Consider the following 72,089-nt stretch of genomic DNA (forward strand, 5'->3'; position numbering starts at 1 on the left):
AATTACAGTGTCAGTATTTAAACCTGGATTAATCACAGTCTGAGCATCTAAACCTGGATTAATCACAATCTGAGCATCTAATCCTGGATTAATTACAATGTCAGTATTTAAACCTGGATTAATCACAGTCTGAGCATCTAAACCTGGATTAATCACAGTCTGAGCATCTAAACCTGGATTAATTACAGTGTCAGTATTTAAACCTGGATTAATCACAGTCTGAGTATCTAAACCTGGATTAATTACAATGTCAGTATTTAATCCTGGATTAATCACAGTCTGAGTATCTAAACCTGGATTAATCACAGTCTGAGTATCTAAACCTGGATTAATTACAATGTCAGTATTTAAACCTGGATTAATCACAGTCTGAGTATTTAAACATAGATTAATCACAGTCTGAGCATCTAAACCTGGATTAATCACAGTCTGAGCATCTAAACCTGGATTAATCACAGTCTGAGTATCTAAACCTGGATTAATTACAATACCAGTATTTAATCCTGGATTAATCACAGTGTCAGTATTTAAACCTGGATTAATCACAGTCTGAGTATCTAAACCTGGATTAATTACAATACCAGTATTTAATCCTGGATTAATCACAGTCTGAGCATCTAAACCTGGATTAATCACAGTCTGAGTATCTAAACCTGGATTAATTACAATGTCAGTATTTAAACCTGGATTAATCACAGTCTGAGTATCTAAACCTGGATTAATTACAATGTCAGTATTTAAACCTGGATTAATCACAGTCTGAGCATCTAAACCTGGATTAATCACAGTCTCAGTATTTAAACATAGATTAATCACAGTCTGAGCATCTAAACCTGGATTAATCACAGTCTCAGTATTTAAACATAGATTAATCACAGTCTGAGTATCTAAACCTGGATTAATTACAATGTCAGTATTTAAACCTGGATTAATCACAGTCTGAGCATCTAAACCTGGATTAATCACAGTCTGAGCATCTAAACCTGGATTAATCACAGTCTGAGCATCTAAAACTGGATTAATCACAGTCTGAGTATCTAAACCTGGATTAATTACAGTGTCAGTATTTAAACCTGGATTAATCACAGTCTGAGCATCTAAACCTGGATTAATCACAGTCTGAGTATCTAAACCTGGATTAATTACAATGTCAGTATTTAAACCTGGATTAATCACAGTCTGAGTATCTAAACCTGGATTAATTACAATGTCAGTATTTAAACCTGGATTAATCACAGTCTGAGCATCGAAACCTGGATTAATCACAGTCTCAGTATTTAAACATAGATTAATCACAGTCTGAGCATCTAAACCTGGATTAATCACAGTCTGAGTATCTAAACCTGGATTAATCACAGTCTGAGCAACTAAACCTGGATTAATTATAGCCTGAGTATCTCAGCATGGATTAACAAAGCCCACAGCTATGTTTGTTAGGTTTCATGAAGCTGAAATTTAGCCAGATCGACTGCTTCTTGTTCTCCAGCTTCAAGAAAAAAATTGCTTGATCTTTAAGCCTTTTCTCCTTCATCTTCTCCTCATTAATCATTGGTCTCCAAATGTGTAGGCTCGTCTTTAAAACATGATTAACCAGTCGCCTTTTTCTCCTTACTCAAGCATCTTAAAAAAACAGGATACAGTAATACTTCAGAAGTTGTTGGGGGGCTCCTGGCTACTACAGAGCCCTAATCAGCCACTAATGTTGCTTAAGTTCATCCACATCACTCATCTGCTGTGATCCCTTCATTGCCGTCCTGGAGGTGCCCACATGTGATTTTAAACCCTGTTTGCCTACAGAGCCAAAAATGGACCTGTTCCTCACCACCTGATGGCAGTGACCCATCATCCCTCAAGATTCAGAAACAACAAGCATCCAAGACTCTTCTCTGCACTGGCTCCAAGGTGCTGAGGCAAACTTTCTCTACTGCCACTTTAACAATACATACATCCTACATCCAGCTGTTTTATTTAAATAGAAGCCAGGCCTCTGGATGAGAGCTTCTGCTGAATGCTGTAAATGAAAACGCAAATATTTGGATGGAGGTGCGGGAAGAGCAATAAGTGGGCATTTAAATCATCGCTGAAGGCAATGCGGCCCGAACTGCCCACATTACTGCCCAGTTTACAACTTCTAATCTCCTTTGCTGTTGTTGTTAAGCAGATCTTTCCTGTAAAAGCCTGCTTGTCTAGGCTTAATGACAATTTCCAGCAAAGACCATTAAACCGGTGCTTTCAGCGGAGCTTCGGCTTCCCTTGCCTTTCACATGAATAGCTCAACATACTTGACACGTTTAAACCATCTTGAATAAATCTGCCCACGCTTCAGCGCGAACATGGCCCTTCGGCCAAAGCTGAGTCTCTACTGAGAAAACGTCACATGTTATAAACCAGCTGCACGTGAGTCAGAACATTTTCATTTCCCACCCGTATTCCGCCCCCTTGCGCTTGGGTTGGCCGCCTTCTGGCTGGGAAAGGATAGTAGATCATACTCACACAACTGATAGGTGGACGATATGTGAGTATGAACTATTAGCCAATCCTAGCGCAGTTGGGCGTGGCTTGTTTGAATATGGGTGGAAATAAACACAAGCCTGGATTTGTCAGCGTGGAAGTGTGTGGCATCTCTTCGCTGTCCTCATACTGAGTAGCATCTGATGTTAAACAGGTCTGCCTGCTGGACGACCAAAGGAATAAACGCACTGCACGGCATTAATATGTGAAAATGTGGAAGGACGCGAAAGGGGAGTCTGTTGGAAAGCGCTGTGATTGGAACGCACGGGCTCAGCTGAGATCAGCACCCTGGACAGCGCATCTCCTCAACTTTCACTCCAAGCTGGAGCTGTTCTGCTCGACTCAGCATGGCTCTGGGTGAAGATGACGCGACGCTGAAAGCTTTGAAGACCACCCTGCGCTGCCAATAAGTCTGGATAGAGCCATGAACTTGTGGGAGACGCTGCTGGAGCTGATCATCGCCGCGATCGCCGTGGCGTCGCTGCTGTCCAACGTGCTGGTGCTGCTGTGCTTCGCTTCCAGCGCGGAGATCCGCGCGCAGGTGCCCGGTGTCTTCGTGCTCAATCTGTCCTTCTGCAACATCCTCGCGGCCACGGTAACCATGCCCTCCACCATGCTCGGGGTAGCACGTGGCGGGAAACCTTTCGGAGACTTGTACTGCTGGATCCTGAGCTTCGCGGACACCTTCTTGACCACCAACACCATGCTGAGCATGGCTGCCCTGAGCATCGACCGCTGGGTTGCTGTGGTCTTTCCCCTCACCTACTCCAGCAAAATGAGGTACACAAGAGCGTTTGCCATGCTGGGCTACACGTGGCTCCATTCCCTCGCCTTTGCCTTGACCCCAGTGCTCCTCTCCTGGGCTGATTACAGCCCCACTTACGCCTCTTGCACCATCGTGCGCCCGGACCACTCACACCCAGCACACATCCCCTTCACCGTGTTCACAGCGCTGCTTCACGGGGCGTCATTCGCGCTCTCTCTGACAGTGCTCTGCCTCGCCTACCTGAAAGTGCTTCAAGTGGCTCGTTTCCACTGCAAGAGGATTGATGTGGTAACGGTGCAGACCCTCTTACTGCTGGTCGACATTCATCCCAGGTAACTAAACGGGTTGTGCTTTTCAGAGGTGGACAATAACTACAGTAACTACTAAAGGTGCAAAGAAGGGTTAGTTTTTTTGGACCGATGCCACAGTAGAACCACTTTTGTTGCCCTTAAGAACATTTCTTTATATTACATATAATCTGTGTGTCACTTTTTCCAGCAATCTACTTTTCCTCACTTCCGTTTGATCCTTAAACTTTAGCTACTAATTTCCTTTTATGTGTGATTTCATTCTGTTCCATTTTGCTGCCATTTGGAGCTTTAGTGTTTTATTTCATATCAAAAGAATCCCAGAAAGAGAAGAACACAGTCGAGCAAACTTCAGCTCGTATTCTGGCAGCAGATGGAAAGAAGCTCCACTGGAGTTCTACGCTGCAAAAATGAAATTATAGCGAAATTATAATTGACATGGGTTGAGTTGTAAATAGCTTAAGTAGCCTGATTGAATTTGAGTTTGAATGGCCACGACTCCAGTTTTACTACACACTTCTATAAGACTTCTATAAGATGAACTCAGCCAATGCAGTTTGCATTGTAGTCAGTGTAGTTACTCGGTAATATGCCTCATTATGTAAAAAGCCTAGGATTAACTTATTAATGTATTACTCTTCAGTTATTTTTAATTCAATCAAACACGGTGACCGTCTTAGTATTACATAGACTTTGACATGTAAAAACAATGCAAGTCTTTTTTTATAGAACCATTATTAAAAGGTTCTTTACATAACTTCATACAAGATGCTCCAACTCATAGAGACGAACCATTTAACCATGCAAATAACCATTTATTCATTTCAGTTGTTCTTTCAATTGTTCTTGGTTTGGATGTATGGTTCCATTTTACATTATGTGGACTTTAACTCCTCAAAGTCCCAAGCTTACGTACTGAGGCTTATTATTAGTTAGCAACTACAAGGACTTGAGTGCAAACTTGCCTGCTTCCAGCGTGGGATGGAGGTTAGGGAACCAGCCCTGTGACCGGAAGGATACCAGTTCGATCCCCTTTGGCTGACAGTCCATGACTGAAGTGCCCTTGAGCAAGACACCTAACCCCCAATTGCTTCCCGGGCGCCATGGATAGGGCTGCCCACTGCTCCGGGCAAGTGTGCTCACTGTCCCCTAGTGTGTGCGTTCACTAGTGTGCATGTATGTGGGTGCTTCACTGCACAGATGGATTAAATGCAGAGGTCCAGACACAGTGACAATTCTATTATTTTCTAATTCTAAGCTATTCTTAGTTCATAGGAGTGGCCATTTAAGGATTAAATAGGTTCTTCATACTGGCACATTTCATTTGCAAAACTGGTAATTATCTCCAGTGATGCTACAGCCATCTGTGGCCAGGAGTCCATGAAATCAGTTGGCCTCACTCTCTGTGGGTGGGAAAGATGGCTCTTGTTTTCATCCATCACTCAGTGCACTGCTAGGTAGCAGGAAAGTCTGTTAACTGACATAACAGAAGAGTTGACAGTTAGCATTCTCCTCCAAGCTCCAAGTGTTTCGAAGTTCGATGACGTTTTGATAGCGGCAGTTCAAAAAGATGCAGTGATTGGCTTTACATGACTCAGAGGAAGCGGTTCACTCTTCCTAGAACTGGCAGTATCGTGTGTTTGGGGGGGGGGGGGGTGCTAGTGAGTGGGTGGAAGTGGAAATGACTAAATTGGGGAGAGAAATGGGGGAAAGGGCTTATTTAAAGAGCTTTAAATGGGAACCAAAAGGGGTTCTTTTATGGTACCACTCCAAAGAACCCATTTTATTTGTAAGAGTGTGGAGAGCTCAGCATTTGAAGAGTTTGTCTAATATTTTTTCTTACCTCTGGTTGTTTTTTTTGTTTTTTTTTGTATGGCTTTAGTCTACTCTACCCACCACGGCTTCCTTCATAACAAAGCATAACATGTTAGAGTAGCATTGTTAAGCTGGTGGGATACTGTGGATTACAGTATGAACTCTTTACTCTACAGTGTCAAAGAAAGGTGCTTACTGGAGCAGAAGAAAAGGAGGCAGAGAGCTACCAAGAAGATCTGTGTATTCATCGGCTCTTTCGTCCTGTGTTTCAGCCCTTACGTCATAACAAGGTACTAAATTGTCAAGCAGTAAGAGTACATTCCTAAAAGTTGCTATATAATATTATATATTTGGTATGAAAGTATTCTAAGTAGAATCATGGCTCTAAATAGAACCATTGCCTTTAATTAAAAAAAAAAAAAACCTTGAAAAAGTGTGTTGTGTTATACTGGATCCTGAATAAAACGGTTCAAAATGTCACATAACACGCTTAAACATCTGTAACCACAAGGTCACAGGATCCAATCCCCACATGGTGTACCAAAACAAGTAAGATTAAATAGCAGAGATCAGCAGGTTTATTATCCCTGCCCTTCCGCTGCGCTTTGTCATTGTACCCTTGAATAACACAGTAATCCCCAGATTGTAATGAAGTCTGATGAGGTTAATAAAGGCCTACAGTGCAAAGCAGAACCATCACTTTTATAATTTTTACGGGGTTCAGTAAAGCGTCAAGAAAAAGAGCATTAAATGAGCTACTTTCTAGAGCTTTTTAAAGTGTAGTTCATATGTTATAAAAACTGTAACCAGTTCAGCATCTTAGCATTTAATGCCTTTTGAATGCCATAAGACCCTATTACAAAAAACAATGCAGCCCCCAATAGCCAATTTCACTTCATGACAACATGAACGAGCATGCATGCTCTAATGTGCACACTACTGTTCAAAAGTTTGGAATTTCACAAGAATTACTTTTTACATGTAATAAAATCCAAAAGTAGATCTAAATATTATAAAGTACAGGAAAAGCTATTTTGTATGGTTTATTTAATATTGAACGTTTTTGGGAACACTAATGAATTAATGAAAGATATACTTTAGGGATCTGTTAAGTCTATTGTTTGCTAAGTTGCCTTTTGATTTAATTACCAATTTTAAAATACGAGGCCTTTTGGATGTTAATTTTACCATAAATGTATTCCTGATGTTATACAGTCTTTTACTATCTACAGCTAAATCATCATTCCAAATACATCATAACTTCATTTTTACTTAAAACGTGTGAAATTTTATTAGGGTCATATAAAGAGGCATTTAATATCTTCCTCAACAACAAAACTGGTTTTATATCATTGAAAACAGTGATTTTAAACCTAAAACTGCATTGTATATTTAAGCAGTTATCTCAAATCATCATGCAAAACTTTATTTTTTTACTTAGAAAAACAACAAAACAATTTATTTGAACAGGAGTGGCCAAACATTTGCATATGGCTGTATATAATGCACTATAAAATGCTAAGAAGCTGGCTGTAAATCCTTATAATGTACCTGCAGCTGATGCACACTTCTACTCTTTTGTTTTTCCATTATTGGCATAGCAATCTTTGGGTATACAGAAATGTAGTTACAGAAATCTTGTCTTAATCCAGAGTTCTGTAGCAGTGTTCCTACGCTTGCTGCCAAGACTGATGCATTTCTCTGATTGATAGATTCCGTTTGACAATAAGCTGAAGAATCAGATGCTTCAGGACCAGGAGTGTGTACAGTGTGGGACACAAGTGTTAACCCAAACGTTAAGAAGAGCCATTTTGTCTTTTCAACATAAAACAAACGATCTTGGGAGCCACAACATTTCATGCCTGTTTTTGTAAACATGTCTCAATTGAGTTCTAATGTAATACAGCTTAAAAATGTAATAGAACCAAAAACCTCTGCTTTAAGCCTTATCTCAGCTATAGCCTCTTTTCTCGCATCTCTGGCAGGACACTGTTCCTCAGAAGCAGAAGAGTTTCTTGTAAAACATTTCTCAACATTCGTTTGTTTACAAGGCTGAAGTCAGATTTTCATTTGCCGGCTTCTTGTTCGAATTTTCCCATTCCACCTTAAATGGTGCCTGAGGTGCCAGAAAGTAACTGTCGCACTATTTAAGATGGATCGGGAAAATTCGAATGAGAAGCTGGCAAGCGAGAAGCTGACGACGGCTCTGCGACTTTTACAGTTTCTTGTTGCAGAGTAAACGTATCTGGAAACCAGCTGCCTATAAATGCAAAGAAGTCCATTCATCTCTAAATGATCAATGTTCATCTTAAATCTTTATCTTTGCCTTTTTGTTAACTACTAGCTAGGTGAGATTGTGGTCACTGTTATGGTGACCAGCAGTCTGCACACCAACCTTCAGAGTTAAAGAGTGAAATAGCAGTTATACTTTAACTCCAACATTTAAGACAGTTTATTATTAAAGTAGTTTGAAGATCAGCATTATCAGCTTAATTTAACTGAAAATAAGGATTACGATAAAAAATCTAGCTCTACAGTATCGGTATACCAGCATGTCTCTAACATGAGCTTCAGCTGTGTAACAGCCAATCCTCAGCTGAGTAAACAGACAGAATCTTACAGCTATGCATCGCACATTGCACACTGTCGGTTCTTCCATTAACTTAAATGTAAAAAACTGTGGACACTAAAACGCAAGTAATTTCACCAACTATATATATATATATCAAAACTTCCCAGTCTCATGGCGTGGTGGGTAGCGCTGTCGCCTCACAGCAAGGAGGGCCTGGGTTTGATTCCCCGGCCGGGTGACCAGGGTCCTCTCTGTGTGGAGTTTGCATGTTCTCCCCGTGTCTGCGTGGGCTGAAACAATCAACCATAACAGTGATCCAGTAGTCTACTGGTTATGTTGGCAATTAATTGATTATTAATCTACTACAAACTAACATTCTGGCACGATTGGCCCCTCCCAGTCCTGTCCATGTGCTTTTGTTTTGGTTTTTGGTCTGGCCCCTTGTTTTGTGACTCCGCCCCTGATTGTTCCCACCTGTTTTCCACCTGTGTCCGGTTATCCCTCGTTATCCCTGTTTGTATTTTCCTGAATTTCTTTTTGTTCTTTGTTTGATGTTTGTTGGATGTACTGTTTGGTTGTTCTGTTTGAGTGTGCTGGTTGTTTCATGTTTATGTTTGGAGTTCTGTGATTATTTTTGTCATGTCTGTCCCTCCGGCTCTTCATGTCGGCTGTAAGAACCAGGACCGTTTTGACCATGACCCTGGATTTGCCCATAATAAAAGTCGCTTATCTCAGCACGTGCGTCCGCCTCATCACTCCCCACCGTTACACATTCAAACTATGCATAGGCCAAAGAGAAAAAATGTTTTTATCTTATAATGGAAGTTATATATATATAACATTGTTTCCATGTCTTTTTTTGTCCCTTTTATCATAACATTTTGACACAAGGCAAAAAACAGTAAATGTGTATCAGGCTCTCAGAGACCTGTAGATTTTATGCATTCTCATCATGCAAATTGCAATGTAATCCCTGCAGCAAGAAAGTACAGTCTAGCCAGTCTTTTTATATCAATTATGACAGCAATATTAATAAAGCATCCAAAGAGCTTCTGCAATAATAAGCAAACCTCCTTCTCTCTAGACTGACAGAACTGGTTCCATCGGTGAGGATCAATCGCCACTGGGGGACTGTCAGCAAGTGCCTGGTGTACAGCAAAGCTGCGATGGACCCTTTTGTATATTCCTTGCTACGGCAGCAGTACAGAAAGGCACTCATTGGCATGACCAACAGGATTCTGGGCCGCAATGCGTACTCCTCCTCTGGCCACAGCAGCTCCTCAGACACAGACAATGAATGCAACCTGCAGCATGTTGGCTAAATGCTGAAGGCTAGAGAGAAAAGAAAAGAGGACGCTGACACGTTCAACCCTTCAACCTTCAAGCAATTTCCTCAGGAGCCCACAAGAGTGGACAACAGACAATTAGTTGAGCGTTTACATTGCATATCTCAACAAAGAGGTATGCAAATAAGAAACAGACTGTATATGACATGTTTTCTTTTAATGCCTACCCTACTCATGGTTGACATCATGCCTCCAAAGGATGGTGGACAGTTTAACAGTCAGTCAACAATCCAGCATCCTGTCATTTGTATAAATTAAAATGAACAAGGCGTTCATTCACCAGTGGCTGCGATTAACAGAGTGCGCTTATCTTTCCTAAACTGCACAAATGCACAGACATATGGCTGTAAATCAAACCCTCATGAATCCACACAGACAGATTCTATGCTATTATTATTGTTTTCTTTTTTCAAACAAATGGATAAAAGAGAAAAGAAAAATCCAAACCTCAAAGCACCTGGTTATCAAGGTCTTCAAATCCCACGTTGCTTTCAAACACCTGAAAAAGCTCAGTCCCGTAGGTGGTCCAACTAGGGCTGGATTATAGGGTTAGTACAGAGCTCTGCTGACAGTGCGCCCTTTTTTTTGGGTTTTCTGGTGGATTATTTGCCCATCATGGCTCAGCTCAGTTCAGCAGCTAAAGGCATGACTGTTAGCTCAGGGTTGAGTGCTCCTCCACCTCAGATGCAAGCATGCTGCCGTGTGGAACTAGCTGAAGTTCCTAAGTGACGTAGAGAATGTGCTGCACAACAAAACACTGCCATGTATTTTTATGCCTGTATATATTGGTACAAATAAAGTAAAAGTCTCAGTAAAGTTAATTATCATACATTGCCAAAATAGTTCAGTCAAATGACCTCTGAAATGATAACGGTGGCTCGTTTGAGAAACCAAACCTGTCTTGAAGTTACTAGTATGGCTTGAAAACTACTGATGACAGATGAAGGCAGACCTACAACATGACAGATTTTCTATGTGTCAATACTGTAAATACCTTAAAGCATTCCTGTTTGCCCATCTACCTGCTAATGGAGGGTCGATTTTGTATTTTTGTAAGAGCCCACAGTTACATTAATGTGGTTTATGCATGACATTGAGGAACAGAATGTAATTAGTAAAAGATTTGAATTTTTCCCTAATGTTTGTTTCTTTGATTAAATAAAATACTTAAAAATACTTTAAAAAATACTTGTGGATCTTCAGGTTCAGTCAATTAAGTGGTTACTAGGGTTAAACCTGCTATTAATATTAGTAGTATAATAACTCTGTAGGTAGTTTGACCAGAGGAGGATGGGTCCCCCCTGGTGAGCCTGGTTCCTCCCAAGGTTTCTTCCTCAGTTCTGAGGGAGGTTCTCCTTGCCACTGTTGCCTCTGGCTTGCCCACCAGGGGGTTTCTGTACATTCTTACACTCCTGTTTTATACTTTGTCTTTTCCAAAATTCTGTAAAGCTGCTTTGTCACAACATCCGTTGTAAAAAGCGCTACAAATAAATTTGATTTGATTTGATTTAAACATGCAAATCTAATTTAAATGTATTTTCCTCCTTCTCAGATGAGCTCTTTAGAGTTTGTTTAGAGTTTTAGAGAGTATAGTGTGTTTGTAGTATGTTATAGTTATAGTATGATGTTGTAGTGATTGGACAGGTAAGAAAGTGAATATGAAGTCCTGAGGAATCTAAACGTGGGCCCTGCCTTTGATGAAGCAAACGCAATCGTCACAAAACTACACTGGTTCTAAATGAAATTAAACTCAAATAGCTCAGAATAAGATACATCACAGACATCTGGGCTGCCCAAGTCCAGTCGAAAGGTTTAGACTATGGGCCTTTGGTATATTTGGCCTCTTGCCTGGTGAGCAGCAGAATGAAAAACCTCCAAGTATTTTCTGGTTCCTTCCCCAGCTGGAAAGAGAGATGGGTCTATTAATAGTTTTTAATAACAGCAACCCTTTGTATGTTCAGATGAGGGTAGTATGTTTCATTCACTCAGTTTAATGAGGAGTTCTTTAGTGAAGAAAATGGTTCTATAAAAAAACAAACATTCAAAGAACCCTTTGCATACTCTTTACATTGTGAAGGTGTTCTTCAGATTGATGGAGAATGCACTATTTTTGGAAAGGGTTGTATATAGCACCAAAAATCAATATAGCTACTGTTACGATACGAGCTTGTAACAATAGAAGAACACTTTTTGGTGCTAGAACCTCTGAAGAACTCTTTCATGGTACAAAGAACCTTTTAAACATGCAGAGGGTTCTTTGGGAGTTTGATTTTTTTATAGCACCATTTTCTTTACGAAAGAACCCTTGAAGAACCATCTTCTTTAACAGAGCACTTTGATGAATATGTATTTTCTGATTAATTTCATGTTATATTCATTTACTCCTCACACTCTTGGCTTTGGAGCTTTTTATTTTACCCTAAAAGGATTCTAAGAAGAGAAGAATAGGGCCTAACAAGCTTCAGTTCCTATCAGATGAACTAGACTTATATGCTGGAGGCACTAGGGAAGGCTACTTGAGGCGTTTTTGGATCTATTCAGTGTTTTTGAAATCTAATTTTAATGAACTGAGTCATTATATCATGGAAAAACCAACACCTCAGCTGTCAGACCTGAGAGGAAACAACAGAAGCAAAGTATTTTGGAACACACTGAGGTTTAGTTGGACTGTACTGAGGTTTCCAGCTTCACTTTGACTTTAAACTTGAAAGAAGTAGCATTACTGAGTCAGGAGGAAAAATAATGGTGTGTGTGTGTGTGTGTGTGTGTGTGTGTGTGTGTGTGCTGCTGTCAGTCACCCCTGAAATTAAATTTAGGTCTCAAATGCAAAATCATCATTACACTGACGAAGCTATGATGACAATATTAGATTTACATCCTCAGAAGACACATCCTTTACCAAGTTCTGCCTGAGTTGTCTTTGAGTACTCTTTTAACACACAGTCGCCAGTTCCATCTGCTCAAGAACAGGATGGAAACAACTGGAAGATCCCTCAAGTTATTACACGGAATGGCTGTTACACTGCCTGATACATGATAGTTGTCAGAAGGTTTTGGCCTAACATGTTTTAATATATGTTTAAATCATTTAAATTCAGGGTGGACAGGTAAAAGCACGGCAATGAGCCAAAACGCTGCCAGCAAAGAAAGCTTTTTTTTAGAATCATCAGCATTACAAAGAAAATACACTAGGTAGGCTGGCTAGTAAATAAAGTGTCTATATGTGTGTTGTAGTCATGGCGACCCCTGGTTCCTATCGCCACCACTGGGAACCAGCCCTGTGGCCGGAAGGTCGCCGGTTCGATCCCCTTGTCTGACAGTCCATGACTGAAGTGCCCTTGAGCAAGGCACCTAACCTCTAGTTGCTCCCCGAGCGCCGTGGTTAGGGCTGCCCACTACTCTGGGCAAGTGTGCTTACTGCCCCCTAGTGTGCGTGTTCACTAGTGTGCATGTATGTGGGCGTTTCACTGCACGGATGGGTTAAATGCTGCGGTCTAAGCACAGTGACCAATGGTTGTAAATTCTATTTCACTTGAGTCAGTAAATTCCTCTACATTTTACATCACACCACTCTGAGTTACTGTTCACATTTCATCCACTGCATCACACAGAACTTCTGAAAAATTTGGTGGAATTCCCCTTCAGTGGATGTGCTTCTTCTCACAGCACTATTATTTTTCTCTGAGAACTTCTTTCATACTTTTTGGAAAATGTTGCCCCCCCCACCCAATAAATAAATAAATAAATAAATAAACACCAAACGTTTAAGAAAGCACGATTTATGTTTTTCTTGGATACCGTTTTCTGCATATCCACAGGGCTTCAGGGTTTAAGGGCTTTCCTTTCTGAGAGATGTTACTGTAGTAGGATGTGGTTTGAGGCTAGGCCTGCTCTACCCACCTCCACAGTCCAGAGCCATTAACTGAGCTCTCCTCACTCTCAGCGCTCCAGAGAAGGTGGAGTCTGAAAGCTGAAAGCCTCACGCAGGAGAAGCTCCAGGCTGTAATTTGTAATTTGACCGTCCGGGCAGCTTGAGCAGGGACTTTAGCACAACCAGCCAGTCACAGTCCGGCGACTTTAGCAGCAGACGATCAAATTACAGCCTGGACTCTCCTGCGCTGGGCTCCGAGCAGACCGCTCGTCCTCAAGCCGTCAGCGTGCCACATCACTCGGCTCCACAATGCTCGGCGCCGCGGTGCTGCTCAGCCTCCTGGTCGCGTGTTCCAGCGCCCCTCCGCCGTGCGAACCGGGACAGGGAAGTTTTGGTAATGTGGAAACACGGTTTCTTCTTTCACCGGTAGCGGGAAACAGCAAAACCAGTAACTCTGGACGAACTTTGTGTTCATTTGTGTCCAAAGTTCATTCAACTCTACAGATGTTCACTAATAACTGATTTTGCTGGGGGGCTGATGTAGACCATTTGAGGGCCGTCAGTTCTCTTAGGCATCGTACTGTTTTAATCACTGAAACGGTCAGTTTTCCCTTTATTTTGGCGTAATTGACTAAAAAGCGGAGTGAAATTGAGCTGTGTTCAGCACGAAGTTGAGGAAACAGCTGTAAACTGTTGTAAGCTGTTCAGTCGCCTTCTGCCTGAATCTTCTGCCTTTCCTTACTTCACTTTTGTGTTTCATCGTTTTGCAGGAAGATGCACGGAAACAGCCGGAGAGAGACGTAAGTAATTGACTTTGCTCAGTGTTAAAGTCTTAAATCCTATAGTAAGTGGTGGCACAGTTCTCTCCAGAGCTTTAAAAGACTAGGAACCCCCATCTGATGATGCGGTGCAAGGAACTTTAGAACAACTGCAAAAGTTTTAGGGAGATTTGTAGTCAGGCTTTTTTTTTGCTTGCTAATGTGGTAGGGCACCAGACAGCCAAGCCAAAGATCACATTTGAATTGATTCATTTATTAGCCTTCACATCTGTAGATACACCAGCAGTCAGGATTTCTTAATACAGTCAGGGTGTTCCCCGTGGCTGTATGCCATATTTGTTTCATGCTTGCTGGGAATTGTGGTGTGAGAACACCAACGGATGAGGGAGAACACAAAAAAACAGGCATGGGGTTGAGGGATGCAGTGCTGCACTACAATGTCCCAAATACCACTACAAATAACATTAAATGCCAGGTTTATTGGGATACCCCCTTTGAATTACTGCACCTACATTTGTGGTAGGCTTTCAGTCAGTAGGCTTTCAGGCTGCGTTCAGTCATTAAGCCTCAGTCAGAGTTTAGAATGAGTTAAAAGTGGAGGTCGGGGCTTTTTGCCTGGAAGCCATGGGGCATGAAAAAAATCACAGAATGTGATGTGACATGTCTAGAGAGAGAGAGAGAGAGAGAGAGAGAGAGAGAGAGAGAGAGGCAGACAGAGAGACATGGATCGTGGGCCTAAGGGTGACTTGTGAAAGGCAGATAATGATAAGAGCTTTAAAGGATACATTCCACTTTAAATTCATCGTCTCTGTCTTAAAAATTCACTATAAAAGACTTTTTCAAATCCTCACATTCCACCAATAAATACGCCGGCAGTGTTGCGTTTATGGTATTTCTTCACTTAAAAGAGGAAAACCACAAAAATAGACATTTCCAAAAGCATGATGCATGATGCAGTGCATTCCACAGTGAGTGAAATTCAGGCACCATTTCAACCCCAGACCTTGGCAGTGAAGCAGCGAAGAATGCGTAGGAAGCAGTTCCTTTAAATCAGTGGTAACCTGCCCCGGACCGCTGGTTGGGTATCCACCTACCAGTTCCAAACACAGTCTGCCACACCCAGTACAGCTTTTTAAATTCTTCAGAAGTCTTTGATTGGCTGGATCAGTTGCCTTATTATTAAGGGCGAATGCAGGGGGTGGGACGAGTATGGAAGATGCAGGCTGAAGTTAAACTGCAGGAAAGTGAATCTCCAGGAGGAGAGTTGGGAACCAGTGCTTTAAAATATTTTAAACAAGCCTGACAAAGCAGTTTGAGGTTGTCTTTAAGGCTATCAGACCAACAAAGGAAACGCACTAAATGTTTATAATATTTACAAACATTGTTCTCTAGTCTTGAAGACAACCTCACGCTGCTTTGTCATACTTTCCTACAGTTTTTAAAATGAGTTAAAGGAACTGCTTCCCACACATTCTTTACTCCACATACCATCCATAGTGGTTGGAGTTTTCTTCTCCACACATTTCCCAGTGTGTCCACAAGTGGACAGACGGGACAAACACTTCAAGAACAGCTGCTAAACATCTGTGTATGACATACATGCATGTAAGCAATTCTATTGAGTGCCAGTGTAGTAATACAGAAAAGCCACTATCTATGTAATTAAATATGGGACAGTTCTTAGACCAGCTTCGAAGAGTGTATATTGAGTGACACTCACCTATTTTCAATCACCATCCTAATAACAGTTTACATAAGTCATTCGGAATGAATTTTATGCCATGTCTCCTGTCCTCAGCGCAGTGTACAGAAATGGTGCTGGGCTACTGTCAGGACGTCCCGTACAACACGGTCATGTTTCCCAACATCGTGGGCCATCAGACACGGCTGGAGACGGAGATAAGTGCTGAGTATCTGCTGCTGAGCGTGCTACATGGCCTCTTGAACGGCGAGTGCTCTCCAGACCTGCGGCTCCTAGGTTGCTCCATCCTGGCACCCCGTTGCCAGGACAGCACACTGCTGAAGCCGTGCCGCAGCTCATGTGAGATAGTCAGGAAGAGCTGTGCTCATGCCTTTGAGGCCATCCAGATGGCCTGGCCATACTTCCTAGACTGTGATCGTTTCTTTGTCGGAGATGAGGAGGGCTGCTATGATCCGCTGTCTGCCCTGAGAGGTATGGCAGAAACAGAAACACTTTTTTGTTTATGCCATATGTGTGGATAATGTATGCTAAAGAGACTATACTGTGGTTTTAACCATTGCATCTGTTGTAATTAGGCCTGTCACAAATATTGCACATTACATGTTTTTGCATATATGCTGGAAGAGTGATTCTAGACTTGAAAAGTTGAGTGTTGGCTGCTATGAAAACATATCTAAGGAGTAAGTTGGCTAATCTGCCAGTTTGGGGTATAGGCTTATACTTTAATATGACCAAAAAAAGACCTATTAAATCATTAATCACAATTATACATCAGCTAAAGGTGACAGTAGTTTGTAAATTGAGCGTTTCTAGTTTAATGACTAGATAAACTCCCTTCTGGTCTTGTTGGGAGAAACTTTTGATAAACTACAAGTACTCTAGATTTTTTGAGGGCAAACTGTTTGTTAGTAGGGCACAGGAGTCAGACGGCTGCGGATAAGAAGACAAACGAGGTTTAGTAGAGGAGAACGAGTATCAGGGTCAAAAACAGGCGAGGGTCAAATACCAAAAAGCACAGGCAACCAAAATCCAAGGGGAAGACAAAACCGCGGTCGATAAACAATCCAATAAGGTCCGAGTTCAAATACACAAAACCAGCTGGTGAAGGTACAAAAAGGGGGAGATCAAAAGGCAAAGTCGAAATAACAAAGACGCGGTCATAACACAGAATTCAGAGTCACACAGTAACCGCTCGGTGTGCCCAGGGAGCAACAACACTTCACACTGAATCTAGCTGAAGCCCGGGCTTATATACTCACTAACTTGGTCATCATGCACAGGTGTGTTGGTTTAATAATCAGGAGCCTGTGAATGCTGGTAGTGACGCAGGTGATTGTCCAGAGTCATGTGATCTCCTGAAGCATTGTGGGAAATTGAGTCCGATTCAGTCCGAGGCATGACACTGTTAGGTTTGTTTTTTTCCCTGTAAGCTGGTGGACACAGAAGGAAAGCAGATACCTAACATTACTGCTAGGAAGCTGAATATCTTATTGCAGCCGTATAGCTGTAGTGAATCTTCGTAGTAAGTCTTCAAATCGTCATTACAGTGGAGAGAATTGATCACTCAAGTGATAGAAATGACTCAGATGAGGAGGACAAGCTCTATCCAGATACCTCATCTCAGCTGGCTTCTTTTTCGTAGACTGAAAGGGTAAAAAACTTGTCTTGTGCTTAATAAAAATAGGATTGCTGCCTTCTTTACTATTAGTTACAGCAGAGTTACATTGGCTGTTTTTAATAGACTGGAGGTCAGTCACTGGGACTGGATGGACCACGGGGAATCCCAATGGGTGTATGATGCGTTTTGCGTAATGCATGCTGGGTATTGTAGTGAGAGTACATTGAAGAATAAAAATGCAGTATAAAACGCAATAAAAAATGATGTCAAATTGATGAGACTGAGGCATTAAATGCTGTAACAGATTCCAACACAACAAATGACATATAAAACCTTAGGTTTAGGCTAGAATGCCACTTTAACTTTTGAAGGAAAGAATATTTACTGAGAAATGATTGGGCAAAAGTTCATGCATGTGCGCTGTGCAAAAAGGTGTAGATCTACGTTTACGGAAAACATGTGCCATGAAGATTTGACATGAATGTAACCCCAGTCAGAAGCTGCTGTCCCAGGCTTTGATCATAGTAGAGTCTGATCAATAAATGTTGCTATACTGTAATGGATGCAGTTTAATAGCATTGTAGTTGCTCTGTGAGAATCTTGGTGCTTCATACTGTTTACAGTAGCAGTCAATTTTGTCCTTTATGTCCTTACTTGCATGGATCATCAGATCAACCTAAAAAACTACTTCATATAGTAACAAGCAGTTAAACTAGTTTTATTTAACTAAAAAAATACATTAATCGAATAAATCATTTATTTAAAGTATTAATTTAGGTTATATAAAACTAGTTATGTGCTACCGCATGATCTGATGAGCAGTTTTTGTACAGTGTAAATTCTCTGTCATTAACTTGATCTGTTCTCCCAGCCAGACAAGATGTCACCTTCTCCAGCCTCTCAGATGGTGGTCATGCCACCATTCTCCAGTTCACCTACCACTCTAATGCGCAGATGTTCAACATCCTGAAAAAGACAGCAGCCAAGTGTCCCCACATCGCCCAAACGTACAGCATTGGCCGCAGTGTGGAGGGCAAGGACCTGCTGGTCATTGAGTTCTCTGATAACCCTGGACAACATGAGCTGTGTGAGCACAATCAACATGTATATTTATGTAAACTCTAGAGCAGCGAGTGTTGAATCTCTACTGTACAGATGTTTGGAGGTGTTTGAGGCACAATTTAATCATTCATCTTTTTTGTGATTTACTTCTTATTGCAGTTTTCATCATGGTTTACAACAAGGGTGGGCAGAGGCAAGGGGGATGGGAAGGCAGGACGGTGTCATATATTTTAGGAATACACACAAATCAAAAATAAAGCAAAGAAAATATAGAAACAAATATATGATACACAACTAAACAACATCACATAATATAATTGAAAACGTAAGCTCTAATATAAATTCTCCCAGTTTCTTATTGTTTTCTGTTTTGCCTTTTTAAGCTTAGCTGATATTCCAGAAGATATTCCATCCGAACTATATTCTGAAACTGGATATCCAGAATTTCATAGCTGAAAGCTGAGGGGCAATCCAAAGTTGAAAGACAGTGTACTTTGTTTAATTATTCATCCTAAGGCTTATTATCCAAAGACTACTATGAACTCTTCAGTAAGTACTCTGAAACTAAAATCTAAAATACGTAGTTACAAGAGTGAGGAATGAGTCTAAATGGGTCCATAGAGTTTAAGGAATTAAGCGGTGAAGTAAATTAGTTTTAATGAGCGTCAGTATAACAATTTATTAACAGAAAATCCTTTAACGCCACAGCCCTTTTGTCAGGTGAGACTAGGAGATGTTCCTGGCCCTTAGCTCTGCATCCGCTTGATCGTGACTGCCCTCTGGTGTACTCAAAGGCAGAGCGCCACAGTATTTTTTCTCTTTGTGTTGTTGATTTCGTGCCTGCCTGTAGGTCTTCCTCTTGTGTTTCATCTCACCACTGCTTTCTCGGACTCAGCCTGTACTCACCCTTTTTTTGCCCCTTTCCTCCATGTCTGCGCTGCCCTCTAGTGGAACCGGAGATCAAGTTGATTGGGAACATGCATGGAAATGAAGTGCTGGGCCGGCAGCTGCTGATCTACCTGGCTCAATACCTCTGCTCCGAGTACGTGTTGGGGAACGAGCGCATCCAGACTCTCATCAACAACACACGCATCCACCTGCTGCCCTCCATGAACCCAGATGGCTACGAGCTCGCCGCCTCTGAGGTAGCTGACAGCCAAGACCCTGAAAACACCAACCAGGAAGTAAATATCCCGTTTTCTGGGCCACTAGTCCGCCCGTGTCCGTCTGCCCGTCGTTCTGTCGGCCGACTGACCGCGCTCTCCAACTCCCTGCACCAGAACGAGTCCTCAGAGCAGATATAGTAGCCACTTAGTAACTGCAGTACATTTCAACATTTCAGTCCTTGCTGTTTCTGCTATAGCTTAATGATTGTAGCCAGCCACAATGGTTAGCAGGCAACCTTGCGAGCTATTCCAGGTGGACCACTGGGAAAGGGAGTCTTTAACAAACTAATGTAAATTTCTATAGCCATTTCTACTGTATCTTCATCATTGTATAACCCTTGGTAGTGTCCTCACTTCATCTTGATTCACCGTTACTGAAATGATCAGCACGGATGGTGAAGTTCAAAGAGTGCAAAAAACATGTATTCTACTGTATAATCTGACAGCTCTGTAGCAGCATGTTAAGTATTGTCACTAATTCCAAAAAACCTTACAGTGCTTACTGTAAAGTTGTGCATGGAGGGGCCAGCTTTGGGGAAGTAACTTAAGTTAAGTTAAGTCCACTCAAACAACCACTACCTGTTTTTGAGTAGCTTTCCCAGTGCTGGTGTGGACATATCCTTCCTTTAAGCCTGTATAGTCGCTTCAGAAACTTTGTACTGTTAATAAATCAGTAGTTAATGTGGGAACTTAGCGAATAGAATTAACAACAGCACTGTGGAAAAAAAAACCTTAGTGAATCAGCATCCCACAACCAACAGCAGAAAGTGCTGAAGAAAGTCCCACTAAACTCACTAATGAGCTAACACAGTTGAAGCATATGAACTGTGAAAAAAAGCTGTTGGAATGAATGCACAGTTTTGCAGGAATGGCACGCAGGTGAAGGTGTAAGTGACAGCACATGGCAGTGTTACTGGGCTGTCCTTAAGTCCACCTCGCTTCAGCTTTTTTAACAGTGAGCAGTGATTTTCACCACAATGTTGGCCGATGAACTGTAACATGCATGATATGCAGTATCATTTGCATATCATTCTGCAAGATATGTAAATATTCAGGGCATCCAAGCAAACATATGCAGAAAAATAGCATACATATATATAATTGCAATTTTAACCTAACTGGGTGTATAAAGGATATTGTTGCATGTGCAATTACAATAATTTGACATTGGCAGGTACACTTTGAAAGGAGAGGGCTAAACCGTGTTGATCTGTTCTGGCCAAGATTTTCTCTTTTTTTTACCATTACCATCTTCTGTCTTCACTTCTCAAAGCTTATCTGCTTGATCAGCATGCTTTCCCATACTCATTTCACTCACTCACACACTACGAATAACGCACAGTCTGCTGGGCTCTGTTATGTCTTGCATACTAAGCAATTGTTGTGTCACATGAGGGATTAGTTACACAGTTACAGAGCATGAAATATCACTTGGTCACACTAATAGAAGCATCACGTCTACTGACAATGCACGGGCCAGGTGTGTCGACAGAATTATTTGAAAGCTGAATATACATGTTCAGTTATACTATTTGGATATATAATGAACTACCTGCATTAGGCACCAGCTGACAAGTCGGTAAATATATGATAAATCAAGATGAAGGTAAGTATTTATGAACATTATCACAAAAAGCCTTTTGAGCGTTAAATATTCAGCGCATTTAGAGTGCAATTTGTGCAGTGGTTCACTATGAAATCATTATGAAGTGTTGTATTAACCTTGTTCTGGTGGGCTGGGTCTGGAACATTTAGGGCCATATCTATAATGGCTGGACCAGTGGCAGAGCCAATGCCCAGAACATTGACCTGAACCGTAACTTCCCTGACCTGACCTCCATCTACTACAACCGACGGCGCTTCAGACACTTCCGCAGTGACCACATCCCCATCCCTGACTCCTACTGGGTAAATAAGGTGAGTTTGTTTAGATGACGACTGTTCTAAGAATACATGAAGAACTTTGTCATCCCATCATTATTCCATCATTTCTCCAGGGCCTTGGTTCAACATACTAGACAGGGCCAGCGTTTAGTGGACTATGGGACAAGTGACCATGACTATACACACGGCAGTTAAACAAAATCTGTACAGTGTATGTGTAAATATGCAACAGTTTAAAACTAGGTGTAAGGCCCAGTAATAAATCCTCCATATGGACAAAAGTATGTGGACGCATAACCATCACATCTATATGAGTTTGTTGAACATGCCGTTCCAAACCAGGGGGATTAATATGGAGATTTTGGGGTGTGTCTGTGGGAATTTGTGCCCATTCAGTCAAAAGGGCATTTGTGAGGTCAGGCACTGATGTTAGATGAGAAGGCCTGGCTTAGAATTGATGTTCCAGTTAATCCAAAAACGTGTTTAGTGGGGTTGAGGTCAGGGATCTGTGCAGACCACTGGATTTCCTCAAGCTGTGTCTTTGTTGACCTTGCTTTGTGGGCAGAGACACAGTCATGGACACATGACACAGGCAGGAACAAGGAAGGAGCTTCCTCAAACTGTTGGAGACATATATTTGTCTAAAATGTCTTTGTATGCTGTAGCATTAACATTACCCTTCACTTAAACTAAGGGGCCTAGCCCATTTCATGAAGCTGCTGATGTTATATGTTATATGTTACCTGTTATATGTTGCAACATAACTCAGCTCTGTAAGTTTGCATGGTAGTTGCTGCTTCGTGGCTGCACTGTTGTTTCTCATAGATGCTGCCATTTCACAGTAGTAGCAGTTACAGTTGGGCAGATCTAGCAGGGCAAAAAGCGGCTTTGAAAATGGATGGATGGATGGATGGACTTGTGACACAGGTGTAATCCTATGACAGTGCCACGTTTAAAGCCACTGAGCTCTTTAGTATGACCTGTTCTCCTGCCAAAGTTTATGAAGATTACCTGGCTATGTTTAATTTTATAGATCTCTTTTCTATGGGCGTGGTTGAAAGTAGGATGGGTGTCCACATACTTTTTGCAATAGTGTATAAAACAGTGTATAAGAGTGTCAGAACGCATAGCTTTGTTTTTCTTTGCTCCAACACGCCTGCTTTTAGTAATGGTAATTTGTAGATCTTGATAATTTTCTCATTTATTAAGGGCACAACAACACTGACTTGCGCTGTGACCCTCAGGACTGACTAGAAGATGCTGGCTCACAAAGGGGTTTCTTTCTCTTCTAGGTGGCTCCAGAAACATATGCTGTTATGAAATGGATCAGGACCATTCCGTTTGTGATCTCGGCCAGTCTACACGGAGGAGAGCTGGTCATCTCATACCCCTTTGACTTCTCCAGGCACCCCGAGGAGGAGAAGATGTTTTCTCCTACGCCTGATGAACAGGTCTGAATTCTAGGAGATAAGAGTATAAACCCAATTCCGAAAAGATTGGGGCAGTAGGTAAAGTGCAAATGAAAACAAAAAGCAATGATTTATAAATCTACTATTTAATGCACTTATTCTGAAGTTGATGCCTGCAACATGTTCCAAAATGTTGGGACAGGGACAATTTAAGACTAAGAAAAAAAAAAACATGAAACAGGTTATGCTATTATGCTTGGATATACAAGAGAGCATCCAGGAAATACCTATCACTTTATGACCAGACATGGATCGGGGCTGGATCTTACCTTGCTCTGGCACATCCGATTGAACTTGTATGTAAATTAGCATTAATCAGGTGGGCTGGAGCAAGAAAACATCTAAACAAAGCAAGACTCTCCAGGGCTGGAAGTGAATAACACTGGATGAAGTGAATGATAATTTAGACATATTTTCATAGTATCGTTTTGTTTTTATTTCAAACAATTTTTTTTATTTATTTGTCTTTATTTCCTGAAAGAGGGCATCGAAAAAATATAATTTGATTTTATAATTGGAATAAATACAGTCTTATATTTTCGTTGGGAGTGACCAGGCTGGACAAGATTAGAAATGAGCAGATCAGAGGGACAGTGAAGGTGGAGCAGTTTGGAGATAAAGCCAGAGAGGCCAGGTTGAGATGGTTTGGACATGTGTTGAGGAGGAATAGTGGATATATTGGGCAAAGAATGTTGGAGATGGAGCTGCCGGGTAGAAGGAGAAGAGGTAGACCTCAGAGAAGGTTTATGGATGTAGTGAAGGTGGACATGGAGATGGTTGGTGTAAAAGTAGAGGAGGCAGTGGATAGGGCAAGATGGAGGCAGATGATCCGCTGTGGCGACCCCTAAAGGGAGCAGCCGAAAGAAGAAGAGAAGAGGAATAAATACAGTCTTATACACTTTAAAGTGTATATATAAATATAGTCTTACACTATAAAGAAATAAAGTCAGATATAAAGTGAACACATCCTCTAGAAATATGAAACTGAAATATGACACTGCGATTTTTAGCACACAGTTTCACAGTGTAACATAATATAAAAAACACATGTAACATGTGCCATAACTTTTGCACAGGCCACAATTTGTTTGATTTTTTTCCCCAAATTGTTTTGGTTTCACGTAAAGCAATCAGTTCTGTAGAGTGTGTTCTCTGTAGAAGATGTTTTAGTGTTTTTTCCATTTAGAAAATCAGCAAAACATGTCATTTGACCAGGAGGAGCCAAACTTTGCATAACACTGTATAAACAATGACTCCCAGAGAAAAAAAGGATCACAGGCACTCTGTCTTTGAAGAAGTATAAAAATCCTTTAATAACACGTGGCGATGCTTTAAAAAAAACTTGCAGCCAGATTGCAACCTGCTGAGACCTTCATCAGGACACAAAAAGCTTGATGTGTTGGTGTCCTGTTGAAGGCCTGAAGAGGTTGGCGAGTTTTTAAAAACATTGCCATGTGTTATTAAAGGCTTTGTATACATCTTCAAAGATGGAGTGCCCTGTGATCCTCTTTCCTGTGGGAGCCATTGTTTATATTTTTAGGGATGTACCTGGATTACTATATTCATACATCTGCCAGTGTAAAAGCATTACTGTGATACATTGTATCTTTTATTTTTCACTGCAGCTCTTCTTCCTTTTTGTTGATATATCTAGTTATCCCACATTTCACAGGCTACATCTCACAGCAGGCCTAATTATGCTTTAAATAGTACAGTTTGGGAGTCAAACTCACAACCTCCCAACAGCTGTGCCGTTCGGAAGCCTTTTTAAACACACGGCTTAAAAAGTGTTTCGGACACACTGATGATCCACACAGTGCTCAGAAAAGCTTAATGTGATACAAATTTTCATGATAATGTGATATCACAGCAGCCTCTCCTCGTCTTTGTGTAGATTTTTAAGCAGTTGGCCAGGACCTATGCAGACGCTCACACCACCATGTCTAACAATGACACAGACAGATGTGGAGCTACATTTGCCAGCAAAGGAGGCATCATCAATGGAGCTCTATGGTACAGCTTTGCTGGAGGTAACGCCCAGACTTTGCCAGTCTAAAACGGTCAAATTTATATTGCTTGTGTGTTTTCATTTTTCATGTATGCATATTTGTTTTCCAGAAACATAGAACTGGCCTAAATGAAGACTGCGCTGACCAAAATCTTTTGTTTAGCCTATTATTAGACTTGAGGGGGAAATGTGAATTGTAAGATTGGTTTACTTTACATACATACATAGTATAATGAATATTCCATGTAGAGCACTTTTACATGAAAAGGGTTTTAGTCATGGATATTCTATTTATGCCTGGTTGCCCACTTGGAATTTTAAAAATGGCCAATTGGGATGAACATACATTCCTGAATAGATATGATCTCATAATGAGAACATCTGGGGACAATTGGTTGGGAATTTCTATAATTAAAGGTTGGTTTACCAGTGGCTGCATGTGGCCCCTGGCGCTCACAGTTAGTAATAATAATAATTATTATTCATTTTGAAGAAGGACAATACCTAACAATAGTATTTTTTATTAATCGCTCTCAAAGACAACTGTGTGCTGTTTAATGGCGGTGAAGAGTGTTTTGTGTTTCAAATAAAAGTTAGTGGGAATGAGCCTCAATGGTACCTGACAAACTGGAAATATTTTAATACATATTTTGATCAAAGTGTACTTGTTCCCAGAATCTGGGCCTTTTTCTTTAATGTGTGTGTGTGTGTGTGTGTGTTAGGTATGTCAGACTTTAACTACCTGCACAGTAATTGTCTGGAGCTGACTGTGGAGCTTGGCTGTGATAAATTCCCGGGAGAGGAAGAGCTCTATCCAGAGTGGCGTAGGAACAAGGAAGCTCTGCTCAGCTTCATGGAGTCTGTGAGTGTGCTCTGTTTTCACTGCTAAAGGAATAATTTAAATAATTTGGGGCAGTCGTGGGCTGGAGGTTAGGGATCCAGCCTTGTGACCGGAAGGTTGCCGGTTCGATCCCCAGAGCCGACAGCACATGACTGAGGTGTCCTTGAGCAAGACACCTAACCCCCAACTGCTCCCCGGGCGCTGTGGATAGGGCTGCCCACCGCTCCGGGCAAGTGTGCTCACTGCCCCCTAGTGTGTGTGTGTGCTCACTAGAGTGTATGTGGTGTTTCACTTCACGGATGGGTTAAATGCGGAGGTGGAATTGCCCCGTTGTGGGACTAATAAGGGTCACTTAATCTTAATCTTAATAATGTTGCTTAATTAAGTGACATTCAAAGAGAAAAAAATTTGAATGCATTTGTGATAAAAACAGCTCCCATGAAGGCCTAATCAGTATTAACCCTGACCATACTATACTTTTCTGTTTCCCATGGGTTTTTTTTTTACTGCCAAAGTGGTTTACAGTAGAGGTGGGTAATATGAAGTCAAATATATTTCACAGTATTTTCCACTATTTTGACAACAATAGGGATGCACCAATATGGGAATTGAAGGATGATGTAGATATCTGATATTTAGATACTGGCCATGCAGATATGTAAATATTTCTAACATTACAGGGACCTGAAAACTGCTATTTGTAGATGATTACAAATGCAGTAAAATAAATAACATGCGGTGTAGTTGCACAGCATTGCATAAGTAATATATACGCCCAGAGAGCAATAAATATGTCAACAAATCTCAGTTGAAATGATCAGTGTTATTTAAACATCTGTCCAATATGGATAATTTTGTGAAGCAAATATCTGCAGATACTGATACAATTCTGATATCATTGTGCATCCCTTATAATTATATCACCATATAATAAAACGTTTGTTGTTGTTTTTTTCTTATTCTTATTATTGCCATTGATTTTACAAATTGTATAAACCCTTCGGAGTTAATATAGTTGAAATCAAATGATATGCTTTTTTAATGATTTTTTTTATGATTATTTAACTTGTTGATGTTTAATTTGTCTTGAGACATCTTGAGGCTGTGGTGTAGTAGTTTTGATCTTATCACAGTATCCGCAGTATATAAAGATTTACATCATAGACAGAGACATACTGATATCCTAGGATATCAGTTCGGATGCCTCCTGGACGCCTCCCTCGGGAGGTGTCACAGGCAAGTCCACCTGGGAGGAGACCCCGGGGAAGACCCAGGACACGCTGGCGTGACTATATCGCCCAGCTGGCCTGGGAGCGCCTCGGAATCCCCCTTGGAGAGCTAGTGGGAGTGGCTGGGGAAAGGGAGGTCTGGGCCTCATTGCTTAGGATGCTACCCCCGCGACCCGAACCCCGGAGAAGCGGAAGATAATGGATGGATGGATGGATGGATGATACATACCCAAGTACCCTGTGGCTGAACTGACTAGGTGGGCAGAACAGAGAAGACAAAGTTTAAAATGTTAAAATCCCAGGCCAGTAATACCAAACAGAGCACAAAAATTGGAGGCACAAGGATAATATTGGATCATCCCTGGAATACTATGGATAAGCGAGTAAAGAACTGATGTGGCCCAGACTCTTGAGTGAGGGTGAAGGACCTTTATCCAACTTGACTGAGTCAAAGGTACTAGCAAAGAAATTAAACTCACTCTCACGCCTCAGCATCTGCCCTACGTGGAACACCTGCCAGAACATCTCCAGCAGAAAGTCTCTGCATCACTCAGTAAAACAAGATGACTGTGATTTCCTTAATGAGGATAAAAGAAGAAACACCGTGCTCAATGCATTAAATTGTGACTTTTAATTGTGACGTCCACACACATGAAGCACTAAGGGGAGACCACCAATAACAGGAGAAAAAGGTCTCAAATTTGGTTTTAGCCAAGAAGAGAAGTAAAGGACATGAAACAAGCTGTGTGGCAGGAATGTCTTTCGAATAACCGCTTCAAAGCTGGGATCACTCTTCAGGTCAAAACGCAGCAAACTACAGGTTAAATGGCAAAGAATGCGTCTTCAATGACGAAATAAACATCGCAGGCTTCAGGGAGGCTATCTGTATCTACGTCAGTCAAAGTGTTCTCACATGGCCGCTCGTAATGCCACTTATCAGCTACTTGCAGTGCTGTAGTGATATCGTTATCCTGGCCCTTTCACATCAGTTCACACCTCCAGACTTCAAAGACTGTCATGTGACCTTAATGAGTTTAATGACATGACATTTACACCACAGTTCCAGCTGCCAAAGAATGTTCCCACCACGTATTTGAGCTGAGAAAGCCAGAGTAGCTAAACGTCTCAAAGATTACTCCACCACTCCAGGCCTTGACTTATTACTGTTAGACAAGCTTAATTACTCGGCTGACTGCAAATCTTCATAGACAGTGTAAGGTTTAGTTAACACCACTAGATGGCAGTAGGGTAATGTGAACAAACCGAAAACAAACTTTTTAGGGTTCTTTATTTCTTGTTTACATTTTGTCACCTTCCTTTTTTTTCCTGATTTGTGCAGCCAAACTATGACCATAAGCCTTGACTCAATTGTTATTGTTTATTATAATTGTATGTTTTTCCTACAACCTGAAACAATGTTGATAGAGTGTATTCACTGAGCTAAAGGATGTTGCAGGTCCACAGAGGCATTAAGGGCGTTGTGAAAGACCGGAATGGGAACGGAATCAAAGGAGCGATCATATCTGTTAAAGGGATACGACATGATATCACTACAGGTAATTCCAGCAGAAGGAGAGTAGAAGATGACTTTAGGATATCCAGGCCCTGTGCAAGGCCACATTGTTAGCAGGGGGCTGTTTGTTTTAGGGGTTTTTACTGTCATTGTTCAGAGTACCTGTTTATGCTTAAGCTTAGTTTTGGTTAAATATTCATATTCTTAAATTAGACACGTCAAATCAAATTAGTAATGATTTATATTCATTTGTTATAAAAAAAGACATATTTTAACTAATTTCAAAACACCGCCTTATAACTTCAGAAGTCTAATGGGAAAACATTGGGCTGTGACACAGTAACAGCTTAATCTCTCACATAGTGATGACTAAGGAACTTTTTGAGGGAAAATATATTGTTTTAATACAGTAATACTGTACATTTCATGCTTTACAAGTTTAAAGATGTTGAGACCCTCAATCAGACAATAGTAAAGCTATTTTTAATATAAGACACATGGTATAAACCCACTGTTTGTTTTTTAAAGGGACACGCTAGGAGGAAGAACATTACATTTGTATTACCCACTGCATCAGTAACTGTGCTAGGTGTCAGCACTCCTTTATTCCTTCCCAAAGTTTGTACACTGTAGGAAAGAGTTTATCAGTTAGACCTACAAATGACTTCATGTAGCAACAACTGAATGAACTCATTCTAATAACAGTGTTTATTTAAGTTGAGTGAAACTATTTAAATTGCTTGTTAATGCATGAAGTAGTTTTTTAGTCTTTCATCCTCTTTTTTCCCCTGAAATCTCTGGATGTGGCGGATGTCTCCCCCACATCGGTAACAGCGTAAGAAACTCTCTTTACCTCAAGAAAGATCAGAAATAACCGTCTGCTTCTTCCTAGCTGAGGATGGTGACTACTGGCGGCTGCTCAACCCAGGCATCCACATCGTAAGTGCCACGGCTAAGGGCTACTCGAAAGTAATGAAGCGCATCAGACTGCCTCGCAACATGCAGAAGGTGGGCCAAGTGGACTTTGTGCTGGAAAAGGTGCCCCTGGAACCCGACCTTGATTATTTCAACATCCCTGAGCTAGATAACTACGAGCGCTTCGATCCCTACAACCAGTTCGAGCAGTACAGCCAGAGGGAGCTGGGCGAGAACGGAGAGGAAAGGACCGACAAACCTTGGTGGTGGACCTACTTCAGCCAGTTGGGCATTTCTTCCCCCACTTGGCTTCTGAGGAACTATTAGAACCTGCTTGAATTTGCGGGAGAGAAGCTCAAATCCCAAACCACCCTAAGCCCAAATCACTGCACTTTAGGTTGAAATGGCTGTATACAGTATGGCAAGATATGATTTGGTAAACGTTCTAGTTATGTGGTTGCTTATAAGTGTGTACTTGTTTGTATGTAAGAAGGCTAGGGCTTGATTTGGGACTGCACCTCACAAACACACTCTTTTTATATAGTATAGATCACTAAACCCCACATGCAAATGATGACTTATCTCAATAAAAGATGGCAGCTAGACTATTGTTTGGCTGGGGTAATAATATATGTTTGTATTGTGCAGACAATTTTATCAGGGAACATTGTCATGAAATGCTTAATTGAACTTTGGAAATATATTTTGGTTTTCGTTTGAAGCAAACCACTGTAGCAAATCCATTTTCCATTAAATCTCTTGTCCTTCCGTTGTAAGTGGATTGAAGTGGTTACGTCAGTGGAAAGGATGAAAAGGTCTTCTAACTGTAGAATTTCAGTAAAATTGCATTTAATTAGGAAAGTTCTGCATCATTAAATATTTGTTTTAGAGCATTCAGACTTTAAAAGACAGCACTAAGCACTAATCTCTTTAACTGGTGTGTGTGTGTGTGTGTGTATATATATATATATATATATATATATATATATATATATATATATATATATATATATTCACACACACACACACACACACACACACACACACACACACACACACACACACACACACAACACACACACATATACTCACCAGCCACTTTATTAGGTACAGTTGCTTGTTAATACAAATAGCTAATCAGCCAATCACATGGCTGCAACTCTTTCTCACAACCTTTCACAAACACAGCCTTTCTCGCGTGATGTTGACAGATCACCAAAAACCATTTTATTTAAGTTCATTTCATTATTAATCTCTATTCTGCGTTTGCTTTGAGGTGCTGGACTAGGACTCTTAGCCTGTCCTGGGCACTAACCTTGCTCCTTAATGCAGTGTGGCTAGCCCAGTTTTTTTTTTTTTTGTGCCTGATTGTGATAATTATAACACACTCACCGGCCACTTTATTAGGTACACCTGTTCAGCTGCTTGTTAACACAAATAGCTAATCAGCCAATCACACGGCTGCAACTCACTGCATTTAGGCATGTAGAGGTGGTCAAGACAACTTGCTGAAGTGCAGGCCGAGCATCAGAACGGGGAAGAAAGGGGATTTAAGGGACTTTGAACGTGGCGTGGTTGTTGGTGCCAGACGGGCTGGTCTGAGTATTTCAGAAACTGCTGATCTGCTGGGATTTTCACACACAACCATCTCTAGGGTTTACAGAGAACGGTCCGAAAAAGAGGAAATATACAGTGAGCGGTCAGTTGTGGTTACCTAATAAAGTGGCTGGTGAGTGTGTATATATATATATATATATATATATATATATATATATATATATATGTATGTGCTTATTCTTGGGTCCAATATCTGATCTAATGTCTACTTGCGGTCTACATTGGGTCTAAAGAATGTGCTCAAGGTCTACATTAGCTCTAATGTCCCTACTTGAGGTCTGCGTTCACCCATCCAGCCGTCCGCGTCTGTTATTATATGCCAAAGTATTTTAATTCTTATTTCCATTTTTTTATATTTGTTCTTAGTTTTTAGTTTGTTTGTTTTTGCATCGTGTTCATTATAAAAGTTCTTAACATGCTGTCCTGCTTGTCCTGTTGGTTATAAGATGACCTCAAGGTGACAGCAAAGTCCGCAGCATGGTGGCGTGGTGGCGCCTGCGGGAGCTGCTTAACGGGCTTCAGTGACTTCACTGAGCCGCAGGCGCAGCTGCAGCTTCTCTCCCCGAGGAGCAGGAGAGGCAGACTCGGTGAGGAAGAGGGTGAGCGTGTTACGCTGGCACAGGGCTAGATTGATCTGAGTTCAGCCACATTTGTGACGTGGGCTACTTGCGTGAGATGCAGCGCGTGTGACTCAAGGTGTCCAACGCGCTTCTGCTTTGTTTAGCGAACTTAATGGGCCTGAGGTTTAGGTAGCTTCACCTGCATAAACCACCCCAGAGAGCCCAGTGGGAGGTCAGAGGCAAACGTGTACGGGACATGCAGAGCGTAAACGTCTGGCTAGGCTACCGTGTGGTGTGACTTCTAGCCCACGTCTCACATGCCGCATTTTGTACCATCAGTGGATCAATAAAAATCCAACAACGTCATTTTACATCGTTTAAAGGCTTGCAGTGGTTGAGCGCGTTCATACCGACACATTTCACGGTTAAAACCAAACTGGTAAAAGTTAAAAGGCACCCAGAGTCCCAACTGCCCACTAGGTGATGGCATTTGATGCGTCTGCTGACGTTACTTCTGATATTTTTTGAGAACGTGTTATTAAAACCTCTCTCACAAGATGTTGACAGGGCACCAAAGACCATTTTATTTAAGTTCATTTTATTATTATAGTTCATTTTATTATTTATTATTTATTTATTATGCATTTGCTTTGAGGTGCTGGACTAGGATGAGCTCAGTCTCAGCCTGCCCTGGGCACTAACCTTGCTCCTTAATGCTGTGTGGCTAGCCCAGTTTTTTTTTTTTTTTTTGTGCCTGATTGTGGTAATTATAACACACTGGCCACTTTATTAGGTTCAGCTGCTTGTTAACACAAATAGCCAATCACATGGCCAGCTCAGCGCATTTAGGCCTGTAGAGGTGGTCAAGACGACCTGCTGAAGTGCAGGCCGAGCATCAGAACGGGGAAGAAAGGGGATTTAAGGGGCTTTGAACGTGGCGTGGTTGTTGGTGCCAGACGGGCTGGTCTGAGTATTTCAGAAACTGCTGATCTGCTGGGATTTTCACACACAACCATCTCTAGGGTTCACAGAGAACGGTCCGAAAAAGAGGAAATATCCAGTGAGCGGTCAGTTGTGTGGACGAAAATGCCTTGTTGATGTGAGAGGTCAGAGGAGAATGGGCAGACTGGTTCCAGATGATAGAAAGGCAACAGGAACTCAAATCACCAACCAGAATCTCTGAGGAACGTTTCCAACACCTTGTTGAAAGTCTGCCATGAAGAATTAAGGCAGTTCTGAAAGCAAAAGGAGGTCCAACCTTTTACTAGAAAGGTGTACCTAATAAAGTGACCGGTGAGTGTAGTGTTAATGATTAATGTGCTGTTTAGCTTGTCAATACTGAAAAACAGCACAGACCAGCATACATTGCACCCAGCATGCTGATATACCATCATCCAAATCGCAACATTTGCCCGTTTGGCGGATGATCAGCCCAATAACTTCCATTGCAGCTGACCAGCTTACAAGCAGCCAGAACACCAGTTTCATCAGATGTGTAAAATCTGTTCTTTGAGCCGATAATGATGTTTTGTCTCCTTTATAAATATCATTGGATAGGCCTGGCCTGGTACATACAAAATATATACTGTTGTGGAAAAACTCTTCCACAACACAAACGTATGTGCCAAAGGTCCTGTTCATAAAGCTGCTCCTTGTTTAGTAATGTGGGTTAATCTACTGCCCTTTTCTTGTTCATCCAGTAATCAGGCTTAAAGAGGCTAACAATGCTATGGTCTGTATAAGAAATTATAGGCTAAACATTTTGATATCGATTTTATCCGTCTGTTTAAAGACCTTATGAAGCCTTCCTAGGTTGGGGTTCTGAACAGCTAGAACCCCATTTCTGGTTTTGAGATGCTGATTGATGTTTTTCACAAACTGCTTTGCCGAAAGTGGCCAGATTTGCTGTAAAAGTCCCTTTGAGCAGTGATCAGCTTACAGTTGACTGTATTTAATGTATTCTGTGTAGTAGGTCACAACCATGCTGTCCATCTGTCAGCCTGGGCCTAAACCTGTGAGCGTGAGCATGCAGGACTGTATGCTGTTTTGACCATTTACATGCACGTGTGAGAGTGTATGATTTGTCTGTGGGTGAAAGGTCGACAGCTGTGCACCCATACGACATCATTCATACTGTAGTCACAGCAGTCAGGTTAGGTTAATGTACTTGATGTTGCAACATTGGTTCTTTTATAGTGCTGATGTTGCTGGTGCACAGACATTTCTTTTGTCTTTGGCAGTATTGATAGATGACAAAACCAGCAAGCATGCCATTTGCTGTTTATTTTATATTATTTTGAGTTAAAAATATAGCTCAGTTTCCAAAAACGTTGGGACAAATGTGCAAAATTTAAATAAAAACAAAATGCAATGATGTGCAAATCATTTAACCCCTATATTTAATTTAAAATACATCAAAGGAAACATTTCAAATGTTGAAACTGAGAAATTGTTTTGTTTTTTTGAAAATATATGCCCATTTTGAATTTAATGCCAATAATACATTCCAAAAAAGTTGGGATGGGGGCAATAAAAGGCTGGTAAAGTTGTGTAATCCTAAAAACACCTGGTGGTTCATTGGCAACAGGTCAGTAACATGATTGAGTATAAAAAGTATTGAAATTTGAAATTTTTTGGAAATCATGGACACTGTGTCCTCCGGACTAAAGACTGCTCAGGTTGTTATCAGTGTACAGTTAAAAAGCCAGCATCCGTGATGGTATACGGGTGCCTTAGGCTTGTGTGACCTGCACATCTGTGAAGGCAAGATTAATGCTAAACAATATATATATATATATATATATATATATATATATATATATGTTTTGGCCAGGTATGCTGCCATCCAGATGACGTCTTTTTCAGGGAAGGCCTTGATTATTTCAGCAAGACGATGCCAAACCATATTGTGCACGTACAATGGTTCTGTATTAAGAGTCTGGGTGCTAAACTGGCCTGCCTTCAGTCCAGACCTGTCACTAATGAAAACATTTGGCACATTATGAAATGAAAAATGTGACAAAGGAGACCCTGAACTGTTGAGCAGCTGAATGCGAAAACATTTCTCTCTACAGCCGTCGGTCTTCTGAGTTCTCAAACGCTTTCAGAGCATTGGTAAAAGAAGAGGTGGTGAAACGGTGCTAAACATGACCCTGTCCCAACTTTATTGGAACGTGGCATCAAACTCAAATTGAGCAAATATTTTTCAAAACCAATTCTATTTTTATTTACATGCTGCACAGTGTCCCAGCATTTTTTTGGAAATGTGGTTGTACATAAAATAAAGTGAATTGTAAGTTTCTTTTCTGAATATTTGGTATCCATCTGGTTGATGTTTATAACAGGTGGTATAAGAGATGGTACCAATCAGGCCACTATCAACAAACTGACAAATTGTGTAACAAATCCTTGTAAAACATTATTTGTTGTTGTTGCTGAATTTTATCTTTCTTTTTGACCCAGAGCTCTGTGGCTTGAGTTGGACTGAATCCTGACTAAGAGTGAGTTTGGGCTTTTACAGAGGGCAAAGGTGCACAGATGTAAAAGAAAAGGATGCTGGGGAGCGTCTTTGTGAAATGGAATGTGGCACTGTGATCATTTTATGTTGATTATCTTGGTTTCAAAACCATTTTAAGCCAAAATCATAATAAAATTGAAAAATAATTAATTTAATCCGGTCCTGTAACAAATCTTACCTGAAATCGTGAACTCTCGCATCGTGTAATGTAAAGTTAGTTATGAAGGTCTCTGGGGTAGTGGGTAGTGGAGTGTTTGAGTAGTCTGAGCACAAAAGCCTACTTTTACATGCTCGTCTTAAGAGAGGTGCTTCAATTAATAATAGATCATTTTAAAGCCTAGCATTTTTAAAGTTAAAATGTTGAGTTGGTAGAAACCCATACTCCATATTTCAAAATGGGTATCAAAAAGCAGGGGTGTAAAATTCAGGTCCTGAAAGTAAAAATCCTTCCCAGGTTTTTGTTCCAACGGCCTGGACAGCTCTGCTGGTGGTGCATCTAACTAGTGAAGCCGGCCTGTTGGAACAAAATCCTGGGAAGGATTTTTACTTTCAGGACTTTTACACCTCTGTCAAAAAGATAAAGTTGTAAGTATCCATCTCTAGTATATATAATACTGTTTAAAATTCACTTTAAAAGAAGCAGAATAAAACAAACCAGTCCATTGAAAAGAAGCAATCTAATTTGGCACAGTGCTGTAGTACTAACACCCAGGAAGCATTGGTTCATTAACTTTAAGGCAAACTTTAAGATCATGACACTATGACTCACAAAAAGTTAGGGATATTTGGCTTTCGGGGGAAATTTTAAATTTGCACCCTAACCTTTACAGGTGAACTTAATGTTACCTCCTCTAAACTTTTGAATGCACATGTCCAGCTGTTCAGTGTTTCAGTACTTTTTGCACAACTTGCTGTTCTCCAACAAGGAGCTTAAAGGGGAAGGTGGTGGTGGTGGTGGTGTTAGTGTGGGTGGGTGTGTCCAGTCAATACAGAACTGCCCTACACTGTGAACGGTACAGTGACCCAGTCGCCCAAACTACTGAATAACATGATTAATCCAGTCATTGTGCCTCTGCATGAACAACACAGGCCTCATTTCATCTTCATGCACGACGATGCTCCAGCCCATCGAGGTGGCATCATTAGGGAATGGCAGCTGGAGACTGGGGGACCTCAAATAGAGCGGCCTGCACTTTCTCCAGACCTGAATCCCGTAGAAAACCTGGGGTCAGCTGAGTCGCCTGTACTCTGTACCCCAGAACCTCAATGACCTGAGGGCCGCCCTTCAAGAAGAGAGGGACGCCGTGCCTCAGCAGGCAATGAGTCGACTTCTGAACAGCAGGAGACGTCGTTGTCAAGCTGTAATTGATGCTCAAGGGCAAATGAGAAGTTATTTAGACATTGAGTTTTTTTTGTTGGGGTAAGTTATACCCACCACTGTTGTTGGCTTTTGTTTCAATAAATTGTTGAAGATGAGGAAATCACCACCGCATGCTTCTACTTAAATGCCCTACTTTCATGATATATCATCACTAACTTTTCACGTTTTCTATAAATTTCACACAAAAGCCAAATATACTCAAATTTTTGTGAGTAGTGTGTTGGGATCATTTTGTGCACTGAGCACTAGGTTACAATACACAATGTGACAATGTTTAATTTAACATTTGATGAGTTGAAGTAGACAAAAAAGGACCAGTAGTGCAACATTTGATTTGATTGAAGTACTATCAAAAACTATGAGTACAGATTTTTATTCAATATTTTACATACCGTGCTTCAAAGTCCAACTACACAGGACTAGTTATCCAGTAATAATGCAGTAACATTGAATCATGCAGTGAGTCATTGTTCTAGAAGTACTGATGATATACTCAGAAAAGCAAATTGTCATGTTTTATGATGTGATTTCAGAAGGTTTCAGCTGGGGGAAGAGCTTTTTCTTATAAAGCCCCCAAACTCTGGAATGATCTTCCAGAAACTGTTCGGGACTCAGACAGTCTCAATCTTTAAGACTAGGCTGAAAACTCACTTGTTCAGTTCAGCTTTTGGTAGCTAATGTTCCCCCTTAGATAAAGGCAGCAGATCCAGGGGTCCATGGACACAGGGAATTATAGTAAACTGAGACGCTGGTGCTGTTGTCCTGCTCCCCCGGTCACTCAGGTTTGTGGACGGTGGAGCGCAGGGATGCCAGACTGTCTCAGAGTGCTGCCGTGTCTGTGTGTCCTTCTGGTTCTCTCCTGTTAGTTAAGCTGTCATAGTCAGATCTGCCGGAGTCGTTAGCCACACTCTGGAAATGTTTACATTCCCTGTTTATGTACAAACAGATAGAATAAAACTAATTCCATCTCCCTGCTTTATTTCCGAGTATACAATCACCCATTTGTCTGGCTGGACACTGAAGGACGACTGACTGCCGAGCCCTCCTGCTACCCACTTCAGACCAGCTGCCCACGCCCCAGCTACCACCACCTACCTTGGACGTGCTGCCCACCCTACGCTGATGTTCTCATAGACTCCTAGTTATTCCTAATACCAATATTACTGCTATTAATATTAGTAGTATAATAACTCTGTAGGTAGTTTGACCAGAGGAGGATGGGTCCCCCCCTGGTGAGCCTGGTTCCTCCCAAGGTTTCTTCCTCAGCTCTGAGGGAGGTTCTCCTTGCCACTGTTGCCCCTGGCTTGCCCACGGGGGGGTTTCTGTACATTCTTACAGTCCTGTTGAAACTTTGTCTTTTCCGAAATTCTGTAAAGCTGCTTTGTGACAACATCCGTTGTAAAAAGCGCTACAAATAAATTTGATTTACCTCAAATAATGATCTTGTTATATTGCCCAGCTCTAACTAGTTCTTCAGTGACATTTTTACATTGGCTCCAGTAGGCCTGCCACATTTGCGCTACTGTCAGTAGGGACGGTGTATCGAAACTCCTGCTTGTTCCCATGTAGGTTTTGAAATGTAACTAAGCAGAGCATCAGAGCCATGACTTTGAGGGCTAAGCTTTGAGCAGTAGATTCCTGAAGTGAGCATGATGCCTTATTCCCCAGTGGTGCTTCGTACTCTCTTGTAATCGGAGTGCATCTGCTCGCTTCACATAACACTTTTCAGTACTGTGCATATATAATGCAAATGGAGCGCTCTCTCTCTCTCTCTCTCTCTCTCTCTCTCTCTCTCTCTCTCTCTCTCTCTCTCTCTCTCTCTCTCTCTCTCTCTCTCTCTCTCTCTCTCTCTCTCTCTCTCTCTGTCTGTCTGTCTCTCTGTCTCTGTCTAAACCTATTTTCTCATTTCCTACCTTGCTCACTGTTTTTCTCCCAGGGCCCTCTATAGATCCTGCTTATGATCGCTGCGCTACAAATGCAAAGTCACATGACTACTAAAGATTTTCAGAATTATGCTTTAGTGTCAAATCTCTCTCTGTCTCTCGTGCTCTTTCTCTGTCTCTCTCTCCCGGCGGTGAGGTGTGCTCAATGTGGCAGGGATAATTTGTTTGCTTTGCAATTATTTTCCGTCAGTGGAGACAAATTGATTCGTACAGCAGAAAGCGACAGTGAGGGTGTAGTGCTCTCTGAGCAGCTTGAAGCAGACAGACCAGAGCTAATATGCTTATGCTGAAGGCTGACAGACAGAGCCACTGTTTCTGTCACTCACTCTGTTCAGCTCCATGCTCAGTGCAGTGCCTGCCCCTGAATAACAGTGTGGCCAATGTAAGGCCAAAAAATCAATCACAGTCGTGAAAACAGGAGTCTACAAACAACCTGTTACACGTGTAGGCCACAGGCTTTAGTCAGAGGCTGGATTCCTGTAAATCTGGATTCCTGTAAATGTCAATGGCTAAAAGTGAATAAACGTGAATGGGGACTTTTATAATAAGCTTGGCTTATTATTACCCACAGTAGCCTTTTACATGCCTGTTAAATGAATGGCATTGACTGGGCTATAAAAAGAAGACCCCGCATATCACGGTTTCCTGATTTCTTTACTTTAACTCACCAACACAACTAAATTGTGTTTGCTTGTTTGTTTAATGTGTGTTTAACAGGGACAAATACTTGAGCATAGAAAGTTACAATGATGGCTATTATCATGACATTTATGGTGGTAACCAAATTTGCAAAGCTTCGGCTTTTGCCTAGCTGTGCAGGAAACCGGCCCGCTAGGACTGCATTCCCCCCTCCCCTGGGTTAATGTGAAACATACTGATATTCTTGAATATCTAAACAAAAGTAACAGTGACAAAAGCATAGTGTGCAGGTTTCAACAGAACCCAGACAAAATTTCTGCATAATTCAGTCTTTGAGCTGTAAACAAAGCCATTCAGAGTAGTCTGGTGTGAAATGGGCTATTGCAGAGAATCTTATGATTTCTTTTACAGTGGTGGTGATGGGAACCAGGGTTCACAATACCTACCATACAAATATAGCCATTTTATGTACCAGTGAATCTGCTCCCTGAGTTTTATATGTAATGTTGATAATAGGGGGGAAATATTTGGTACTGTTTTGGTCTGCATGTATCTCTCGGCCATGAACAGCTTCTAAAAATATATCTTTAGCCAAAACATCATCTCAAAACTATCCTAAAATTATCTCTTGTTATAGACAATGAATATGACTTGTCTACATCATAAAGATTTAATTCTGCAAATTATTTTGAAAGATTAGTGGAACTCCCCTCTAATGTGTTTGCTTTTTGTTTATTTGTTGACCAGATCTTTCCCAGCAGTGCCAGTAATCTGTTTATCAGACTAAGTTCAGATTCAATCCATCAGAAGCTGAATAAGAAATTGTGTATCTGTGGACCGAGAGCATCATCAGGCTGCTGAAACAGTTGGAGAGGATGTGAGCAAAGAAACTTTCCAACAACCATCTCTCTCTGTCTCTCAGAGCCCCCATGTGAGCTAAAGTTCAGAGGTTACCAATTACTCAGGGAGGCTGAGAAAGTTGCAGGGGCCAGCCCACAGATGCCATGTTGAATTAGCGTCTGTCCGGTCACAGGTAGGCAGCCACCAGTCCAGCTGCAGAGTAAGCCTGCTGGGAAAGGCTTACCACTTACACCAAAACATGGATAATCACACGGAACACTGCAAGTTAGCTCATTTGCAAATTATTATTTTTCCTTTTGTTAAACTCAGGTAACTTAGACATTCTACTCATTTGGTCTTATTTATGCTATTTTTATTTCAATTTACAAGTGGAAAAAAAGAGGCTTGTTATGTAACAGAATACAAGTGTTGGGAATAGTATTTTTATTCAGTCCATGTTACATTTTGTAAAGGGCACTTTTTACATTTTCAGGAGAAAACTTTTAGAATATGTACACACTCATATATGTAACATCTTTATTAACACTTTAAATGCTTGTTTATTAAAAAAAATAAATCAGTGCATGGTGTGTAAAAATGGTACTTTGAAGAAGAAATCAAATTGATTTCTTGACAAATACTGAAGTTCCTGCTAAAGCCTGAGTAGACTGATAAATCAATGTGATCGGTTATTAATCTCAGCGTTACTGAGCTCTGCTAAAGCCTGAGTAGACTGATAAATCAATGTGATCGGTTATTAATCTCAGTGTTACTGAGCTCTGCTAAAGCCTGAGTAGACTGATAAATCAATGTGATCGGTTATTAATCTCAGCGTTACTGAGCTCTGCTAAAGCCTGAGTAGACTGATAAATCAATGTGATCAGTTATTAATCTCAGTGTTACTGAGCTCTGCTAAAGCCTGAGTAGACTGATAAATCAATGTGATCGGTTATTAATCTCAGTGTTACTGAGCTCTGCTAAAGCCTGAGTAGACTGATAAATCAATGTGATCGGTTATTAATCTCAGTGTTACTGAGCTCTGCTAAAGCCTGAGTAGACTGATAAATCAATGTGATCGGTTATTAATCCCAGCGTTACTGAGCTCTGCTAAAGCCTGAGTAGACTGATAAATCAATGTGATCGGTTATTAATCTCAGTGTTACTGAGCTCTGCTAAAGCCTGAGTAGACTGATAAATCAATGTGATCGGTTATTAATCTCAGCGTTACTGAGCTCTGCTGAAGCCTGAGTAGACTGATAAATCAATGTGATCGGTTATTAATCTCAGTGTTACTGAGCTCTGCTAAAGCCTGAGTAGACTGATAAATCAATGTGATCGGTTATTAATCTCAGTGTTACTGAGCTCTGCTAAAGCCTGAGTAGACTGATAAATCAATGTGATCGGTTATTAATCTCAGCGTTACTGAGCTCTGCTAAAGCCTGAGTAGACTGATAAATCAATGTGATCAGTTATTAATCTCAGTGTTACTGAGCTCTGCTAAAGCCTGAGTAGACTGATAAATCAATGTGATCGGTTATTAATCTCAGTGGTACTGAGCTCTGCTAAAGCCTGAGTAGACTGATAAATCAATGTGATCAGTTATTAATCTCAGCGTTACTGAGCTCTGCTAAAGCCTGAGTAGACTGATAAATCAATGTGATCAGTTATTAATCTCAGTGTTACTGAGCTCTGCTAAAGCCTGAGTAGACTGATAAATCAATGTGATCGGTTATTAATCCCAGCGTTACTGAGCTCTGCTAAAGCCTGAGTAGACTGATAAATCAATGTGATCGGTTATTAATCTCAGTGTTACTGAGCTCTGCTAAAGCCTGAGTAGACTGATAAATGAGTGTGATGATTAGATGTTTATCTCGGTCTTACTCTGTTCAACAGTAGAGGATAGGTTTGTGAGTGGTAAGTATCAGGACTATATATATTCCATACATGTCATTATCTGAGAATTGTGTAGGTTTATAGTCAGGTTTGCAAGATTTGATCATTGGACTCTGCCAAATTATTTGCTTTGTGGAATTCTGGGAGCAGTGGTGGACTAATGCAGGCGATTAGAGCCAAAATAATGTTGATAAGCTTGTAACGTCATTTAAGTGAATAGTTGATTTTTCATTAAACATATTAACAGAAAAAGTGAATGATGAAAACTGCCTACCAGTAACAATGAAGAAAGTGTGAATTTAGTAAAAATGTTGCATGTGCCATATCAGTATGCATTCTAAGTGTATACGGCAGTATTTTAGGAGTTGTAATGTAGTAGATTTATGACAGTGTATCCACTAACTATTCTGCCCAACTCTGGAAATAAACAAGTCTACTATGTCAATAATGCTGATAAATATGTTTGACATTGTACAGTTTAAAAATACGATTGCTTATAAACTTTACACAGTGTTGTGGTGTCTTGATCATGAGGCACTTTATTAAATTAGCTATCAGCAAATCTTCATATTGCTACAGGTCTTCAAAACCACCCGCCGCTCAGAAACCTGATATTTAATTTAATTAAATTTTATTTTATTTTATTTCTTTACTTAAAGTGTGCTTAAACATGCTTAAAGCTCACTCTGTTCTGAAGAGAGGGAGAGAGGGAGAGGGAGAGAGAGAGAGCACAGAAAAAAAGTGTCTATTGTTCCAGGGCAGAGTTTGCAGAAGGCGAGCCCAGTGCACTTTGGGTGCGAATTAAATTTCAATGGGGCCAATTCATTGTGTTCAGCCAAACCAACATAATTTGCAAAAACAGCACTTGATTTTGTAATAAAGGTTCAGTGTCATCTTCAATTGAGTCCTGCTGCTCAGTGGCAGCAATTACAGGGGCCTCTCCCTCTCTCTCTCTCTCTCTCTCTCTCTCTCTCTCTCTCTCTCTCTCTCTCTCTCTCTCTCTCTCTCTTCCCTCATTCTCCTGAAGTTTTTCTCTCTTTCATCTTTCTCCGTCTCATTCTTTTTTTCTCATTCTCTCTCTTCCTTTTGCTCTCCAGTCTGTCATTCTCTTTTCTCTCATCCCCTCTTTCTTGTTCTCTCCCTTATTTTCTCCAGTTGTCTTTCTCATTATCCACTTCCTTCCCCATCACATTCTCTGCAGTCTGTATCTCTCTCTCTCTCCACTCTCTCTCTTTCTTTCTGTCACCCTTTTCCTTACTATCCAGTGTCCTTCTTTCTCTTGCTCTTTCTCTCTTCTGTATCCTCGCCAGATTGTCTCTGTCTATCTCCCTCTCTTTCTCTAATTCTGTTACTCATTCTCTGTCTCTTTCTCTCTCTCTCTCCATCGTGCCCTCTTTTTCTTCAGTGTGTCTTTATCTCTATCCCTTATCCTCTTCAGATTTTCTCTCTCTCTCTCTCTCTCTCTCTCTCTCTCACCCTCTCCAGTCTCTCTCTCTTTCGCTCTCCCATTTTCCCCTTCTCTCTCTCTCTCTTCCTTTCTCTCTCTCTCTGTCTCTTTCTCCCTCCCTGCCTCTGTCTGTTGTGCAGAGTCAGCGAAGGTTTATCGGAGCTTTGAAGCAGATCTAATACAGACTGTTCATGCACAGCCCCCCTCCTCCCCCGACACACACTGAAGTATAAAAATTGAAGGTAAAGAATTCTAATCACTCACATGCATAAGCAGGTAGGTGGGCAGAATGAGAAGGAGGTGAACACATTCTTTAATTCGCACACACAATCTCCGTTCACTTGTAGGAAGTGGGCCGTATTGTCCAAATCCTGTGAGCCAGAACAAAACCAGGTTCAGCTAGGTGAGAGTCTGACAACCATTCATACTGTTTCTATCAGCACAAGAGAAGCAAAGACACCTGTATGTGTGTGTGTGTGTGTGTGTGTGTGTGTGTCTCGTTTGATAAAGTCATTTCCTTTAAAAACACACAAGTGGTTACACATCCTTACACCACAATGGCCATCAGCAGGGCTTAGTGAAATGTCCCTGATTTCTCTGCTTGCTCTGCTATTGTTTTATTTGATTTTGGCTGCGGAGGCGTGACGATCCCAGTTCATCCAGCACAAAGAAGGCCTAGTTAGGGCTCTGACCCCGAAACTAATTTGGCAGCTTAAAGCCCTTCACGGCTGAGGTCTCAACCGACAAAGTTTGTTTACATTTTCCTCTCTTTCTCTCCTCTATTTGTTATGATTTCTTTTTTAAATGCTCTGCTTTCTTCCATGGTTGTGGATGGTTAGGTTTAGAGAAGGAAAATATATATACATAAAAGCAGTTCCGGGAATGTTACCCTGCTTTTGTTTCGAGGTTTGTAGCAACTTTGGGGCGACACTTTCCCAAGTGAAGCGCTTAAATTTCCGTTCAAGCAGAACAGGCAGCGGGCCTGGCTGGGCTTGTGCCTGACTCTTGTGGTTTAGCCATGTCTTTCTTTCTGTTAACTCCATAACCCCAGGATTGTTTATTGTGCTCGGAACTGTCGAATTAGTGAAAACATGGAAAACCACTAACAGGCCCAAAGATTAGGTGCAGACACTGACTTCGGTAATGATACTGAAAGGGAATGACTGAGTGTTCCAGCTGAATAACACCTAATCTCAGCAGTAGCAGTATTGCTTAACTTGGGGATTTTAAGTTCGTTAAACAAATAAGTGACATGAGGTACTGTAATGTTAACATGTAGGTGCTTTAAAGTGAAGTGTATTTTTTTCTGTAGCTCTGTGGATGAACAGTCCACTTTGCAGTGGGATGCACTCAAAGATTTGTCAGCATTTTTACATTTTCCATAGCAAAGCCCACAAAGTGAACAATAACTATAACTACATGCTTCAGGCAAAGCCAGTCGTCTCCAGCATTTGCAAAATATTCAATTGTACTGTACATCGCTGGATACAGAGCAACAGAAACTTTATATTTCATTTACATTCAAAATAGACACTAAATACAAGTTATTCATTTTGTAGGATTGTGGGGAAAAAGCAGGAAACATATTGAAGAGAAAATATCACCGAAGCCACAACTACTAAGTATCAATTTTCACTGTTTAGTGTGTCCAATATTTGCCTTTATTACAGCTTCTGTTTGTTTCAGCAGGCTCACCTCAAGCATTTCCAAGAAATCTGCCTCCAAAAGTTCAGTTTTAGAAGTTGGTTGTATTTTCTGCTTCTCACAATCCAAATACACCCAAACATATACAGTGATGTTGAGGCCTGGACTCTGGGGTGGTCGGTCCATTGTTCTGAAAATACCAGCAGCTTTTTTGTTTGATTTTCAATTTTTCTTTCATTTTTATATCATTCACCTTTTCTTAGAACTGTCTTCTTCACAGCTACGCATCCTTTCAGACTCAGTGTTGAGTTGTCATCTCACAGTGGAGGAACGGGGAGAAACATTGGTGTGTTTTTTCAGTTCTGAAGCAAGAGTGGTGCTTGACTTTCTCCTTCTAAGATGAAGGTTTTAAATACTGTTTATCTGGAGGGGAGAGTTTTACAGCTTTGGTGGTCTACCAGGGCTTCCGCAGGTCTTAAGAAGTCCCATTTTCTCTTCATTGTTTATAGATGCTTTGAACTCGAGTTTTGGAACGTCATGTTTTTTTTTTTCACTTATTTTTTATTTTTATTTCACTTATATTTATATATTTCTTTTAGGCTTTCCTCTTCTTTTTACAAGTGGATTCTAATCTCGAAATATCTCCTGAGAAACGTGTGCTTAATGGTTGTTTTTGACTGGAAAAGGAGGGAATGAAAGGTGATTTTCACACTGTACTCTGTGGAAGACTTTACCTGTAACAAGGTGGAGTTCAGTCTATTGAACAAAAGTCAAAGACTCCATAATACTGCTCAAGCTGAACACACTAAACAGTTCATTTCGATGTTTTCCTATGTAAAATAATGCCTGAATGAAATGAATATTAATGTGTTCAAGCGTGTATTAACATACATAGTGTTTATATTTTCCAGAGGTGGACAGTAACTGAGTAAATGTAATTGGTTTCTGTACTGAAGTTGTTTTTTCGTGTATCTGTACTTAAGTTTTTCCATTACTGGGCGACTTTTTCCTTTCACTCCACTACATTTCAGAGTCTAATATCCGACTTTTTCCTCCTACATTTTGAGAAATCTGTCGTTCCTTTTGGTTTCTGTGTGTATAAAAACGTAACATGTCAAAACGAAAGAAGCGCAAAGCCAGAGCACCAATCAGGGCCCAGCGGTCACTTTGTTTAGAGCTGGTTTTGACCTGTTGGTCATACCGACCCAGTGCAGCACGCGGTTCAACGTCAGCGCAGCAGCGTAAAACTTTGGGAGAGTCTGTTCAACATAAATGATGAACTAACCTAACTTTGTGTAAATAGAGCTCAATATAGAAATATGTCCACATATGCAGTCGAGACTGACGCGGCTTTTTTCTGAATTTCTACAAACACCATTTCATTTTATAGTAAATGAGTTTGGGCTGGTTTATGTTTATGAACAGACGCCTACAGATCAACATAGTAAAGGAGCTCATCTGTGATCCTGAGTTTAAAGCCAGTTTTTATTCAACTTAAACTTGGAACTAAGTTGTAAATAAATCTGAAACTGAAACTTTGCTTGTGTGTAAAAAGTGATTTCAGAGCCACTCGGTTCTCCCTGATGGAAACTGTTTACCTTCAGTGTTTTGTGCTTCTGATCATTTTAATAGACGTCAGCGTCACTAATTAATGACGTTCTATTAAAAGACTGGTTTACCAAGAGAGACGCTGGAGGACTTTCACCTGAAATGAGTTCATGAAGCCAGTCTGGTTATAAAAATGATAACAGGACATCAGAGCCAGAATGACTTTTTTAGTACTTTTACTTTATACTTAAGTACATTTGAAGGTAAATACTTTAGTACTTTTACTCAAGTGGAGGTCTAAAGGGAGGAACTTCTACTTTTACTGGAGGAATATTTTACCTTGGGTGTCTCGACTTTAACTCAAGTACAGGGTTTGTGTATTTCATCCAGCTCTGATATTTTCATCAGATTAGTTGGTTTTTTCATATTGTATAGAAAAAAGATACTGAGATGCTCTGTATGCACCAGCCACTTTAAAGACTGAGCAAGATTTCATCCATCCATTTTCTAAGCCGCTTCTCCGTCAGGGTCGCGGGGGGGTGCTGGAGCCTATCCCAGCGGTCATCGGGCGGGAGGCAGGATGTACCCTGGACAGGTCGCCAGTCCATCGCAGGGCTAGCACATGCACAATCCAAGTGTAGCCTGTGTTACTAACATAAAATGTTGACATTAAGTACTCTTCCAGCTCTGGGTGGGTAATATGATGATATTTTATTGTTGTCGTTTGTATGTGAAGAGAGCGTATTTGCTCCAGTGATTATATTCAGCTCAACTATCAACATATAACATTGAACACAAACCGTATATTCATAGTTTTTAGTGTAAATATTGTACTTCTGGTTCTGTTTTTGCCGGTTCCAACTTATAAAACCTCAGAAAACTTTTACGATTATTTTCACAATATTGTGTATTGATTATACCATCAACATCTTATATAAGACTCAGAAGACGTGTAGGGTTACTGGTGGTTTTGTATAGTAAATAAATTGGCTATATTTGTGTTGTAGACAACATGGTCCTATTACCTCCACTGTAAAGAAGTCTGGGTAGGTTTCTGTACCATGAACCATTTCACCACTCCAAATAACTTTGTTTACATCTCAACAACAGAATTCTGATGAAATTTTGAAAAGTCTGTGGAATTCCCCTTTAATGTCTTGGGCAGCTAAGAAAATGGTTTATTTACTTTGGCATTAGGTGTGCGCTTTGCCAAGGAAGACACACACAAAAAAACACTAGAATAAATACAAATAAACCAAAAACACAAAAAAGCAACTTTTTTTTTGTAGTTTTTAAAAATTAAGATGTTTGTTACAAGAATACAATTTATAATAATAATAATAATAATAATAATAATAATAATAAACCAGCTTTGGAAACATTTTAGATTACATGCACAAATAAAAAAAAAATTTATTTGTATTTATTCTAATGTTTTCTGTGAATAAATGTTTACTGCCCATATAGTTTACATTTATATACACACATGCATGCATCTTTCTCAGATCTATTCGGTTCATCTATTTAGTACTGTACATTGTTCTATAATGTGGTGAATACATTTAATGGTATGCTGCTTGGGGCAATAGACAATGAATGGGTGGAAGATGTAAATGAGACTTTGTGGTCTTTCATGTTTTCTACAAAGCACTCCACGTTATTATGAAAGACAAATGTGGAAAAGTTTAACAGAGCTTTCGAGCGAATTAAGCAGGCTTGTGTTCTCCAGCCATATGCGTAGCTATTGTTAGCTGTTGGTAATGTTAGGAGACTGTGGTTAAGGTTGAGAAAGATTTGCAGGGTAATTCAGGGAATTGTTATAAGCATGTTAACTAAGGGTCATGATTTGGTTCCCCTGCAGCCACAGAAACTCACTCGACTCTGCTAGACGCTCAGGCGAAGATATATTTAGAAGCTTATTTTGAGGGCCTACTGAATAACAAAACAAATGAATAACCATCCAAGACAAAATGAAGCACTGATTTAATGTGATTTCGTGCTTGGATTACTTACGGAATTTACAATTTGTGTAAGCAGGGACAATAGAAGCACTGCTGAATCACAATGAATTTGTTTACATTATTAAAAGTCATTATACAAAACCAAATGTTCCCTGGTCCAGTTCGCATAAACTCTCACAACACGTTCCTGAAGATGGAGCGTGTGTGTACGTGTGATGCGCTCTAGTGGCACATTGTGTTTGGATCTCCACTCCTTTAGAGCTGTTGTCTGTCTTCAGTTGCCCCTAGAGGTTAGTGGAGCAGGGCCCTCTGCACCATTTCAGTCTGAGTGGTCCTGAAAGGCTGCGCCATTTGGATAAAACTGTTCTTTATTTCTTTATTTGTCTATTTCTCTCTCTCTCGTTCACTCTCTCTAAAGTGCCCCTGTAACACTGCACTATTTGGATAAAACTGTTTCTTATGTTTGTGTGTGTGTGTGTGTGTGTGTGTGTATAGTGAGGGTACACAGTCCTGAACAGTATGAAGTGAAGTAAATGCAATTCAATTAGATTCTGCCCCCAGGCCCATAGTGTTCCTGCATCTCTCCATCCTTCGTATTTATCTTACATAACTCTAAGGAACTAGTCCATCCATTATTACACACTCAGTGTTTTAAGTGCTTTAGCTGGGAAAGAAAAAAGGCTGGAGAGAGGATGTGTCTTTATAAAACTGCCTCAGTGGTTATTTATGTTTGTGTGTGTGTGTGTGTGTGTGTGTTTTGTTTTTTTTTTTTTTTCCCCCATATTGTGCCATGTTTTCGATGGATGACAGGTCTGGACAGTGTGGCACATGGACTCTTTTATTACAGAGCCATGCTGTTGTAATACATGCAGAATGTGGTTTGGCATTGTCTTGCTTTTTTTTTAGCCTTCCCAGAAAAAGACGTCATCTGGATGGCAGTGTATGTTGCTTCAAAACTTGTATAGAATGCATTGTTCAGCATAAATGGTGCTTTCAAAGATGTGCAAGTCACCCATGCTGTGGGCACTAATGCACCCTGTACCATCCTGGATTTCGACCTGTTCGCTGATGACAAGCCGAATGGTTCCTCTCCTCTTTAGCTCAGAGGATGCAGCATCTGTGACTTCTAAAAAATGTTTGCAAATTTTTATTCTTCAGACCACAGGTCACTTTCCACTTCACTTCAGTCCATCTCAAATGAGCTTAGGCCTAGAGAAGGCAGTGGCGTTTCTTCCTTCTGTTTATATATGATTTTTCCTTTGCGTAGTAGTTTTAACCTGCATTTGTGGATGTAGCAATGAACTGTATTCACAGACAGTGGTTTTCTGAAGTATTCCTGAGCCCATGATTTTCAGTACAGAATGTTTTTTTAATGCAGTACTGCATGAGGACCATGGGTGGCACGGTGGTGTGGTGGGTAGCGCTGTCACCTCACAGCAAGGAGGGCCTGGGTTCAATTCCCCAGCCGGGTGACCAGGGTCCCCTCTGTGTGCATGTTCTCCCAGTGTCTGTGTGGGTTTCCTCCGGGTTCTCCGGTTTCCTCCCACAGTCCAAAGTCATGCAGTCAGGCTGATTGGACATCCTAAGTTGCCCCTAGGTCTGAGTGTGTGTGTGACTGTGTATGTTTGTCTGTCTGCCCTGCGATGGACTGGCAACCTGTCCAGGGGGTATCTCACCTTCCGCCTGATGACCGCTGGGATAGGCTCCAGCACACCCCTGTGACCCTGACGGAGAAGTGTCTTAGAAAATGTGTGTGTGTGTGCATGAGGGCCCAAAGATTACAGAAATTGAATATCATGAATATGATTGAATTTGAAATTTCAGCATTTGATTTGTTGTCTTTCTACTTTTTTAAATTAAATATAGAATTTAAAATATGTGGTTACCTTTGCATTCTGTCTTTATTTACATTTTGCAAACTGTCCCAAACATTTTGAAAATGAGGTTGTATAAATTATGAAAACTGATAATTTAGTTTTACACACACACACACACACACACACACACACACACACACACCCACACACACACACACACACACACACACGATGTGATGGTGTGCTGTGAGTGGTACACATGTGTATGCATTTTCTCAGTTTTTGGAAAGCATAATTGATACCAGAGCCATAAAAACCTGCTTATTATCAGAGCATGATAAGCAGTATTTTCATCTATACAATAAATTCACAGCAAGTTAATATTGTCCAATATTATCAGCCAACGAATATATCAACCAGCCTCCAAAACATACTGTCAATGGTAGACTGAAACATCTTAACTCCTTGCCCCTGTTTTTCATTGTCTTACACTGGAAATGTCAGTTCCCCTCCGTTTTATGATGAATGGACCAACAGGAATGGTCTGAAATTACTTGGAAAAACCATGTAACGTTAACATATATCACGTGCTAAAGTACTTTTTGCTTCTTTTGAAATTTAGAGATACAGGGTTTTCTGATGGCAGCAACAATATAAAGTTTTTCTGTTGTCATCAAAGATTAGAGAAGGATTTAGTTGTCATCACACGCCTAATGCATGAATCCCCCAAGTCAAAAGAACTATTGACAGAGTGGCTTACTAGTAATTTAGTGTTCAAAAGAATTGTACATTTTTTCATGAATAAATGGTTTAAGGATATAAGATGCAGTGCTGTGTCTTTACCAGGCTGGTATCTTCACATCAGTGAATCAATTAACTAACTGTTCCTTTCAGGTGCCCCACAATAGGTCCTTTAAGCTGAAGTGAACTGAAGAAGCCTCCCAGGTACAACTGCAGGGGTATTCTGTTACCTTTAAGTACATATTACACCCAGCACAGCCGGACTTAAGTGAAAAGGTATGTGCACATACGAAGTGATGCAATGCCTGCTTAATTCACTTCCCACAGCTTAAAACCGGAGTGTTATATGTTATGTGTTTATTAGTGATCTAGAGTTTAAACAGTTGTGGACAGAGTGCTTTCTGTAAGCAGTCTTCTCATGATTTAGGTCACATACAGTGCACTACCTCAAAGCATGAGCAGTGTATGCAGATTGTGCCTCAGCTTGACATTTCTGTTGTTGTCTTTAAGTTTACTTAAATGTATTTGATCCCTGATGGTACTGCCAGTAGCCTAAAACCTAAACTTGGTCAGTTCTTTTAAATAGAGTGAGGCTGGAATAGTCAATTACCAGAATGTGTGTTTACCACATCCTTTTTAGAGTGTAGATATTTTTGTTTCTTAACTGCTTGTGGTGTTTGTGTGTATAGAAAGCTGGACTTGATGATTGTACTGTGTATGTACAAGTGTATGCTTGCATGAGCCCTGCAGTGTATGTTGCAGTCTTCATGATGATGCTGCTTAAGCTGTCCTGCAGCATGGATGACGCCACCTATCTGTTCCGAGGTCAGGTGTCGGACCTGCCTATCTAAGCTGTATACAATCACACACAGTTGGATAGTCTATATGTTCTGATGGGCTGCTTTAGCAATGAATCAACACAACAGCACCTCAGTCAGATTGCGTTCCTGATCCATGAGTTACGTGTGGATTGATCTTCTCTTCTTGCTTTTCTGGAGAACCTCAGACAGTGAAGGTTCTGATTGACAGTTGTGATGTAATGATGTGATTCTCTCCTTCTCGGTGTATTTACTCTCTCGACATAGGTGCAACAACATAGTGTGTTGAGAGATAACATCTATTAAAACATCTATTTAATCAGCACAGCACATTTTGTCTTGTAACACAAAATTTTATGTTTTCTCTATTTTACAGGATGGGTGATCAGATCCTTAACACCAAGATGTTGTTGATTAATTTGTTGTTAATACCACCCCAATTCCAATCAATTTGGGACGTTGTGTAAAACATAAATAAAAACAGAATACGATGATTTGCAAATCCTTTTCAACTTGTATTCACTTGAAACCACTACAAAGACAAGATATTTAATGTTCAAATGGATAAACTTTAATGTTTTTTGCAAATATTCACTCATTTTGAATTTGATGTCTGCAACATGTTCCAGAGAAGTTGGGACAGGGGCGTGTTTCCCGCTGTGTTACATCACCTTTCCTTTAACACTCAATAAGCGTTTGGGAACTGAGGACACTGATTGTTGAAGCTTTGTAGGTGGAATTCTTTCCCATTCTTGCTTGATGTCCAGCTTCAGCTGCTCAGAAGTCCGGGGGTCTCCGCTGTCGTATTTTGAGCTTCATAATGTGCCACACATTTTCAATGGGAGACGGTCTGGACTGCAGGCAGGCCAGTCTAGTACCCGCCCTCTTTTACTATGAAGCCACGCTGTTGTAACACGTGCAGAATGTGGCTTGGCATTGTCTTGCTGAAATAAGCAGGACGTCCCTGAAAAAGACGCTGCTTGGATGGCAGCAGATGTTGCTCCAAAACTTGTATTTACCTTTCAGCATTAATTGTGCCTTCACAGATGTGCCAGTTACCACTGCCATGGGCACTAACACACCCCCCACACCATCAGAGATGCTGGCTTTTGAACTTTGCGCTGTTGACAATCCAGACAGTCCTTTTCCTCTTTGGCCCGGAGGACACGACGTCCATGATTTCCAAAAACAATCTGAAGTGTGGACTCGTCAGACCACAGGACACTTTTCCACTCTGCGTCAGTCCATCTCAGATGAGCTCGGGCCCAGAGAAGCCGGCGGCGTTTCTGGGTGGTGTTGATATGTGGCTTTCGCTTTGCATGGCAGAGCTTTAACTTGCACTTGTAGACGGAGCGACGAACTGAGTTCACTGACAGTGGTTTTCTGAAGTGTCCTGAGCCCATGTGGGAATATCCATTACAGAATGATGTGGGTTGTTAATGCAGTGCTGCCTGAGGGGTCGAAGGTCACGGGCATTCAGTGTTGGTTTTCTGCCTTGCCGCTTACCTGCAGAGATTTCTCCAGATTCTCTGAATCTTTTGATGATATTATGGACTGTAGATGATGAAATCCCTAAATTCCTTGCAGTTGCACGTTGAGAACGTTGTTCTTAAACTGTTGGACTATTTGCTCACGCAGTTGTTCACAAAGTGGTGAACCTCGCCCGTCCTTGCTTGTGAACGACTGAGCCTTTCAGTGATGCTCCCTTTATACCCAATCATGACACCCACCTGTTTCCAATTAACCTGTTCACCTGTGGAATGTTCCAAACAGGTGTTTTTTGAGCATTCCTCAACTTTTCCAGTCTTTTGTTGCCCCTGTCCCAACTTCTTTGGAACGTGTTGCAGGCATCAAATTCAAAATGAGTGAATATTTGCAAAAAACAATAAAATTTATCCGTTTGAACATTAAATGTCTTTGTAGTGTATTCAATTGAATATAGGTTAAAAAGGATTTGCAAATCATCGTATTCTGTTTTTATTTATGTTTTCCACAACGTCCCAACTTCATTGGAATTGGGGTTGTACAAACCCAATTCCTAAACAGCAGTGACACTAAGTAAAATGTACTTAAACCAAAACAGTACAGAGACAAGACCTTGTGAAATGTTTATAAACATCTTAAACAGGTCACGCTTGCGTATAAAAGAAGCATCAAAGAAGGACCTAGTCCTTTCTAAGCAATGCATGGGTTGAGGTTCGTCACTTTGTATAAAGAAAAAAAGCTGAGAACCACAAATAAATGCCCATGATCTTTGGCCGTGCTGCATTAGAACCGGGCATGTTTCTGTGATGATCACTGCATGGGTTAAAGAAGATTTTGACAAACCGTTGTCAATAAACAATTTTGTCCATCTTTGCGTCCATACATGCAAGTTAAGACTTTTCTATGCACAGTGGAAGTCGTATGTCAACAAAGTGCAGAAACACCATTGTCTTCTCTGGGCTTGACTCGTTTGAAACAAACTACCGCACAGTGGAAATGTGTACTGTGGTCTGATGAGTCAACCTTTCAGAATGTTTGTGGAATTAATGAACATTGTGTTCTCTGGTCCAATTCATAGTATTACTAGCGTCTGTCGTGATATGGGGGGTATTAGTCTGTGACTTGCACATCTGTGAAAGCGCCACTAACACTGAACACAATATATGCTGCCTTTTAGACACTGTCTTTTTCAGTGATGTCCATGCTATTTGTATATGACTACATACAATAAAAATAATATATTGCTATTGTCAGAACAAAACCTTGTATTGCCAAAATGGTAACTTTAATGTAATTCAATGGAGCCAGACATTTTTCCAAGTAATTTTGGGCCATTTCTTTTGGTCCATTTATCATGAAATGTACAGGTAATATAAAGGGCAACCCGCATTTTCAAATTATGTCAAATACTAAAAACTACAAAAATAGTGGTACAAGGTTTTGTTCTTACACCAAACCACATTCACATGTGCAACAGCATGGATGGGTAATCCGAGAGTGCAGGTGTGAGTCTGGCCTTCCTGCAGACCAGATTGAAATTGTTTGTATTATTCTGCCCAGAATATGACAAAAAGGGCCCTGCATGGTTTCACAGCTGAAGGCTTGTATAACAGAACATAGCCAAAATATCAGATTTCAAAACTGGATCAATCGGTGTGTTCAATCCTCAAATGATCATTAAGTACAGTTAAAAGAAAAGGTGATGCAACAAAGTGATACAAATGCTCCTGCCCCATTTTTATGAAATGTGCTGCAGACATTAAAGCTGGAATGATCTAATATTTATAATAATAAAAAACAAACACCCAAAAAAAACATGAACCTCATAATCCTAAAATATTAAATGTTGTTACATCCCTACTCATGATTTATTACTCATGGTTACTAACCCTGATGCTGGAGAACCCCTGCCTTGCATATTTTGGTGTTTCCATGGTCAAACTCCTGATGCAGCTAACCAGCCAATCATCTGACTCATGGTTCTAATGAGTGAATGCAGTTACTTTAATTTGCACACATTGCTGATACAGACATTCAATGACTCACCCACAATGTTTGTGATCTCCACAGAAAAGCATTGTCAGTAGAATGGGAACAGCTGCACTTCAGCCAAAGGTCACCATGACCACCATGCTGGCCAGAGAGATATAAAACCACTGGCATTGTGTTGTGGAGCAGTGGGACTCTGTCCTCTGAAGGGATGCAGCCACTTCCAATACCTTAGACATGAGTTGGAGTTTGTGATCCAGAACTAATCATCCAACACCAGTACTTGACCTCACTAATGCTCTTGTGGCTGAATACAATCAAATCGGCACAGCAATGTTCCAATATCAAGTACAAAGCTTCCCAGAGCAGGATACTGAAGGATACAGGATAGAAGACTAAAACAAGTGTGTCAAAGCAGAGAAACACCAAAACATACCGTGCAGGAGTTCTTCAGGGCTGGGATTAAGAATCATTGATTTACGCTATTGCAGGGTTACTGAGTTAGGCTGCATTTAAGCTTGCTCAGGATCATTAGGCCACACACAGCTGAGTTTGTGGCTCATTACGGGGCTGTGGTGCTGCAGTGACAAGACCGTGGCGCACTTGCCCACTTCAGCTCTCCCAACATAGTCACATCTCTGACTGTCTGACCAGCTGCCTCGCAGCAGCCCAGGGGACACTGTTCAGTCTAGCAGCAAAATAACACGTAGGTGCTGTTACTGTGCTTTGAGAAGAGCCCGTTTGCTGGGTGCTCTCAGCTTTATTGTGTTTTGTCACAGCTTTTCTGTCTGGTTTTGATCAGTAGAAGACAGTACTTTGCAAACATCAGAGCAAATCCAGGTAAAACACCTATTAAATGTGTGTTAAGTTCATTTTTGAGTGTCGGGGAAAAGCTAAAACATATATTTGAACAAAAAATTCCACAGAAGCATCAACAAGTAAATAAAATATCTTTCTGTCTTTATTAAGTTAATTTTTAGGGGACCTGCTTTCAGTTTTTTAAAGAAATCTGCAGGCATGTTTTCCATAGTAGTTGTAAACACCTCCAAAGTTCAGCCTCATAAGTTGGTTATGTAATGTGCTTCTAACAATACGCAAAATCTCAAACACATTTACTGAAGACCAGGCTCTGGAGTGTCTTTATCTTCTCAGCACTGTACTGGGGTCATTATCTTGCTGTAGAGGGGTACTGCCTCCACACCCCAGATGTTTAGTTTTAGTGTACTAGTGCACATTTTTCAGTGGAAGAACAGACAAACATCTGTAAAAAACAGATTTTTAAAGATCTGAGGCGAGAATGAAGCTTGACTTTCTCCTATTTTCAAATATGAAAGCTTTAAACGGAAACTTCACTGATTTCTCAAAAATTTAGCATGATTAAACGGCATTCAAAGTGGTTTGATGTGAAATGCTCCATTCTAGAGAAAGTTGCCGAGTCAGAATAATCCACAGCGATGGTGATAAGAACCAGACGCCTGAAGAGTTTAATGTCTCTGAACGATCCTCTCATAGAAACTATTACATGAAATAGTTATAAATATGCTGCCTGATGTCTAACACATAGTTTCATGACAGTTTAGTAAGGAGGTTTCGGCTTAAATGTATTTGAATGTATACATTTTAATCTATTTGTGCCAGAGGGTTCCATGCAGGGTGGATGCAGCATCTAGAATTTTTAAGTCCCATCTTAAAAATTCAAAATCCTTTTAAAATTTTTTAAACTTTCAAATTTTCAAGTAAAAAGCTTGTGGATGACCATGTTCTCAAAGCCTGCTGTTTGATAGACTGTCACTCACTGGTATACCTTATAGATCTCTCTTCTGTCTGATCTGAAGTCTTCTGTGTAATCTCATTTCTTATTTATATATCATACTTGTTTGTCATAGATCTGCTATGCAGTACAGCCTGGAGGAGAACGGCTTCCACTTTGTGCCTTGGTTCCTCTCCTCATGTTCCTCATTCATCAAACTTAAAGAGTTTATTCCGACACTGTCGCACTTGGCAACACTCATTAGAGTGCCCGTATTTCTGGAAACCTACTTTGTATCTACATCTGTTATGAGAAGTACTGTATAAATGAAATCGACTGATTGGAACTGACTTGCCAGATGATTGTCGTTTAGATGCAAAGACATTTAGAGTAACTCATTAGGTCAGACACACAGCATAATTACATTTGTTCAAGTTCTCAATGTCACACAACACTGACACAGTCCTTTTTTTTTTTTTTAAGCAAGCAACAAATAGTAGCCAGACATCGCCAAATCGCCAGCAAAAGCCCAGCATGAGTCAGACCTATCCCCCTACCGTCCAGTCTCCGGCTGCTCTCCAATCCCCTGCATGTGACCCATAAGCCTGCAGAAAGCTCGCTGTGATCCGCTGCTAGTACACACTGAGCTAATTACACACTGCTAAGGCTGAGCTGTGTTGAAAGTCAGCCTGCCCAGCTTTGAAATGGAGAAAAGAGGCTGAAATTTGTTTAGGTAGAGGGGTGTTTGTGTGTGTGTGTGTGTGTGTGTGTGTGTTGGTGTGTGTTTGAACGAATAAGACCAGATGTGGTGCGTTTTTCAGTCTTACTCACTATCAGTATGCTTGTAATGCAGTGGACCTGGCCGTCTCGTGACTGGGTTCGTTTTGTTATTTGCTGTATTGCAAACTCTGCATGGCTACTTATTACTTCCAATTATCACCTGAATTTGATGTATTAAGTCCAGCAGTCTGCTCCTCTGTGTTTACTGGACCCAGTATATCCCACAAGTTCAGAGGACCAAAGTCATGGGTGCCTAGTACTTCCTTGGGCTGTTCTGAACTAAGAGTTTTTTCTGTCTACGCTCTCAATAGTGATGTGTTAAATTACAACACACAGGCCTGTTTTACCCTTTTAAACACATTGTGCCGCTTTCTGTTTTAACGTATTTCGTTAAGCACAGAAGTAAAGTGAAGTAACACAAAATGTCTTGTCCTTAACTGAATTGGTGTGTCTAGATAAGGACAGAAACACAGTAAACGTTGTTTCAAATGTTTTAAAGTTTGTAAGGAAACATATGCTGCGAAAAAAGTTTTTACCAGTAGTATATTTAAGAAATATGTGCAAATTAATACAGTTTAATGGTAGACACATTTTGAAATTGAGAGCTCCTGCCTGCTCAGAACTCTTAAAAATGGTTCTTTAGTAAAGAGAATGGTATTGTTTGTTATCTGTTTCTTTACTGAACTATTTAATACTTAAATGGTTCATTGAATGGCTCTTCACATTGAGGGAACATGTGTTGTATATGGTACTAAGTAGATCATATTACCCACGTAGGCAAAGGAAGTGTTAGGAGTCTTGCCCAAGGACTCTTATTGGTATAGTGTAGGGTGCATACCCAGACAGAGATTGAACCCCAGTCTAGAAGGTAGAGGTGTTACCCACTACACTAACCAACCTACATGTCTGTTAGGTACTCAGTGCCTAAGTAGTTGTTTCTGAAAGGTATGTTTACTTTGGTACTTTTATTCGAGAATGGAATATTTTACACACCTGTAAATTAGCAATTAATTAGTAAGTGTGACTGTCAGTGAGAGGGCTGTAGTGGGAGTCCGTGTCAGACGCAGGAGTGCAGACACGCTAAGATCTGCACTGGCCTGGGACAGGCCTAAGCACATCAGGAGCCATACTGGAGCAAGGAGGTTAGCTTAGGCCAAGCACACACACACACACACACACACACACACACACACACCTAGTCATACAGACGTGGTGTGAGATGATGTATGTGAGCTGTTGGGCTAAAAATCTAGCATGGTATTCATGTTGGTAGGGTGTGGTTACCATTACTGTCATAAAACCTCCACTTAGTCATTATTAGCTTATCTTTACACTGTGTGAACCTTTCATGACAAATAAACCCAGAGAAATGGAAACGTAAGTTTAAAGATTTTTTTTCTTGCTCTGTAAAGTTGATGTTTTCTTGTAGAAGTGAGTTATCTTATTGAATTTACAGCCATCTGTCACTGTGTTTACACACTGTGAAATCAGACCTCTGCATTTAACCCATCCGTGCAGTGAAACACCCACATACATGCACACTAGTGAACACACTTGCCCGGAGCAGTGTGCAGCCCTATCCACGGCATCCAGGGAGCAATTGGGGGGTTAGGTGTCTTGCTCAAGGGCACTTCAGTCATGAACCGTCAGCCAAGGGGATCGAACTGGAAACCTTCCGGTCACATGGCTGGTTCCCTAACCTCCAGCTCCAGCTCGACTTGGCACTTTTAAAGCAAAGTATTTGTAATGACCCATAATATCAATATATTTTATTAATAAATCAAATGGAAGTGATGTGGCAAGTGAACTTTAAGGCTCTCATTCACTGCGCATGTTCGGAGCACATTAGACGCTGCTGCCACTAATCGGCGATAAAACGCACTGTTACGGTGAAATAAGATCCAGTGGTAATGGATGTCCACGCAGCACATGTTACAGCCGTCCTGCCTGTTTAATGCAGTGATTTTAGAACTTCGGATTTGGTCTCGCTGTAGAGAGTCAGGGTCACTGTGTCAGTGAAATATCTGCGAGATGGGACATGAGCAACATAGCACGAAAGGCCTGTTTCTCACTGAGACTGCAGGTCACTTAGCAACACAGTCTCTTCTCTCTAGTAGCTACAAAAAGGCAGAGAGAGAGAGAGATTTAGCTAAGATGAGCATTTGAGACGAATGGACTTATTTGCATTTATAAGCACCTTAGTTGGTTTCCTGGAATGTTAAATCTGCAACCAGAGACTGTCAAACACTAAAAAGTTGTGAAGCAGAAGTAGCTTCTCAGTCATGATTGGCCCCTCCTAGTCCTGTCCATGTGCGTTTGTTTTGGTTTAGCCCCCTCGTTTCATGACTCTGCCCCTGATTGTCTCCACCTGTTTTCCACCTGTCCCTCGTTTTCCCTGTGTATTTAAGCCCTGTGTTTGCTGGTCTTTGTTGGTGTTATCTTCTGTGTTGGTTGTACTGGTCTATGTACAGTTGTTGGTTCTGTTTTATTCTGGTTTGTCATGTCTGTCCTCCAATCTATCCGTGTTGGCTCTATGACCCTGGACCGTCTTGACTATGACCCTGGATTTGCCCACAATAAAAGTTGCTTATCTCCGCATATGCGTTCGCCTCCTCGCTCCTCATTACATTCTCTTTCGAATTTTCCTGATCCACCTTAAGGTTTAACTTTTAAGTGTTTTATTTAAGTTTTATTAGTCCCACAATGGGGAAATTTCATCTCCAGATTTAACCCATCCATAAGGTGAAACACTACATACACACTAGTGAGCACACATGCACGAGGGGGCAGTGAGCACACCTGGCTGGAGCGGTGGGCAGCCCTATCCACGGCGCCCAGGGAGCAGTTGGGGGTTAGGTGTCTTGCTCAAGTATACCTCAGTCAAGGACAGTCAGCTCTGAGGATCGAACCGGTCACAAGGCCAGTTTCCTAACCTCTAGCCCACATCTGCCCGTAACTGATGCCACACTGGTTAAATGATTTAAGGAGGAATGGAAAAATTCAAACAAGAAGCTGGAGAATAAGAAGCGACTTCAGCATTCTTCAGAGGAAGAGTTTTCTGGCAGAGACTGGAGGAAAGCGGCTTTAGTTGAGCTAAAGCTTAAAGCAGAGGAAAGTCTCTGTTTTCATTCATAATTTTTTAGCCTATTCTAGGACATTAGCACACACTGAGACATACTGGACATTAAATATCGTGGCTGCCAAGCTGGTCTGATTTTTGGTGGAAGGACAAAATGTCTCTTCTTAACATTTGGGTTGTGACTCCTGACCTAACCTGGCTTTAATGCAGAGCCGCTCGGATTTCTCGATTATCCAGCTGTGTTTTTGATATGTGTCATCACAGCCTGTCTGGGAGCTGAGCTTACCCACTTCCAAGTTCCGCCCTTTGTGTTTCGTCAACATTTACGTTATAAATAAAAATTTAGAAAATCGATTTTTGACATTTGTGAATTGATTCAGAATCGTTCACGTCCGCATCGCGATGCATCAATTTTTTCCTGCTCCCCCTTGTGTAAACTGTGTGTACTCAGTGTTATACTAGTCACATTTTTTGGGCTGTTCAAGATTAAACAGCCAAACATTTAAAGCTTGTAAAAGACATGCCGTGTGTTTTATTCAAAGCTTGCAATCAAATCAACACTCCTTGGCCCAATCAATCATAGAGCTAGCCTGGTTGTATCTACTTAGACACCACAGGAAAAAAAAAACCTGATTGGTCAATTTTTTAAAGATGTTAAACCTTTTGTTTCCAACCAAAACTGAACAATACATTAAGAGTAATACTACAATACCTGCAGAGTTACAGCAGGCATGATGATTCTATTAAATACACCGTAAAACTGGCTTAAAATTTAGAGACGTTCCTAGAAGGCATTAAGGGTTCACCACTACGATGTGCAACTGGTTTACAGTGCTGTGTACCTGATGTGAAAATGGGCATGAATATGATTATGACAAAGACACAGAAAGAGAGTGAGTGAGGCCGCAGGTGCAGGAGAGAAGCTGATCGTACATTAACTCACTGTGTACCACCCAGGCTCCATTTTATGAGAACAGGCCAGCCTTTCCTTCCACATCACTACACTCTTCTCATTTGGCCTAATCTCGCCTTACCCTACCTAAAATAACACTGCGCAGTTGACAAATCGCCCTAATCAAGCATGAAAGTGGGAGGTGGTACATTGCTTCTGCAATAAGTAATCAGCTAAAAAAAGTAATAATATAAGAATTTTTTTTTCTGGAATAGTTGGTGATTTGGTGAAGGGGAGCAGGTTTGATACATGTGTTGATAAGAATGCTATGGAAAGAAGAATAATGGTTGACTTGTGTGTGTCTCTCTCTCTCTCTCTCTCTCTCTCTCTCTCTCTCTCTCTCTCTCTCTCTCTCTCTCTCTCTCTCCTGTAAGCGGCTCTGTCTGGCATTAAATATGTAAAATTAGCGTTTTAAGTGGAGCACATTGCTATGCTGCGCTCCGAGCACGCCCCAGCTCAGGCATGCATACGATATGCAATTGGCCATCCCCATGGCAACGTGGATTGGATGAAAAGGTTTAGTGAGTGAAAATGAATGAGATTGTGGGTTGATTCTTTATTTAGTGGGTTTATTCAGGGTGTAACTCATACCAAGTGCCCGCTAATGTAGAAATACAGTACGTCCCGGCAGCAGGAGCACAATGTAGGGACACTCGCAGGAAGGTGAGACAGCCTGAGAGTTTCTCTGAACACATCTTCTGGAAATAGATTGAAGTCTGCTCTCAGGCTCAACTGCACCATCAATACAGATTCACCCCTGAAAATCCATTTCAGTCTGATGCTGCTCTCGATCTGCATCTAGACACTGATCTTTAAAGTGAGAGCTGGGTAGCTGGACTGTATGGGTGCAGGACAGTAAGCAGCTACATATAGTGGTAATCCTTAAAACCTTCATCCACATCTAAAGCAAAATGTAAACATTTTAATGCTGATTTTTAGGAACTGAGAATTAGGCCTGTTATGGTTATTACAGAATTGCCTGATCGCAGTTATTTAAGCTTATTTAAGTTTTCAGTTGTTAGCTTTCATATGTTTGTTCATGGTATTGGACATGTGGTTATCTGTTATGTTGAGATTAATGCATGTAAATGAAAGAAAGACGAAAACATTTATTGAGACAGTTTCATCAGAAAACTTCTAACTGGTGCAGTAACATCTTTAGAGGGCAGTGGTGAGTAATGCAAGTTTATTTGAGCTCTCTTGTCCTTTGGGAGCTGCTTCGAATCTACAGCTAGAAGAAAGTAGGCTGATCAGCCAATTTAGGCTTGTGTCTAATAGTTACACACAATAAAAACAGATGGTTAAATAGTTAGTCTCAATTGTTTATATGGCGATTAAGCATCAGCTAAAATTTCGTGATTGTGATTACTGAAAATTCCAGTAACTGACAGTATTGGCCTGTATAATTGATGACTAATTAATGACTAATAGTTTTAGGTTAGGCTTAACTGGTTTCCTGGCTTACATTGATTGTCTGTTGTGACTGTGAATTAAATATGATTGTCTGTTCCTGGAACCTACCAAGTGGGAATTGCTCACAGCTATGGTGATGGGGACCAGACGTCTAAAGAGGTTACTGCCTCTACTGCTAAAGAAAAAAACTACATTACAGAATTTCTAATATGTGGTGTATTTGGATAGTTAATGTCTGTATTTGTATTGTAGACAACTTGACCCATGGTTCCTATCATTTATGGCATTTGGCTGACGCTCTTATCCAGAGCAACTGACAGTTTGATCATTTTTTTTACACAGGTAGGCCAAGGCAGTGTTAGGAGTCTTGCCCAAGGACTCTTATTGGTTTAGTGTAGGGTGTTTGCCCAGGTGGGTGATTGAACCCCAGTCTACAGAGTAGAAGGCAGAGGTGTTACCCACTACACTAACCAACCACCACAAAGAACACCACTGTAAAGAAATTAGAGTCAGTAAGTTTCTCTACAATTAACTATTTCTTTATATTTACTTTATTTACATCACAGTTGGCTGAATTTTGCAACACTTGTGGAATTCCCCCTTTAAATTAACAGTAGAACTCAAAGTCTAAGTTTGAATGTATTTGCATGTTTTTGGTCATTTAACCATGACAGTGTTTTGTGTTCAGGTTTGCCAGTTCAGATTAAAGGTGAGTGGCAGCTAAGCATCAATTTAGCGCCATGGAAGCAGAGATATCAGAACATGAAATAGAACATTGAGAATAAGCAGAAAGGAAAAGCTATCTGCTCAGTCTTAATCTGTCTTTGTTTCTCTGTTAATATAAAGCACACACACACAGTCGGTGATTCAGAGCTCTTGCCCTTTTGAGTACAGATTGTTCTGGTTTAACCTCGCCGCTCTGAACGTGTCAGATTATGAGGGAATACAGAGTTCAATTCCAGCAGACCATGAATAGCATGACATGCTGGCTTACATTTAATCTCTGCCCATTGGGTTTAGTCTGAGGCATGAATAGATCTATTAACTGTAATACGATGCAAGTTAATCGGCATACAAGTGGCATTACACGCAGTGAAAGACCTCTTTTTATCATTTACAGCTAAAAGGTATAATTTACATTTCTATTTCATAATTATAACTGCAGTATGGACTGATGAAGAACAGTATACTGTACTGTATGCAGCGACAGTGATAAGTACAGGTTCTGTTCAGTCCACCAGCTGAGACCATACTGAGACTAGGCTTTATAACAATTCAGATAAAATATAAAACCCTGGTCAGATCACATGATTTTTTTTTTTTTTTTTTTCTAAGTCAAAATAAGTTGACAGATTATCTACAGTGTTTTTTTTTTTTTTTTTTTTGTAGCGACTTTTAGCACACAATTTGTATTTTTTATAGTTTTATATATTGGGTGGGGGGGCGTGTCATAACTTTTGCAAAGGCGATAATTTGTGTTTTATTTTTTCCCAATATAAATCCAGCAAATAAATAATAACTGTACAATAAAGTGTGCAGAATTGTGTTCTCAGTAGAGGATGTATTCACTTATTTTCACATAGTGAATTATCAAAGCACACACTTTGTCTGGAGGTTTTGCGGACGGCTATATCTGCTTTAAGTTCATAAAACTTTGTAGGCGTTTTTCTTACACAACGGTGAAAATCAAACATTACTGTAAAATGTCAAAAGCAAACAAGGTGCTTCATATAAGCTTCTTATGAGAAACAACAAGACAGTTAACACCTAAATAGAGTCAAGTAATTACATAAAAATCTGTTGCACTGAGAATTCATTGACTTTATTTTTTACATGCACATGCAGACGGGAATGAGAAATGAAGGGTTGGTTGCATCATTCTTACTCAGGCCTTTGCGGATTCCTCTTGAGTTAGATTCGGTCTTTGTGGTATAGCTTTAGGCACAATGATTAAGCCTAGCCATAGTTTCCCCAACCCAAGGGAGTCACTGGCAACGTGTTTATGATTTAACGCAATGCCTACCTTCGAGCCGAGAGGGCTGAGAAGTGTCAGTGATACGGCTGAGCCTTTGAAACCTTAACATTAGCCCACATGTTTCTGGTTTTGACTGGGCAAGTGCTGGGAACCTCTCGCGGTCATTATGCTGCTCGTTCGCTACCTTAATCATCTCACACAGTATCTGCCCTTTGTCCCCACCCCAACAACACATCGCCTCCAGCCACCAGTGGACATTTTGGATCCAACTCCAACGTTCCTGGCTTTGAACCAGGACTTGATGAAGAGGCATCTGTTTCGATGGACGTTAAACATCGCTTCTCTTTTTTGTCCCTTTTGCTCCCTCCTTTGAGGAAGAAGGGATGATAATGGATGGAAGGAGGGGTGCCTGTTTTCCTGCGAGAGCAAATTTGACGCCAGACCTTTCTCTTCCGGGACGAGGCCTAATCAATCATAACCGATAACAAATTCATCAGCTTGAATCAATTTTAGGCTGTTAAGATCAAATAGGGGCAGTTTGTGGGAGGCTTTTCCCCCCTCCCGGCCTAATTTATATAATGTGGCACAAATTTAACCCCCCACCCCCACAGCCACACACACTCTTTTCCTTTTTTTCTTTTATTTTTGTATTGAAATTGGTAATTGGTGTGTATATCAATTATAAAGAGGGTCTTATAAAATTATTTGCAGTTGTTAGATCAGTCATCTCCATGTGATTATGCTCTACTACAGGCCAACATAACCACCCAGCTAGTTCTTAGATCTGCATTCAAGTTAATCACTTTCAATCACTGGCATACAATAAATCATTTACATTTCAGCTGAGATGCAAGTTTGAAACCCGGACCAAAAAAGGGAAAAGCAGCGTAACGGCATCACAACAATGAGTCATATGTTCTCTGTGCACATATTTAAACACTTCGCTGCTGGGCTGCATGTCCGGAGTAGTGTATCTGCTTTGTAAATATTAATCCCAACTCAATTGCCAATGACATCTCAAAGAAACCCTTGCATTCATCAGTGTTAAAGGCCCTGGGACAAACACTGGCCCATCAAAGGCCAACAATTATTGCTAATAGTTACTGCAGGCCAAAGTCTACCCCCTCCAGGGTATTTCAATGCTTCTTTACACCCCCCTACCCCCACTTGCCCACCCCTTCTTCCCCCTGTGCTTGGGGTGGCTTGTACCAGGGGGCTTAGCACAGGAAGTTGGGAAGCTTTGAAGATCACAAATCAGGTACCAAGCAGCACTTACGGAGGTGAGCTATGGTCAATTTGCCGTTTCACATTCATTTGGGGAAGTGAGTGGGACAGCTGCACGCCAGTATCGCTGTGGTCACTTCTTTAAGGAGTAGCATCAAGAAGAAAGCATTTCATAGAAGAGTTCTGTCTGCTTTTTGAGTGATAATTAAGACCTGTCTTGTGCAGTTAAGCTAGGTTTTGAAAACTGCATAGGGATTTGAAAATTACAGACGAATATGGAAAAAAACCCTTAATGCTATCATGTAATTACCTAAGAGTGTAATAAAGTGTGTGAAAGTGATCGACGCTCATTTGGCAATAATTGTTACCCACCAACTATCACTTATGCGATACGTTGTCCCTTTTGTTGTGTGACGTCGTTTCTTCGAAGACGACTTTGTGCTCTTTTATGTATTTTTGTGCAAGCCACATATTTACAGTTTGTTCTGTTCATAACAGACGTTAATCCTCACTTTTCTTTCTTCCCTTGCTCCCTTTTTTGAGAAAGAAAGAATGATTGTGGATGGAAGAGGCCTGCCTGTTTTCCTGAGAAAGTGAATTTAATGCCAAAATGTGAATGCTGCAGTGGTTTTGAAATGTTACACGGGTTTTGCTGTTTTAGATTTAGTGGATTTGGCCTTGGCCCGCGTCCCGAATGCATGCTTTGCTGTATTAAAACAAAATCATCTTTTCTGCAAGTCTTACTAATAGAAACCCATCAGTAGTTTTTCATTCGGTAATAGAAAACTGTTGAAACTCATGCATTAGTAGTTTTACACTGAGGTTTTTTTTTAGCATCCTGGTATTAGGACGTGTTTGATTGTGCAGGTTTCTAGCATGGAGTCACGCACAGCTCACTTGTGAATGGGCCGTGCAGTGGTGTCTGGTTCCGCGCTGCCTCCGCTGAGGTGAGCAAAGGTGTCAGTTTAAAGGAAAGTGACGGGACCACATCCCTCTCTTTCTCTCTCTGCTCCAGGCTCTCTCGGCCCGTCTCGGCCTTCTCAGGATCCCATTTCTCTAGGCCAGCCGCTCTGCCAGACGCTCAAATCAGTCACAGATTGGCATGAAGAAGAGCAGAAAGAGAGAGGGAGAGGGAGGCAGACAGGGAGGAGGAAAAGGGAGGGATGGGGGGGGGAGAGAGAGGAGATCCTAATGAATAGCATTTGGCCGTCCACACCTTGCTTGTCTAAACCCCCTTCACCGGACGGCCTCTTTAGCTTTGATCACGGCTTCAATTTGTAAATGTTACCAATGACCTTTATCCTTTTTATTTCCCTCCTTCTCTCCGTCCCTCTTTTCTCCTGCCCCCGTTTGCCCACGCTCTGCCCCCGGGCCGTCGAGTCAGTTTCAAAGTGTTGATCCCCATCTGAAGTCTGCTGCTGTTATTAAGTAGGGGAGTCAGCGTACGTCCCTGCTCATGTCATTTATAATCTGTGATTGGCCTGCTGTGGGAATACGATCGCGCCGGGTTTCACTCGATGTTCTGCAAAACGGCATCTTATTCCGACCACGCATGCCTGGCTTTCAAGAACTTTTTCAAGGACATTATTTTTGGTTTTATGAAAGAACTGCAAACGTCGATGTAAAACGATCCTAATTATTGCTAAAGCGACTCAGTAAGTCTGACTGTCAACCGACTGGCCATTCAGCCCCTGATCTTTTGCAGAGGGAGAAATTGTCTCATCCTGTCCTTGCTCTGCCCTTTGGCTACTGGACTGCAGAGTGGCACATGATTCAGGTCACACATACTAGATTTTTCAGAACTTCATTTTGGTCTTTCTGTTATACCTTTGCAGAGGAGCTGAGAACTTTTCTGAGCCTGATTACAGCTAAAGCGACTCGTTGACTCATTCAGACTCCACTTTTAGGGTAATATTTGAGAAGATGGCATTGTTGTTTTCTTCATGAGCCGGTTTTATCTGTCATCTGTGTGTGGCGGTTGGGGTCTGCTTATTGATATAAGTGTAATTTGGGCTTTGGGAGAATACAGGCCATGTTGAAGATCTTCTCCATGTTCCAGCGGCACAAAAGGCCGATAACAGGAATATTACCGTCATCCCTCGACACTTCCAATAGAGAAATTCCTGAGTAATTGTCTGAGTGGGCCGCGGTGATTTAGCCTTGATTACGCCTTCCTGCTTATCCCCATTTAGATATTCTTTCATGTATTTACTTATTTCCAAGTGCTGACACGCAATGTTGATGGTTCCAGTGCAGTATTAGAGTTTCTTCATGATCTTTTGCTTTCAGTAATATTTGTCCAAGTTTATCATTCAAAATTTTTATTCTTACAGGCAAACAGCGTTTAAAATTATAGCCTTTTTTCGTAATCTGACTTTGTAAACACAACAAAAAACGGTTAAAATCAGTTAATAAAAAGAAAAAAGGCTCATAAAGAGGTACAGTTGTAGCCGTGAGTTCGGCCTGATTGGTGTATTACCTGGTTCACTGGCTTGTTCTCCGTCTCGAGATAGGTCTCCCTCTTGAGACTGGGATAGGACTCTCACATCGCCGGGTGCTGAAAGAGGAGCAGAGACGCGGGTTTGTACCGGCTTTATCTCCGTCTGACCTCTGGCCTCTGCCGTATCTCAGCCCTGAGAGCAGCGCATGTATTTCAACAGCAGTGCTGCATGGGAAATCCAGCGCTCTTTTCACAAGGAAAGAATGCAGTGCTTCAGTAGTTTTACAGTGTGTTCAGTTAATGACGAAAAAACAGCATTGATGCATTTGATGCCTTTAAATTGAAAGGTAGAATTATTAATAGATTAATATTAATTGCATTGCAATGGGCCATTCGCAAATTACTACTAATAATGACAACAAAAAAGCAACGTCAATATTTTACTGTTTAAGCACATATTTACCCCTTCAGTTTGGGTTGAGTTGTAAATGTTTTACTGACATATTCTGTGAACATTACTGTCTTTACCATTGCTTGACATATTTGCCTTATTTAGCACTGCATTTTGATAAGTTATTAGATTTGAGGATGAAGCATTTGATTCAATTCAACTATAGTTATCATTATTATCTTATTTACCCAAATATAATGAGCTTGTACTTCATTTAAAAATGTGGCACACAGTGACGCACAGGGATGGTTGGTTTGATCAGAGCGTCTGTTAAGTGGATAGTTATAAGTTTTATTGCTCAGAAGTAAGAAATAAACCCAAAATAGCTTCTGTGCTAGATAACAAACCAGTGCATTACAGTGCTTTGTTAGTGCCTTAGGATTTTTTTGTGCTCTTTTTAGGGATCAAGTAATTTGTGAATTCTGAGTAATTTTTTTTTTTTGATTTGTCTTCAAAAGTTCATGGACAGAAATCTAGTTAAGGGACTAATACCCCAAATAAATTCAATTCAAATTAATACCCCAAAAAATTCAAAATTGATTTTGGCTAAAATGCATGTAGAGCTGAGGTTTACCTTTCAGTTGACTGCACTTGAATTACACAAAACTTTGGCATCATGCAAAGAAAAGCTATTTATTATATGTTTATTATTCAGAAATGAATACAGGTGTGTTTTTTTTTTGCTCCTTGTGGGGGAATAAGTCAACATGTTGACAGAAAAATACATTTGAGCTATTTCTGGACCTAGCATTAGCACCAGGCTAGCCACTTGGCAATAAAAGCCATGCTATCACTGCACTTCAAATGTCCACTTAAAGTGCTATATCAATTGGTCCCATGCTTCCATGTTAAGTAGCTTCTGAAATACTTGATTGAATAATAAGCAGTTAATGAATTCAAATAAATCACACTAAAGTCATTTGAGTAAGTTCTGATGAACTGGACTGATAATTTTTTATGTATTATGCAAAAATGAAATGTTGGACTTATTTAGAAATATCTCAAGTGGTTCCATGCAACTGCGCTAAGTAGCTCTAATTACAGCAATTAAAGTAGAAGAGAAAGTTATTATGTTTAAGTTAGATCTCCATCCTTTCATTAAGCGCTGCTGAGCTGTTGTAGTAGTGCACTCAGCTCTCGGCTACATCGGTGTGGCTAAATGATTAACCACCTAGTGTAAGAAAGATGCACAATTATATGGTGTTCTATGGTATATGGTATATATTATGTGGTATTCCAGAGAAAGATTCACTCATAATAACTAGGACTTACTGATATACAGACGACACTGACTGTTTTCTACCTGTTGTGTTAACATCTTAAATTGAGAGATATTTATTACACCCTAAAGGATTATTCTGTGATTTCATGGAAAACAGTGCAAATTAGTTGTCATCAAAAACACAAACTAAAAAACCAAAAGAGCTTGGTTATGTCTGTGTCGGGGCATATGATTTAAAATTTTGATATAATGTGAAAAGAAATGTCACATTATACTATATTATATAGTAGCATTAAATTAAAGATTTAAATTAAATGAAAGTTTCAGTACGGAGAGGCCACTGACATTGTGATTTATGTCTGAATGTGGGGGCACTCGTGGGCTGGAGGTTAGGGATCTGGCCCTGTGACCGGAAGGTTGCTGGTTCAATCCCCAGTGCTGACAGTCCATGACTGAGGTGTCCTTGAGCAAGACACCTAACCCCCAAATGCTCCCCGGGTGCTGTGGATAGGGCTGCCCACCGCTCCGGGCAAGTGTGCTCACTGCCCCCTAGTGTGTGTGTATTCACTAGTGTGTATGTGGTGTTTCACTTCACAGATGGGTTAAATGCAGAGGTGGAATTTCCCAGTTTGTGGGATTAAAAAATGCAGCTTAAAATCTCCCAGGAAACTGTCCTTTATGGTTTAATATTTGAAAAATGTTACTTTTCCTTTTTCAGTCACTACCTCCCATCTGAACTAGTAAATGTATTCAGAGACATTGCTGTTTTTCTGTGTCTGCAATATTGATCATGTCTTGCAGTGGGGTCGACGGTTTGAAAGCTTTTATAGCGTCGGAAGCTAAAAACACCTCGTGGGCTCCTTAAGGTGAAATGCAGTTGCGACGATTCAGCAACGAGCATTTCCCATCTCAGAGGCCCCCTGAGCCGCACAGGCAACGCTACATCAACCGCTCAATTAAAGGAGCACATCCAATATTTATCCAGTACACTGCCAAACTCCTGGCTCAAATTACCAGACAAGAGGTTTGACAAGCTGCGTCCTGCCACCGCCATTGCTGAGGAATCAAAATCATACAGTTTTTTTTGAGTTGTTGTGTGTAGCACGTCTGTCTGGCACTGTTCTTTATTTTTGTTAGTCAATATGGTGAACATCTTCCAGAGTCACAGGATATGCCATGTGCCGGATGGTTCTGAGTATTAGTGCCACTAAGAGTTTAGTGCATTCTTTAGCGCCCATCACTTTCTCACTTTTTTGTCTTTCTCTCTCACCCTCACTCTCATTTTACTCATTTTACCTGCCGTGGCATATCTTCATTCACCAAGCCCAAAATTCCACCTTTGTCCAATAAATGTTGCAGAGAGAGGAGAATCATTAGTTCCTTTAATGAGCAATAATTCATAGCTCACTCTGCACCCTGTCAGACGTGGAGATGGGCCTGGCTGCTATTCTGCCCCAGGCACTGAAGGCAGTCTCATTAAAAGTGCATTAAGTGCGCGCACACACACACACACACACACACACACACACACACACACACACACACACACACACACACACACACACACACACACACACACACCACACTT

At 40.9% G+C, this 72,089-nt stretch overlaps 2 protein-coding genes across 3 annotated transcripts; both read left to right on the forward strand.

Moving 5' to 3' along the window:
• The first annotated feature begins 2,628 nt into the window (after window positions 1–2,628).
• Window positions 2,629–10,408, forward strand: gpr78a (G protein-coupled receptor 78a). Its single transcript, XM_017710212.2, has 3 exons — window positions 2,629–3,609; window positions 5,577–5,690; window positions 9,057–10,408. Exons 1-3 carry the CDS (start codon window positions 2,936–2,938, stop codon window positions 9,292–9,294), a joined length of 1,026 nt encoding a protein of 341 aa, XP_017565701.1. The 5' UTR covers window positions 2,629–2,935; the 3' UTR covers window positions 9,295–10,408.
• A 2,835-nt stretch (window positions 10,409–13,243) lies between these two features.
• Window positions 13,244–30,156, forward strand: cpz (carboxypeptidase Z). Of its 2 annotated transcripts, none has more exons than XM_017710210.2 (11): window positions 13,244–13,583; window positions 13,960–13,989; window positions 15,767–16,141; window positions 18,160–18,375; window positions 19,299–19,534; window positions 21,272–21,433; window positions 22,693–22,851; window positions 24,764–24,899; window positions 25,600–25,739; window positions 28,404–28,503; window positions 29,353–30,156. In XM_017710210.2, exons 1-11 carry the CDS (start codon window positions 13,499–13,501, stop codon window positions 29,700–29,702), a joined length of 1,989 nt encoding a protein of 662 aa, XP_017565699.1. In that variant the 5' UTR covers window positions 13,244–13,498; the 3' UTR covers window positions 29,703–30,156. The 2 variants fall into 2 exon arrangements, with proteins under 2 accessions (XP_017565699.1, XP_017565700.1); XM_017710211.2 differs by having other exon boundaries at window positions 13,246–13,583; window positions 19,299–19,495.
• Window positions 30,157–72,089: the final 41,933 nt, after the last annotated feature.

The sequence above is a fragment of the Pygocentrus nattereri genome, chromosome 5 (assembly GCF_015220715.1).
Source record: "Pygocentrus nattereri isolate fPygNat1 chromosome 5, fPygNat1.pri, whole genome shotgun sequence".
NCBI lineage: Eukaryota > Metazoa > Chordata > Actinopteri > Characiformes > Serrasalmidae > Pygocentrus > Pygocentrus nattereri.

Coding starts and splice junctions, on each gene's coding strand:
- gpr78a (XM_017710212.2), top strand. CDS start 2,936: ATGAACTTGTGGGAGACGCTGCTGGAGCTGATCATCGCCGCGATCGCC. Junction 3,610..5,576: donor CTGGTCGACATTCATCCCAG/GTAACTAAACGG, acceptor TTTACTCTACAG/TGTCAAAGAAAGGTGCTTAC. Junction 5,691..9,056: donor AGCCCTTACGTCATAACAAG/GTACTAAATTGT, acceptor CCTTCTCTCTAG/ACTGACAGAACTGGTTCCAT.
- cpz (XM_017710210.2), top strand. CDS start 13,499: ATGCTCGGCGCCGCGGTGCTGCTCAGCCTCCTGGTCGCGTGTTCCAGC. Junction 13,584..13,959: donor ACCGGGACAGGGAAGTTTTG/GTAATGTGGAAA, acceptor ATCGTTTTGCAG/GAAGATGCACGGAAACAGCC. Junction 22,852..24,763: donor CTCCTACGCCTGATGAACAG/GTCTGAATTCTA, acceptor GTCTTTGTGTAG/ATTTTTAAGCAGTTGGCCAG.